The sequence below is a fragment of the Gossypium arboreum genome, chromosome 9 (genome assembly GCF_025698485.1).
Source record: "Gossypium arboreum isolate Shixiya-1 chromosome 9, ASM2569848v2, whole genome shotgun sequence".
Taxonomy (NCBI): Eukaryota; Viridiplantae; Streptophyta; class Magnoliopsida; order Malvales; family Malvaceae; genus Gossypium; species Gossypium arboreum.
The window spans coordinates 73,467,925-73,540,013 of NC_069078.1; the positions used below are offsets into that span (position 1 = coordinate 73,467,925).

Here is a 72,089-nt window from a genome sequence, read left to right on the forward strand (position 1 = left end):
TGTACAAGAACTTGGGATAATTTTTCAACAATTTGGCTTCGATGTTTCCCTTTTCTGATACCCAACAGGGATGTATTGATAGTTGAGAGCATGTATCAATACTTTTCAAGTCTATGTACCGATACAAGCCTTCATTGTTTCAAAATTTTGGCTATTGACCTCGAAAATACCAAAACTTGAGCTCTGGGTATCGATACCCACTATGAGATTCCAATACCTTGGTATGAGATATTGATATCGATACCTCATATTGTATTTCTAGGTTTTAGGCCAAAAATTGCAACACACGTTCCAAAACACATACCAAAACATACTAGCATAATTCCAAACAAGTACCAATAAATTTGACATACCAATAAGATATAAATAATACCTAAACTAATCTCCTATGTTTAGGTACATGCCCAAAACTAAGAAAAACTTCAAAGTGTCATCATAAAGGCAAAATATCAATTGAGAGCTCTGAAATGCTATTACTTAATTTCACGAAACACTCTCAATCTTCCTAAACTTGTACACAAATCCACATGCTAAGCTTTTCTAATAAAGCTCAATGATGCATATCTAATAAACCTCATGAATAAGCTAAAATTGAAGCATAATAAACATATATCATTTCACAATGTTACATCATCATTAAACATAATAAAAAGGCCATTTAAAACATTATATCATCTAGCATATACATTAAAACCATAACATTTCCACTTTTCACAACAAGCACAATAGCATATTTAGTTTCGTTGCACCATTTAAACCAACATGAGCATTCACTAATAAATTTCACATATCAAATTCCATTATAATTTCTTATTAGAGCATTATCCTTATTAATTGAGCTTTGAATCGTAAATGGATACATGTATATCAAATCAAATCCTTGAAAAGCAGTGAATAAGCACAATAGTAAGGTACATAATTTAACAAATCTCTAGTGCGTGTATAACATGACTTAACCAACTGTTCCTTAAGAATCGTGCAAAGCGCTACAAAATGAATCTCTCATGCATATTAGACTAACTCATAAATACAAAATTCTTAAAAGAGCTTTACATATCCTATGGCATGTCAACTATACCCAAGAACTATCCATTATTATTTAATAGGGCTAGTAACAATTAAAACATATCATTTTAAAATAGTCAACTTCCAAAACATATCAACAAGTCAATAGAAACATCATTTTTCATTTGGCATTTCAAGAAAACATATCAAACATCAAACATTCACTTATTTAATATTAAATCAACTTGAAATTCACATACATATCATATCCCTTGCTAATAAAAAATATGACACTAATACTGTAACATCCCATACTCGACCTGATCGCTGGATCTGGGTACCAGATTCTACAAGAACCCATTTGATTTCACTATACACCCATAATAAATTCAATTACATATAATAGCCACCTTAACACATTGGCCTAATTACCACTAACATCAAACACTAAAGAAATTCCATAATGTTTTCTTATGACCTTAGTTTCTGTGCTTAGTTTCATTGTTTACATTTAATCCCACAACTATTATGTTAGCCTTAACCCCCTAAAACGAGGCCTCTATAGGTGCCACTCTACATATACTTTTAACTTCTTCTATGCTACACTAATTAGACGATGGCTAGCTTGTTCCCTTCGTTTACCTCTCTTGTCACACTTTATCCTGCAATTCAGCAGTAAACCTATAAGTTCTGATGAACTTAGTGAGAATCTGCTAAATAATATTATATAGCCAATTTGCAAGAGAACGATAATAAATAAGTTTTGGGCAAAGATTTCAACTCCTTGTTTCCTTTTGGTATATTACAGAGCTTGCCTGAGATGTTTTTGCCTCTCTATTTCTCTTACAACCTCTAGCTGTCCCAACTCTAATATTTTTATAAGACACAAGTGCCTTCCTTCATGATATTGATCACATGATAGGGCGACCTAATTTTGTCATACCCCGGCTTTACCTTCTTACTCGTTCTTCGCTATTTGTGGCAAATTATTATCAGCTAGGTAGCCAACGGGCTTATTTCATCCATTGCAGACCCTTACTTACGAATCTTATTGTCCGGGTTCCATTGGATCATTTGTTGCCACTTGCTACTCTCATAATATGTGCTGCCTCTTTGGCGGACTTGGTTTACATACTTTTGGCCATAATTTGCGTCGTCCTTGGCGAATTCCTTTATTAATCCAGAGATCCATGCCTTTCAGATATACCTCGCTTATGCATACATGCAATTTATCGTGTCATTCACGCTGTTCTTTAGATCTTAATCCATGACGTACATCCAGTATAGCAAGCTTCCCCATTGAGGTCTCACATTTTACATTTTTAGTAGATCTTCCCGCATTTGCTGTTCTGACGGGCCTTCTCACTTTCTTGAATAAATGTATTGCCTTATAACTCTAGAAAATATTTTTCGGCATTTGGGTTTTGAAATTTCAAGGGATCCAAAACCAATAGTGCTTTTTGTTCAATAGTTCTTCTAGACTTTTTAGGAGGCATTTTCAATGATCTTTAAACTAGAAGACTTAATTAAAATCAAATAATATATTTCGATAAACAAAAGAACGATGCAATAAAATAGTAAAGATAGAAATCCTTAACCTCGGTTTAGAAGTTCGTGATTCCTCATAAAGGTGTGTTGTAACTACCTTGTTGGTGTGATACTTTTGACACTGCACAATACAAGAAAAAAAAAGAAGAAAAAGAAGAGTTTGGGAGGTTTTAGAATTAGAAGGAAGTTAGAAATAGATTAAAATTGTTTAAGTTTAAAAAAAATTAGTGTTTTTAGGTCAAAAACAGGGTAAAATAAAGGTTAAAACCGCTGGGTTGTGCGATGGTCCGAGTCGACCTTGTAGAAAATTGCATTGATGTCACAACATAAGGGTTCCATGTCACGACACCTCTGGCAAGATACTAATGTCGCGAATCGAGGTTCGATGTCACGACACGCCTTGGAATTTTGAATTCTAGGGTAAATTGACTTCTCTGTCTCGACATAGAGGGGTTGTCTCCCGACGTCGAGCTGAATTACTTAATTTTATGAACCTGTGTTTGGTTTTGCAACACGGAGATTTCGTGTTATGACACCGGCTTTGTTTCGGCCCATCCTCTTAAATTTCAAAGTTTTCGGGATAAATGTTTAAACAATTGTAGTACCAATATGCTTAGACCCAACAACATTAAGAAGAAGATAGTCACCGTTGTGTTCAACATTAGTCTCAATCTTTTAAGAAACAAAAACAATAAAAGGAAGAACATGGCTTTTAAGAATTCCTTTATTATCTTTCCCAATTCACCGCTTCCCAAACCGTCACCATTATCGTGAACCATTGCCCCACCCATTGAAGTCCTTGTACCTATTATCATACCCCAACAACAGCAACATTGAGCCAATAACCAAAAAGGCACAATCGAAAATAAATATATATATTCCCTTATTTTGAAGAGTCCCAAAAACTTAGAGAATGAGACTTGTGGCGGCGGTGAGTTGGGTAGAGACAGCCAAGGGTTTTAAAAACAAAAAATGAAAAATAAAAAGAGAAGGGGACAACAAAAGTGAGCGCGATCGGAGAAGGTAATTGGAGGCCGAGCAACGGTGCTAGAGCTTAGGCAGCGAAGACGTCGACGACACAAAGGGGAGACTAAAGTTTTCAGTTGAGAAAAGCTTGCTGATAAACCTAATCCATTAGTGATTAACAAAAATTTTAACGACAACAACTAATTCACACAATTATTTTAATTAAAGTGACTAAATTGAAAAATAATTTTAGAGAGACTAATTCCTATTTTTCCTATTTTAGAGTGACTTTGAATGTAGTTTATCGTACATTTTTTATAGTAATAGTAGGGATTATCTAAAAATTGAAATTAGGACTATTGTTAATCAGAAGCTTCAACACAAGTTTCTTTAGTTTCCACTACTAACTTAATAGATCTTATATTTATATAAATCATCTAAAAATTGAAAACAACTATTTAATTACATGGTTAATTATATAAGACAAGATCATTTAAAATCAATAAGAATTATTACCAATAGGTGGTTGGTGTAATGGTAAGACACATTACACTTCTAAGGGGAGAATGTAGGTTTGAACTTTGAAGACGATATTATTGGGAGGGTCAACCACACCTCTAAATATGAACCGTAAAATGGATATGAAGAATACAAAAAAAAATCAAAAAGAATTATTATCAAAACTTGATTAGAGCAATGGTTATAGTTTTTGTTTGGTATCTAGATTACATGTTTTTCTTTCCTAAATTTGTTGAAGGTTCTATTTATTACTTTTAAATATAATTTTAAAACACATGTTGTTATGAAATAAATAATAAAAAAGTAAAAGAATAAAAATAGAATAGTAAATGAGAATATTTATAACACTTCTTCAAAATTTATATTTATAGACATAAAATAATATATACATATTATATAAAATTTTACTTAGACATTAGAATACTATAATATATCAAATTTCTTATTCTAATAGACATGCACTTCTATAGCAATAAAATATTTATAACCCATACTTAAAAGTTTCACTGTGTACATCATAATAATCATATATTGTGATACATATGCAATTGCACGAACCTAGTGTATTAAGTAGGAACTGTGATTCAAAAATGAATTTCATTTGCCTAAGTAAGATTTTCACAAAACTACTGTTGACTGCACATAATTTATAAGATTAATCAAAATTAAGGTGGGTGAAAAGGATGAAAAAGAAATGGATCAACAGATATCTTTGACCTTCTAGATGCACTTTTTTTAGACAAAGGGACAAACCCTTTTATAGTTTTCGTTTTTCATTATAGTTTCTCAATGTATATTGGAGATAAAAGTCAGAACCAATGTGAAGGCAACAAGTTTTAGCTTCTAGAATGGAGGAGGTACTATGGAGGCAATCCATGGATAAAGGTTATGATTCCCCATCTACCAAACAGATATTTGGTGGCTAAAATGCTTAATTATGGCTTTTGGGAGCAATATTCTCACACGTCTCAACATTACATTGGTATAACTTGCAGACACATTAAGGGTTTTTTTTTTTTTTTTCTAAATTCAGCCAAATATATTGGTAACTAAAAAGAGAGAGTTAGAATATTACCAATTATATAAGGAGTGCATGTTTTAGGTTTTCGTCTCACGGGTTTGATCTTTATATTAAAGTTGTTTAGATATATACTAGTTTGTAATTGAATAGTTCAATTAACTATTCTGGAATTGTAATAAATAAAATATATATTTTTGGTGAATTACAATAATATGACAAAACTCGAATAACAAACGTGAATAGCATGACTTGAACTCAGGTCACACCTAGGACGATAAAGACCCTTAACTATCAGGCAATCACATAAGATTCATTATTATAATATATTTTAATCACATGTGAGCGGTATTTTTTATCAAGTGATAATATATATATATATATATATATATATATATATATATATATTGCAAGGTTATTAAGCTTCTAGTGTTTTCACCTACAAAAAAATTGAGTTATGACAAGAAACCAATCATTTTTTGAAGGAAAAATTGTAGTATCAATCCCTCCGCCTTTTTTATATAATTTTAATGGTGTTTTGTAAGTTATATTTTTATAATAGGTCCCTCCCAATTGGTTTGTATTCAATAATTCAACTTACAATTATAGATAATAAATCACCGTAAATTTTAAAACCGGTTTAAAAAGCCTTTTAAGTTTATCACTATTTTACAAATTAAATACACTAATAAAATTAAAATAGATATTTAAAAATATAAATAATGTTACAATAATTTATTTAACAATCACAATATTTAAATTTAATTAACAATCTACATTCACTAATTAATAATTAAAATTAAGTTAGAAACTGTATATAAAAATAGAAATTCACACAATCTACTACTATAGTATTTATATTTTCAAAATAATTTTAAAATGTCATTTAATTAAATTCAGTCTAATATCAATTATTATGTTTTAAAAATTAAACTTATATTATTCTGTTTTAATTTCGTAACCATATTATTAACCGAACGTTACAAAATCTATAAAAACCCTACTTCTTTTCTTTTATTTTCTTTTTTTCTGTTCCTCCTTCAGGTGTTTGATTATTTGCTTCTTAGAACTTGTGTTGTATTTTATTTTGGGCATTCATTGATCTTTAAACCCTTAAGAAGAGATGTTACTAGAATCAGACCCCATCTCAATACTTACTGGGATCTTCTCTTTTTCAGGTTTCCTTTGTTTTCTTGTTAATGTTGGATGACTGTTGATATGAAAATTCCAACATGAGATCTATTAACAATAATTGTAAAATCCAACTAGTTTAAAAGGAATATAAGAAAGGTGGCAAGACAATGGTAAAGGAAAAGTAGCAATCACTGTGATAAATTGGAAGTCCTTATATAGTAAATAGGGAAGAAATATGAGAAATCCAGATCAGGTGAGAAAAGGGAATAGACCCAAGGAGATTCCTTAAATATCTTGATGAATATCAAGGTTGGTGTCACTTTAGGATTCGTTTAGGATCTTTTAATATTTTTTAGGTCATTGCAAAATAAATACTAAGATAATATTTAACTATTAAATGCTTTTTTTAGTTGTTTCGTTAAAACACATTATGTTGCTTTTGACTTCAAATAATATGATGATTGCAATAAAAATTTAGTGAGAATTAGGCGGTGAACCTACTTTTCGACAGAAGCTGTGAGGAAATTAATCGTGTATTCAAAAGGTTAAAAAAGAAAGAAGATAAATTATATAGGTGTCTATGTTGGAACGAAAACGAAGTTATGCTTAGTGTACAAAATTCTGGGATTCAATTGGGATTGGTTACTAAAGGTAAATGTATAAAGTTTCTTTATGTGTCAATGTTCGGTGGTCCTGGTCACCTCCGGCCCCGAGGATAGTGGAAGAGTTACCGACAAGGTCCGACAACGAGATGGGGACCTAGTTGGCGGAAAGGATGTGGTTATAGATTCCATCGATGTAAGAGAACCTATGTCTTTTAAAAACAAACTCCTTAAGAGTCTAGGGAAACAAAAAGGACAACGATGAGGGAGTTTAAGATTAAGATATTAAATTTTTGAATGGTGAAGTACTAACCGGTTTTGTGGAAGGATCCACCAACTGATGGAGGAAAGTATGTCCCCTATGGTTGTGATTAAACTCTATGGGAGAAGAACTGGTTTCAACACACTATTAAATACAACATATGCTCTCTGGAAGTCATCTCAGCCGTTTCATTTGATGGGCTAAGAGAAATGATTATTATCTTGCAAAATTGAAGTCTCAAGAAGATTATACTAAATTCTTTTCAAAAGGGTCATAGGTAATCTTTGGGCAGTATTTTATGTTCCAACCATGACATATCTTTATAGGGTGGATAAGATTGTATGGATTATTTGGTGTGATGTACAATAAAAGCATTCTACGAATCATAAAAAAAATTATGAAAAAAGTAATTTGAATTGATTATAAAATTAATAGTGGCTCAAATATTGGCTATACATGTTTATCTGATCCAACAGTAACCGAGAATTCATATTGATAATCAATTCTAAAGGGTTGAACACAAATCTCATCCAATGATATACAATTAAACCCAAGTGCCTATGCAAATCAACCTAAAAATAATTTGTGCTTCTTTTCCATGGAAAGTTCAGTCTATCTCATTTTTTTCCTTTCATTAAAAAAAAGTAATAAATAAGGTATTAAGATTAAAACATGAAAAAAAGAACAAATAAAATCTCAAACACATTTTCTAAAATATATATCATATTCATAAAATCATCACATTTAAGTTAAATAAAAACATAATATAACCTACAATGCCAAGCTTTTTTCTTCTCCTCCTTTCTTTTCTCTTTCTTCACTGCTTCTGCTCCCTTGTGCCACTCTCCCCTCAACTCTCTCTCTCTCTCAAGGATGACCATGGCAACATGGTGAGAGCCACGCCCCACCAATCACCTTTTTCCTTTCTTTATTTTTATTTTTACAAAAGAAAACTAAAAGGTCATCCCTAACAAAAATAGAACATCAAAATGGTAACAACATTAAATTTTGTGTAATGCAAATCTGTTTAAGTATGAGACGATATTTGATTTGCAGAGTCCTTGTAAGAAGATGATATTTGAATAAATATTTATTTTGAAAGGTGAAGATTTTATATATTTTAACAAGCATCGGGAACTGGAGTTCTGCGAGCATCCGCCAGCAAACGAGTCGCATACAATAGACCAGGCTGAAACAAAAATAACAAGAGCTGATAAAAGAAACAGGAAAAATGGAGCCAGCAATAGCCAACAGACCAGGAGCCAGAATTGATAGCCATATCACAGAACCCAGCTCAAAGGGCAGCCATCACGAGTAGATCCTCAACGCGACCAATGTCAGATTTAGCCAACCGACAACAAGTTATTGTCTTCTCTAGGGATGAGCTAGAAGTCAATGTTAATACATGAGCATTGTCTTAGGCAGGCTTAAATCATGCTTTGGATGCCAGCAGATTGCACTGTTGTAGTCGGATTCAATGATTAAGCTAAAATTGTGCACCCAACTGACAAAACATCTTTAGCAAATAAATGTATATATAAATATATAAATATTTATAAAAAAAATAATTTATATTTAAAATATTAGATATGAAAATAAATAAGATAATGAAAATTAAAAATCGAATAAAAGAATCAATTTTTACTAGATGTTAAGGTCTGTTTTACACAGTTTACTTAAGACAGATTCGGCTGCTCCTATGCTACTTGAAGAAATGTTGGTCAACTATCTCCCAAGATATAACAACAAGATGATCGAAGCAGTAGTACCTCTGTAGTGATCAACGAACAAACATTATCTTCTTCTATCACCGAAACGTTGGAAAATATGAAGAAAAAAAACGAGAAGAATTTTCCTGAGCAAAATAAATTCGTGTGAGAGAGTTAAAAAATTTTGAGGACTTAAGGCTTTTATAGGCATTTAATATGGAAGAATTTTAGAAATTTCCATGAATAAAAATACAAAATCTACATTAAAAGAGCCATTAAATCAAATTGATTGGAATCAAATAAAATCAAAATAAATATGATCTTAAAACTAGATTCTATATTATTGCTGAGAAAAAATAACTTTCGTGTTAGGTTAAAATATTCACAGTCTACTATGATCCAGACCAGTTTAGACATTTCTCGTTACCCACGTTGTGCAAATGCACCCCAACCCCAATGGGTTTGGATCTACACCCCTTATATGCAAGGGAAAGTTTCAAATTTAATCATTCATTTGCCTTTTAAGTGGGTGTTTAGATATACACACAACTCACATTTGGAATTTAACCAATATGAGATTTAAGCTTTTCTTTCTCAACAAATATTCACAAGTAATTTACTTTGAATATCAATTTCTCATTCATTACTCAACCATTTTGAGTATATGATATACCGTTGTAAAGGTCTCATAGATTATAATGTAAAACCATAATTTTATGATTCAACTTTTCACCTTTACCAATCGAGAATATGCTTCGAAATTTTCAAAAAATTACAATCTTTCCAACTGATCAACAACTTATTGGCTTCCGAGCTAAAAGTCAATGTTAAACATGAGCATTGTCTTAGGCAGGCTTGAATCATGCTTTGGATGCCAGCTGATTGCATTGTTGTAGTCGGATTCAATGATTAAGCTAAAATTGCGCACCCAACTTGAAGCACAAAAAATAAAACATGCTTCCTTGATTGCCAAGGATTCAGCTGAGGCAAAATATCCAATATCCCAATGCTCTTTGAAAAAAGTAACAAGAGATACACCCTTTTCCTCCCTGATGATTCCTCTAATAACAGCGTCCCCAGACTAGCCACTAATAGCCCCATCAACGTTAAATTTAAGGCAGCCAGGAGGAGTAGGGCGCCATTGACAATTTGAAATATTCATGTTCGGTTTACATGGAGGACTGAAAGAAGGTGAACACAGCAGGAACTCATAGGTGGAAGCCACGGAGCCTGGCCATTCAGCATAACACCACCCGATTCTTACAACAGTGAGGTCATAGAACTGATCAAGATCACACAGTTTGGCGTTAAACACAACCTCATTAAGATGCAACCAGATTGTCCAAGCAATAGCAAAGAAAGACATATTCCACACAGGCTCAGACTGGAAATGATTACACGCATGGATCCACAGACTAAACAACCAACGAGGATCCTTAGGCAAGACAAGATGGATACCCCGCGCAGCACACCAGTTTTGCCAAACTCTTCAAGTGATCCTACACGAACAAAGAGGTGGTGGACCGATTCCTCCTCATCGAGACAGAGAGCACAAATAGTAGAAGACAAGGAGGTGATGCCTTTTTTCAAAAGTTTAAGCTTAGTAGGAATTCTACCATGTAGCAGCTTCCAAATAAAAAATTATACTTTTGGGGGGGACCAACCCTCACCAAAGGTGTCTCCAATATCATCAGGGGGAGCCCCTCTCATAGCCACCATATCACAAAAATATTTGGGATTGTAAAAGCCATTGGCAATAGGTGACCACCTCAAAATGCCAAAGGGGGGCAAGTCCAATATTACAGCTGTTTAAAGCTTGCTGAAAGTCATCCCAGACTTGGAGTTCCCAGTCAAATAGAGGCCTTCGGAGGGGAATAGACCACTGCCAATGGTTGCCAACTCGAGAACCAAATTCATGGATATTGCCTACCTTTTTGCGAGCCAAAGCAAAAATTCTAGTGAAAGCTTGTTCTAGCAGAGTGCTCCCAATCCGTATATCAAACCAGAATTTAATAAGCTTGCCATCGCCAATATAAAGGTTAATATCCTTAGTAAACGAGTTAGAGGGAGAGAAGAGGGGTTTGATGGTGCTCCTCAAAATCCACGACTTATTAGCCGCAGTAGTATTAACAGGAAGCAACGGAGCCGATTAATTTTCGTATTTGGTTGTCATGACCCTAGTCCAAAGGTGACTCTTCTCAATACTAAATCTCCAAAGCCACTTGTTGAGGAGAGCGCCATTCTTAACCTTCAAGTCAATAATTCCTAGCCCGTCATATAGCTTAGGTTAACATAAGTGATCCTATTTTACCCAATGAATCACCCTTTTGTGCGTAGCCCCTCCAATAAACTCTGCAATAAGATTGTTGAGTTGAGAGTTGACTGAAGTAGGCATTTGAAAGAGAGAAAGATAGAAGATTGGAAGACAGGAAAAAACTGACTTTACGAGTGTCAGTCTGCCCCCCGTGGAAAGGAATTTTGATTTCCAATAAGCCAATCTGTTCTGAAACTGTTCAATAATGGGACACCATAAGGAAGCCGAGTTATTCCTACAACCTAGTAGCAAGCCGAGATAATCAGTGGGAAAGGTACCAGGAGTGAAATTAAGATTCGAGGCCCACCTTTGTATGTGAGAATCATCAACGTTGACACCAAAAATTCTAGTCTTCTTTAAATCAAGCTTGAGGCCAGAAACCAACTCAAAGCATACAAGGATTCTTTTAATGCTAGTCACCTGCAGAACAGAGACAAGTCATCTGCAAATTGCAGATGAGAGATCTGTAGCCCATCAGTGCCAATCGAGACTCCCTTAAACATTCCAAGAGAGACAGCTTTGGAAATAACTACCCAAATATTGGAACATTTTTAAATATTTATTGTATTCTAGGTATAATTTGTCGAAACCAACTTTCAAAATTTTAGATTTAACGAAAAAAATGGGGAATCGACTTTTTGAAAATAAAACATGGAGTCGCCACCGATCTTTTTGTTTTAGTGTGATCGGATCACCTAAAGATTTGGTTATTTTAATAAAACATTTTTGGTTTACTAAAATAACGATTTTGGTCTACGAACTTTTAAGAAAACGGGTTCGGGAGTCGGTTACGCATAAGGAAGGATTAACACCCTCACTACGCCCAAAGTTGGTACCAAATCGATTAAATAATGTCCTTATGTCTAAGATTTAAAAATATTTTTTGAAAGGTGGTTCTTTTTAATAACATTTGAATAACCAGAGTTGATCATCAAAATTCTCTTGCTTAAGAGGAATATAGCACCACATCCAACACGATAGGACATGATCCTTTATGCCCTCGAAAACATGATAAATTTTGACTTCTAAAAATTTATATGTTGAAAACCGTAAAAGGATGCCCAATTATTTAGTCCAACGAAAAAATTGAAACCCAGCATAGTAAGGCACGACTCCTCGAATTTCTAGATATCAGACATTGTCTTATTTTAGAATTTAGAGAGTATGAGTGAAATTCTAAAAGAATCTTCGATCATTTTGAACAAACAAGAGATCGCAACCCAGCACAATAGGGCACGATTCCCCGAATTGCTAAACATCGAACATTGCCTTCGTTTTGGAGAATTTTTAAACGCATGAATGAAATTCTAAAGGGACATTCAATTATTTTGAGCAAACGAGAAATTGCAACCCAACACGTTAGGGCACGATTCCGTGAATTGCCAAATATCGAACATCGCCTTCGTTTTAAAGAATTTTAAAGGAATAATGAATGAAATTCTAAAGGGACATTCGATTATTTTGAGCAAACGAGAAATTACAACCCAGCACGTTAGGGCACGATTCCGAGAATTGTCAAATATCGAACACCGCCTTCGTTTTAAAGAATTTTTAAATGAATAATTGCAAAAATAGCTTAAAACGCGTTAGTGCGACTTGAACTAAAACGAAATCGATCTTAAAGATTTAGACCTTATAAAACCAAATTTCGTAAACCAAGTGGAAAACTATGACATGAGATAATATACACACATAAGATACAATACTTGATGAATGAGGATAATGGGTCTTATTTAATCAACTAACAAAATGAATAATTAAATTAAAATTAACCTAAAAATATGATCCAATCAATCATGCATCAATAATAATTGATACAACTATACCAAAGCAAAAATTATAACATAACAATACATCGCACAAAACAAAATAAAACAATACACACGATAGTGTGCCACAATAATGTACAAAACCTATTATGATATAATCAATACAAAATATGCGAAATAAAATGAAAATAAAGAAAATGTGGTATACGACTAGTTTGAAATAATAATAAACACGTAATGTACAATACACGAATGGATGGATTAAAAAGCTAGAGATACATGTAATCTTTTAAATAAGTGTTATAGAACGAATATTTTAAGTCGAATAATACACAAGATGTAAAAAAACATTTAAAGAAATATGCAATAAAGGAGAATTTAATAATGTATAAACATATAAAAACAAGATTAAAATGTGAGATTCTAAATCAAAACAATATGTACAGGACAATACGTTCAAAAAAAATGGCTCATATACATAAAAAAATATATACGGATAAATTCAAAAGGATTTATAAAATAAATTAGCATGGGACTTAATATGTATGTAGAATTAAATTAATTTTATTATAAATTATATATATAATGGACAAAAAAACACACTTATATGCACAAAGTATTTTTGATGAAGTATCTATTTAAAATGACCACATACATATAAAAGAGAAATAATTTCAATGACATATACGTCATGAAGTTTTTTTAAAACAAATAACAACAATGTATAATAAAACGTGTTATATATAAAGTTTAAGAATGTACAAGTAGAGTCAAAAGAGAACATGTATATAAAGTAATATGGAATTAATAATATATGTAGAATAAGAAAACTAAGTTAATCATGATATATGTAGAATAAGAAAACTAAGTTAATCATGAATTCTATAGGTATAATAGTATATAAGAATATTCAAAAAGTATTTGTACAAAAATATTTTAAAATAATACGATAAAAAATTAAAAATAAAGATTTTATGTAAAAGAAGAAAAAAATCATCATGAAAACTCAAAAGTGTGCATTCACATGTATATAAAAAAATTAAACGAATTAAAAAAGGGTAATGAACTATGCAAGTCAATGGGATCTAATTAAAATTCAATTAAGATGAATGGGCTATTTTATAAATAAAATAATCAAACAGAGGACCAAAATACGAAGCACACAAATGCGTGAGGACTCAGACTGAAAATAATTTAGTTCCCAAAACGCAGTGTTTAGGCGCGGATCATATTGCAACAAAGCACAAATTACAAGCCCAAATAAAAAAAAAGCAAGGCGCATAAGGCACAATCGAAGGCTCGCGTGAACATGGGGGACCTAGCACGCAAATTTCCCATTCATAATGAAAAGGCGCGGATCCGGGCTGCTATTTGGGTTGATGTGCGGACCCTCAATGTCCTAAACGGCGTCGTTTCTTTGTATGCTTAAAATTTAAGGAAAAATGAATGGTTTGAGCCACAAACCAAATACCCAAGCATTAGGGTTTCAGCATATCAGACTATAATGCTTTTCTATCCCCTTTCCCATTTGGCAGAATTAGGAGAGACCTTTGGACTGCCGTTCGACCTCCATATCTAGCCGACGGTCATCACTCGAAAGCCTGATCTGGCTCCGTCCAACCGCGGATCCAAGGTTTCGCTCTAAAGCTTCAAAGTCCTCGCCTAAACTTCGATTACAACGAAGTGGCTAGGATTCGAAGGAGCCAAATATGAAGGTAAGTATCTTTTCTTTACTCTTTTTTTTAAAAAAAAAAACGAATATCAATCATGAAGAAAAGCAAAAAGAAAAATAAGTGAGACGCTAGATTTAAAACAATCACCTTTTCAATTCGTGATTTCTGCTTTTTTCTATTTGATCTCTTTTGTAATGGCCTAAATTTAAGATTATCGGAATAGTGGTTTCATAACCACAAATCCGATTTAAAGATAAATTTATTTCAATATTTTTGCATGAAAATTGATATGATAGGAAAATCGTATGAAAATATTGATAGAAAAATTTTACCGATTTAGTGGTTAGTTAGAAAAAGAAATTATTGAAGAAATTGGGTAAAATAAGGTATCGGGACCTATATCTCGTAAAACCGACTTGAAAATAATTTTATAAATATTTATGAAATGTTAGTAATGTGGTATTAAAATTTCGTTAGGAAATTTTAATGTTTGGATAGTTAATTAAATGAAAAGGACTAAATTGTAAAAGGTGTAAAAGTGGATGAGATAATTAAATAGCTTAAGTGTCTAATGAGAGAGGATTTAAAAGGAAATTAGACCCAAAATTTATTTGGGCTGGACGGCAAGGGCATGAAATCAGCAGGAAAATTGATAAATTAAGGGCAAAATTAGAATATTGCAAAATTAACTAAATAAAACTAGGACTAAATAGGAAATATCTAGATTTCTCTTCATTTCTCTTCAATTCCAGCAGCTAAAAACGCCATATAAGGGTTATCTAAGCTGGTATTCCATAATTTTTGCACCAAGTGAGTTAATCCTTGCCTTTTTTTTGTAATTTTTGTGTTTCTAAGACTTTTACAACTAGGTCCTACTACTAAATTCATTAGTTTTTGATTTCATGGATGAAATTAAAAGTCACCATGGTTGAGTGCTGTAAGTTTATGATGAAATAGAATGAAATTAAAGCTTTAATTTGTTTATGAGATGATTTTATTAGGTAAGTTCAATAGAAATTGATTTTTAGGACCTAATTGTGAAAATATTTGGAATTAAAGTCTATTGCTGAATTTTTTATTCTTAAAGGTTGAAAACTAGTTTAAGGTGATAGAATAAAGTATTAATTGAGAAAAATCAGCTCAATTGAGAGGCTAATTAAGTAGGGATGAAATTGTTATTTATTAAAAGCTTAAGGAAAAAATGGTAATAAACAGCTTGCACTAAAACAATATTGGACAGCAGCAGTAGACTAACTTTGGAACATCACCATAAATTGTATAAATCAAATTAGAAGATGAAAAAAATATGAAATTAAATCTTATTGAGTCTAGTTTCTTATAGAAGAAATGGTGTAAGCAATTGAATTGTAAATTATGAGATATAATGAATTTTGTGAGACAAGGGCAGAATGAATTCGGGTTCCCCTGTTCTGACTTTGCAAAATCACCAAAAATTGGAGAAAAAATAATTAGAGGCTTAAAGTTATATGTTTAGAATCCCTAATGAGTCTATTTTCAGGATAAATTAACAGAATATTATCCAGTTTCAGATCGTGAGATAATTAATTTTTAGTGAAGAAGGGTTGGAACTGTCAGACAGTAGAATAAGGGTGACTTTAAAGAATAAACTGAACTTATTGGCTGCACCAAAAATTCTGAAAATTTTATGGTAATAATATGTATGAGTCTAGTTTCAGGGAAAATTAACGGATCTTAATTTAGAGTTACGTAGCTCGAGTTATAAATAATTTAGTGACTATGACTCAAATAGACAGCTTTGAATAAACTATAAATAATAATAATAAAATTATAAAAATTGTTGCATATGAACCATAAATGTATTAAATTGATAATTAAATTTATTTATTTAGATCCAGAAGATTCAAATACGAAGCTAGATCAAGGAAAGGAAAAAGTTCAGGATTAGTAGATTTTTGTACACGAACAAGCATCAAGGTAAGTTCGTGTAACTTGAATTATATTCTTAAATTGCTTGAGATTGTATTTTATTGATATGAATATGATTTGAATGTTCATTATATGGAAATTTATGAAACATTGATATATTTGATAAAATGGGAAGAAATCTCGGTTGAATGAAAGGAAAATTCAATAGATCTCTGAAAAGGAATTGACGGTAAAAAGGAACTAGCCCGGACGAGTGATCCTATCCTGATATAGCCCTCTCGAAGAATATGTGGAAAATGGATTTAGCCCAGATGGATAATTCGAATTAGGGTCTGAATTTTGCCTAGACTGGTAATTCAAATCCAAGCTCATTAGAGTAATTGTCATTGCAGGGGATTTAGCCTGGACTGGTAATCCCGACAATACTCTATGAGTTTATATTGTAGGATTTAGCTCGAATCGGTAATCCCATTGCAAGGTTGAGGTTCGGAAGTGTGCTCTCTGAAATGGAAATGTGCGCACATGAATATGAATTGACGGACCCAGAATTGTACACTAAAAGTGTACCTCTGAAAATCCATCGAAATTTCGATAAATTCAATGGGATAAATATGAAAAAATAACAAGGAAATGGAAATTATGATATTGATGAGCTCATCAATCATGGTATATATTATGGGTACATGGAAATTATTGTACTAACTTGAATGTTGAGGTTGTGCATATTAGGGTAATAATGCATTGAATGGATATATGAATGTTTATTGTATTGTATTGAAGATATTAGGTAAGTATAATTCTTGTTACATGAGCTTACTAAGCACAAAGTGCTTACCCTGTTTCTTTTTCCCCTGTTTTGTAGTGTTAAGAGCTCGGAGGTCGGATTTGGTCGGAGACACATCACACTATCAACCTCAGAATTTCGATATATAAATAAAAATTTATTTTGGAAATCAATGACATGTATAAGCTAATAAAGTAAATGATTCTGTGAAACGAATGTAAGGTCAACCAATGGTATGGCTAACAAATCTTGGGTTTGGTATGCGATGATGTTATCTTATAAATATGCGTGAATATATATGCGTTAACCTATCTTGAAAATATGTTGAATTGGATTGGTTGATGTGGATTATTTTTGGTCTCGATTTAATATTATAGGCAATGTTAGATATTTATACAGGGGCTATATTGATTATATAAAAAAATCGTAAACTCCGGTAATACCTCGTACCTTATTCTGGCAATGAATACGGGTAGGGGGTATTACATCTTTGTTGTATTTGTGTGTTCGTAAAAACCTCACAATTGAAAAAATACAAGGCTTTATAGCCTAGAGAAGAAAATAATAAAAATATACAATTTTTTTTTTATTTTCTTGCGTCTGTTGTCTCTTTGTGTTTAGTGTGCAGTACTTGAGTGTTTGGCGCTCGTGCACGGGTGTGGCGTGGTCTCAAAACGCTGGGAGTACGGAGGCATGGAGGCCGGGGCTTAGTTGCGGCACAAGGTGGACCTTAAGGTTTCTGCTTGATCTTTTTTTGGGGGGGGCTGTATTATTGGGCTTGATGTATTGGGTTTTGGGTTTAAGTAAGGATTTTGGGCTTCGGATTGTTTAAGGACTATTAATATTTGGCTTTTTTTGATTTTGTATTTATTATTTGTTTTTGTTTTGTTTGTAACGGGCTGGGCAAATTTGGTCCGCTACATAATTAATCAAAAAATTATGTCTTATGATTATTGATCAAGAATTATGACTACTCATGATAATTCAAGGGATGTTACTTGAATAATTGTAGCTCTTACTTTAATAGTTATAACTATTTAAAATATATTAGTTGAATAATTATGGCAATTGAAAGTTATCTTTCTCGGAAGAGATATGAAAGTTATGTCTTTATTTTTTAAGTTATTTAAAATGATCAAATTTCAATTTATGTCCCTATACTACGCTCAAATTAGGTATTTAATTTTTATATTTTAGTTTTTAACATAATTTGGTATTCCAATATTTATAATGTAATTAGTTAGCCTAAATACATTATTCTAATTAAAAACTAACATGAAGTTTAAGAATTTTAACACCATCCTCTTTTAAATTCAGATCCATTATAATGACATTTTGTCATATGATTAAATAGTGAGTTTTTTTTTAGAATGCCACACTAGTGAGTTTAGCAAAAGAAATCTAACAATATTAATATTTAGACCTGAATTTTAAAATTTTAAAGTAGAATATAAATTCTTAAAATAAAAGTATATGAACTAAATTCTAAATGTATAAAAAGTACAAAACTTAGAACATATTATGTGCTTGTATGAAGTCTCCTCGTTAGAGGGGACGTAATAGTTTTTGTAACTAGTTTAAAGTATATTTTCCTTTCAGAGAAAAAAAAAATACAACAGTTTTCCACTCACTTAGTTCTTTTGAGGTTGCCTTTTTTTTCATTATAAGATAATAATTAAATTTTAATTTAGTTCTTTTGAGGTTGCCTTTTTTTTCATTATAAGATAATAATTAAATTTTAATTTTAGCCCCACTATGATGCTACTATAATTTATTATTTAATTTGATTCTTCTATTTTTACAATGTCACTAGTTAACATAAATAGTTAATATGGTCAATTAGTTAAATCAAAATGTTAAACGTCAAATTTTCTTAATAACATTACAATAAAAAATATTTTATCATAATGAGTTTGAATAAGTTTTTAAGAAAATTCTTAATTAATATTTTTAACATTATTTTTATTGGACACGACCAATCTAAAATTTTTAATGAATTTATAGAAGAATTTTAATGATCATAACTACTAGACCTAAATTTTTAAATTCAAAGAGTAGAGAGATAGACTTCTTGAAAATAAAAGTAAGAAATTAAATTCTAAATATATAAAGTTTATAAATTTAGAATATATTTTAACCTTCAAATTTTTATTCTACAATTTGATACAAATTATGAACCCATCAAAAGCCATCAAAAGCCAACTATTGGAGGAAGAATATTTTAAATATAAATAAAGAAATAAAAATTAAATTATTTTGAATTTATTATTTTGAAGTTTTTAAATTTTGTTGAGATATTTTTTATGATTTTTTAATTTTTATTAAATTAAAATATTTTAAATGGAAATAAAAATATTAGATTTAATACATCATGGTGAATGAAAATATTTTATATTAAAATATATTTATAAAATTATATCAACGATTTTACACTTATATCCAAATAATAATTTTAATTGTTTTATTTAAATATAAAAATTATTTATAATAATATTAATCACTTGAATTAATTTAACTTATCACATCACTCAAACAATAAACAATAATTTTATATATAATATAAATTATTTTTATATAATAATATAAGTCTGAAAAACTTACAAGGACAGAATGTAAAATGGATGTTAATAATAAAATATACAGGGAGAATCTTCCTCGGATTAAGTTGACGTCAATACACATCTAAAAGGAGTACGTCTCGGTCCAGTTAACCGAAGAGGTTGTATGTTTTGACAGTCAATCATTTCAATTGAACACTTGAACCCGATTAATATTTTGAACTTTCGATCTTAGGCAGGGCTGATTTATTTCTGGTTTTACATCCTTATCAAAATGGGGTCTTTGAAGAAGGAAGAAGAAATGGGGCAGATTGGGGAGGAATTCAAGGAGGCTATCGTATACGTTAATGGAGTCCGCAAAGTGTTGCCTGATGGATTGGCTCACTTGACTCTGCTGGAGTACCTCAGAGGTAATAATATTTTTGTTCGATTTTTTTTTTTTTGGTTTTCCTTGGAAGTATCATCGGAGAAAAGAATCGGAAAGCTTTTTTTTTTTTTCTCTCTCTTTTTCTTCCTCTCAATCTTGCAAGCTCAGCTCACTTCAAGTTTGGGTTCAAACTTACTTCAGTTTTTTGTGTTTTTCGTTTGCTGAAGTTCTCTCATGGGTGGAGCTTATTTAAGCTTACTACTTCTATGTTAGCCTTATTGGAAGCATCATTAATTTGGATTGCGTTATTGCAGTACTGAACTTTATTTACCTTTTCTGGAGATACTGGAAATAGGAATTGAAGTTTAAAACGTTTGGGTCCAAACGGATAAGTTAAAGATATTGAACTTCGTTTCATTTCATGGCGTGTTGTTAGTTTTCAAGAAATCAGAGAAAACTGAAAGAAAAGAAAAGAAAAATTAGTTCAGAAAACTATAATTAATTCTATAGTTAGTCATAAGATAGGTAGGGCGTAGTGCTTAGTTCATCGGTCTGCTAGTTTCTTTTATAAGAACTAGATTTCTCTTTGAATCAAGTTCTGGTTTCCAAGTCCATGGATTGAACAAGAATCGTAGAAACCTCGATTACATTTTTACATTTTTCTAATTTGCGCATCTAGGGTAACTTGGATTCACCAGTTAATTAACTAATCAGTCTTTCTCGTTACTTTTCAGTCGAAATCTTGATTAGGTTCATGAAAATGTTTGATTGCCTATAAACTGGAGTGAGAGAGATGGATATTAAAATGAGAATATTCTTTGAATCTTTTGTTACCTGCAAGCTAAAAGAATCTGCTAGGACATTTTTCTTCTTTTTCATCAACTGTACCTGTTACTCAAGTTGTCTATAAAGTGTTTCACTATGTATACTTTCAATTCATCACCTATTTTATAGGGAAGATTATGTCTTGTTCACCATGTTGATATTGTTGGGGTGCTGGAGGGATATACCATTCTGGAATAACAAAATACATGGAAGACTTATTTATGGGATTAATTGCGAGATTCTTTTACTTATCTTATAAACTGACTTAATAGCTCAAGTTAATCCTACCTTTCCATTATGTTCTGCTTGCTGTGTCAGAAGCTTCTAATATTTTGCAAATTGCCTTCTAACAGATTTTTCTTTAGGCAGAGAGCTTAGTGTTCTGAATTTTAATGGTTATTTAATTTGAGATATATATATGTTTCTCCATTTTTACATTTCAACTTTTACACTTTTTCTAATGGTTAATTTGGTTCTTTTGATGGTTATGGGACTGTAAAAACAGTTTACTTTAGAACCTTAAATTACTTTGCATAATTCCTTTTCATTGAGGAAGTATATCATCTGAGTTATATCTTTGGTTAGTGGTTACTAAAAGTTTTCAAGAGAGGTTTTAATAAAACATAAAAGAAAATAGTTCTCTTATTCTAATAAACTACTAAAAGATAAAATAAAAATATTCCTAGAATATGAATAAAACTTATCTACCTAAATAAGATTTATCTAGCTAAATAAATTTAAAATATATACATATTTCAACACCCTCCCTCAAGTTGGTGCATATATATCAATCATGCCCAACTTGCTTACAAGAAAATCAAAGCTTGTCTTAGAGAGTCCTTTGGTAAGTATGTCAGCAATCTGTTGTTTTGAAGGAACAAACGGCATGCACACTTGGCCTTCTTCAATCTTTTCCTTGATAAAGTGTCTATTAATCTCAACATGTTTAGTTCTGTCATGTTGGACTGGGTTGTGAGCAATACTAATGGCAGCTTTGCTATCACAGTACAACTTCATTGGTGAAGTTATTGGTTTCCTCAGCTCTTCCATAATTCTTTTTAACCACATCGTTTCACAAATTCCTTGAGCCATTGATTTAAACTCAACCTCTGCACTACTTCTTGCTACAACACTTTGTTTTTTGCTTCACCAAGTCATAAGGTTTCCTCAAACAAATGTACAGTATCCTGATGTAGATCTTATATCTGTTATTGAGCCTGTCCAATCTGCATTTGTATAAGCTTCAATTCCTTTTTGTTCGGATTTCTTGAAGAATAAGCCCTTTCCAGGTGAACTATTCAGTATCTTAGAATTCGAAACACTGCTTCTTCATGTTCCTCCATTGGGGAGTGTAAAAATTGACTCACTAAGCTCACTGTAAAAGCTATGTCTGGCCTTGTATGTGATAAGTAAATTAATTTACCAACTAATCTTTGGTACTGCCTTTTATCAACTAATCGACCTTCTTTATTTCTGAATTTTACATTTGGATCAATTGGTGTGTGAGCTGGGTGGCAACCACTCATCCCAGCCTCTTTTAAACGATCAATCACATATTTTTTCTGAGAGTCCACAAGACCTTTTTTTGATTGAGCAACTTCCATTCCAAGAAAGTATTTCAAAGGACCCAAGTCTTTGATTTCAAACTCCAATGCTAGATGCTCCTTGAGACACCTTATTTCATCCACATCATCTCCTGTAAGAATGATATTATCGACATAAACTATAATAACTGCTATTCTACCTTTTTGTGAATGTCGATAGAACATTGTGTGATCAGCTCACCCTTTTGAGTAAGCTTTTTTTTTTTAACAATTTGAGTGAATCGTTCAAACCAAGCTCGAGGAGACTGGTTTAGACCATACAAAGATTTCTTGAGTTTACATACTCGAGTTCCAAATTTTTCTTCAAAACTTGGAGGAGGATCCATGTAAACTTCTTCTTCAAGTTTCCATTTAGGAAAGCATTCTTCACATCTAGCTGCTGTAAAGACCAATCAAGATTAACAGCAATTGATAAAAGAACTCTAACCGAATTTAATTTGGCCACTGGAGCAAACGTTTCAAGATAATCTATCCCGTATGTTTGAGTGTATCCTTTAGCCACCAACCGGGCTTTGTATCTATCTAAAGATCCATCTGGTTTGAATTTGGTTGTGGACACCCATTTACAGCCCACTGTTTTTTTCCCTACAGGTAATTTCATTGTTTCCCATGTACCTTTTTTTTCAAGAGCACGCATCTCCTCTAAAATAGCCTCCTTTCACTCAGGAACCTGTAAAGCATCGAGACATGAAACAAAGGTTGAGAATGTCGAAGACAAGGCTTTATAGGATGCAAAGTTAGACATGGGATATTTGATAATATTTCTAACACCTTTTCTTTTGGCAATTAGAGTATCTAAATAAGAAAAATCATTGGCTGGATTATGAGCTTTACCTGGACTTTTGATAGGATTTTGTGGGTCGGATTCTTGGTGATGAATATGGTGGATTCCACTTTCTTGATTTCGATTTCTTCTTGAGTAAACAATTAACTCCTTTGTTTGTTCTTTATTCTCATGATCAGACTCTACACCTTCATACTCTTTTTCATTAACATTAACATCATTAATTTCTGTATTAATCATAAATTCGTCTTCCCCATTATTAGAATCCCTATGTTGTATATTCCTAGTCTTTTCTTAATCAATTATAGAATCTTCCTTAGTATAATTCCTTCCCTGAAGATTAGAATCAAAATAAGATTGTGTTTCAACAAATGTGACATCCATGGTAACAATAATCTTCCTATCAATTGAATCATAACATTTATAACCCTTTGTATTAGAAGCGGAACCAACAAAGACACATTTTTTTGCTCTAGGATCTAGTTTACCTTGGTTGTGAAGATGAAGAAAAACACTACACCCAAAAACTCGGAGGGATAAATCTGTGATCAATTTAGAGTTAGGAAAATTATCTTTAAAGAGACGAAAAGGAGTTCTATAATTTAGAGTTTTATTGGGCATTCTATTAATAAGATATGTAGTTGTTAACAAGACTTCGCTCCAAAGATAATGTGGTACCTGACTAGTGAACATCAAGGCTCTAGTTACTTCCAAAAGATGTCGGTTTTTTCTTTCTGCAATCCCATTTTGTTGTGGTGTATTTGTACAAGAACTTTGGTGGACTATTCCATTTTGGTTAAGAAAACACCTAATTGGTCGCTAAAAAATTCCCCACCATTGTCAGTCCGTAATACTTCTATATTCACACCAAATTGTGTTTTCACCATAGTATAAAAAGACTGAAACACATTTTTAACTTCAGGCGTATCTTTTAATAAAAACACCCAACAAATTCAAGTATAATCATCAATAAATGTGACAAACCAACGTTTTCCTAAAATAGTCGAGACTCTTGAAGGTCCCTAAACATTACTATGAATTAACGAAAAAGGTTTGGAGGCTTTATATTTTTGAGGTGGAAAGAATGACCGATGATATTTAGCTAATTCAAAAAATTCACAATGATATGAAGGACTTTTATTTTTAAAATGACAAATATCTTAAATAGTAAAATTGAGGATGTCCAAGCCTATAATGCCAAATCATAACCTTATCAAAATCAGAACCAGAATTTAAATATAAAATAGTTGTTGGCTGACTTAGATGGTCGTCTTCAAGAAATTAAATTCCACCAAATTCTTTAGCATTGCCAATCATCCTCCCTGAGACCATGTCCTGAAACTTACACATAAGAGGAGTCAAATATAACATGACAATTTAAGGATTGGGATAATTTACCGACCGATATAAGATTAGAAGCTAGATTTGGCACATGTAAAGCATCATGTAAAACCAAGGAAGATGAAATTTTAACAGTGCCTTTCCCGGCTATTGCCGAGAAAGGCCCATCTGCTACTTTGATCTTTTTGTTTCCTAAGCAAGGTGTGTAAGTTGAAAAAAAAAAAATGACTACTAGTCATTTGATCACTAGCTCCAGAATCAACGATCCATGTGTTTGTTTTACAAGGCTTGACATTGAAAAAAACAGAAAAATCAGTACCTGATTGGGCAAAAGAGGAAGAAGGATTATTGGATGAGTTAGGAATAGAAGAATTCATCCGAAATTGTGGTGATTAAAAAAACTTGTGTAGATGCTCTAATTGTTCCTTAGTGAATGGAGACCCTTTAAGAGAACTTTGGCCCTCATAATTTCCATTAGTTGTTTGGAAAGCTCTGCTATCTCCTGATTGTGATCCACGACCATTGCCACTTTTTTTCCTTCCATTTTTCGATTTCCCATGGAGCTTCTAACACGTTTCTCGAGTGTGCCAATATTTTTTGCAGTGATCGCACCAAGGTTTTTTCTTTTTTTCACTATCATCATTATTTTTAATAGTTACAAGAGCAGAATTATCATCATTAGCTTCAAACCCTGGCTTTAACATTACTTTTCTCCTTGTCTCCTCTCTTCTAACCTCAGAAAAAATCTCACAAAGTTTTGGAAGCGGTTTTTTCCCTAGAATCCAAGATCTCACTTTATCAAATTCTTTATTTAAACCAGCTAGGAACAAATAAGCTCTTTCAGTCTCTTCTTTTTCATAGCTTTTACACCATCTCCGGGATACTCTCATTCATCATTATAACACTGATCCAGTTCTTGCCAAAGAGACATCATCTCGTTATAATAAAGAGTAACTTCTTTTTCCCCTTACCTAGCTTTCCAAAGTTTTATTTTTAACTCAAAAATCTGTGAAGCGTTTTCTAAATCTGAATAGGTGTCTTTCACAGCTTCCCAAACATCTTTAGCAGTTGGGAGAAAAAAAAAAAGGTTTACCTACGGATGCTTCTATGGTATTAATAAGCCACGCAATTATCATAGAATTTTTTGACCTCCACTTGCTCATCTTTGGATCGCCCACCTGTGGTTGCTCAACTTCTCCTTTTAAATGACCTAGCTTGTCGCGCCTATCAATTGCTAATTTTACGGACTGCGATCATTCCAAATAATTCTTGCCATTCAACTTGTGAGATGTCAGTTGAAAAGAAAGGTGAGACGCCTCTGTCCCTTGAGTCATTGTACTCTCGGTAGTTGTCTCAACGGTAGAACTTTCTTCCTCTGTTTGATTGCTGGACCTCTTATCTCCAGTGAAGGTTGTTTTAACCATGATGTTACTAGAGATTTAACCTAGCTCAGAGGCCATGAAAGTTTTCAAGAGAGGTTTTAATAAAACTGTTCTATTATTATTAACTAAAGAACTGAACTTAAATAGAGAAAATAGTTCTCTTATTCTAATAAACTACTAAAACATAAAAGAAAATAGTTCCCTTATTCTAATAAACTACTAAAAGATAAAATAAAAATATTATTAGAATATGAATAAAACTTATCTATCTAAATAAGATTTATCTACCTAAATAAATTTAAAATATATACATATTTCAACAGTTACTGCTAAGTTTATGTGTCTTGTAGATTAATAGTTTTCTGAGTTTGTTGGTTCCTGTTGAGGTCTTCACTTTTTTCCCAACTTTGCATTATCCTTTGATTTAGTATGAAGATGAAGCTGAATTATTTGGTGGAAAATGTACATATCATTTCCTCTGGAACCTCATATATATATATTCTGTTTAATTAAACATTTTAATACTTGTAAGGACTAGATTCTGGAGTAGGATGTTCCAGATATTCTTTCTCAACATAAGTTATTAGTTTCTGTTCTGGTTTCTCTTATTCATTTTATTCTCTTCATTCTCTCTTCCTCTTTTATGTGTTTTTACTTTTTAATGTTATAACCAGAAAGTAGAGTAGCAAATACCTAATCGGGTTCTTTTGGTAGGTAAAGACATTGGATTGACAGGAACGAAGCTTGGCTGCGGTGAAGGTGGTTGTGGGGCTTGTACTGTGATGATTTCTCATTACGATAGAAAGACAAAGAAATGCACGTGAGTCTTTCTATCTGCCTTCTTTCCAAATTTTTATGATGATGTAACTAAATGCTTTCCTCCATTTCTCAGAATCTATATAAGATAAATGCTTTGAAAACTTATTTCAGGCATTATGCTGTCAATGCTTGCTTGGCTCCTCTTTATTCTGTAGAAGGAATGCATGTTATTACAGTGGAGGGAGTTGGGAACCACAAACGTGGCTTGCACCCCATACAAGTAATATATGTTCTTTCTTCTGTTGGCCTGCTCTTAATGGTTCTTCCTTTTTAATTCTATTTATAGAAATTGGCTTAAATCTTTCGTGGAACTCTATTTTATTTGTATGGCATGTAGATCATGGTTGAAGAGTGAAGGGGTATTTTGATTGCTTGTGGTATATGTGAGAGAATATCTTGTATTCTTCTGTTGTTTTGGGTACACTATACAATTCTTCATCAAGTTTAACTTTTCTTTTGTAATCAAGATTGCTGATTGCATAACATGAGCGTATGTAAAACTTCCATGTTCCTAATTCATCTGGTGTCTAATTAGATGTAATATATGGCAATGATGCTTCTAAATTCCGTTTTTTCCTAAAACTTAGCTTGATGAAAATATTGTTAATGTCATGGGAAAGATAAGGGGAATTAAAGTATGTCTGGTTCAAATTATTGGAACTTAAGAGATGAGCTTTAAAAACCAACTAGAATCCTTAAAGGGAAGAATGTTCAGCTATTTCATTGTGACTTTCATGGATTTCTGCAGGAATCATTGGCACGTTCTCACGGCTCCCAATGTGGATTTTGCACCCCTGGATTTATCATGTCATTGTATGCATTATTGCGGTCTAGTGAAACACCTCCTAATGAAGAGCAAATTGAAGAATCTCTTGCTGGAAACTTATGTCGTTGTACTGGTTACAGACCGATTGTTGATGCATTTCAGGTTTTTTCCAAAACCAATAAGGCATTATATGCTGATATATCTTCACTTAGCCTTCAGGAAGGTGAGTTTATTTGCCCTTCAACAGGTAAGCCATGTTCATGTGGGTCAAAAGCTGTACATGATATAGGCACCAATGAACAACCTACTTGTAGTACTAGATATAAACCTATCTCTTACAGTGAGGTAGATGGAAGCGCATATACAGACAAGGAATTTATTTTTCCTCCTGAGCTGTTACGAAGGAAATTAACTCCTTTAAATTTGAATGGACTGGGAGGGCTTAAATGGTACCGTCCCTTAACGGTGAAAGATGTGCTTGAGTTGAAGGAGAAATACCCGAATGCTAAATTGTTAGTCGGTAATACTGAGGTTGGTATTGAGATGAGGCTGAAGAGAATGCCATATCAAGTTTTGATCTCTGTTGCACATGTTCCTGAACTCAATATTATAAATGTTAAGGATGATGGAATAGAGATAGGTTCTGCAGTAAGACTGACTGAACTCTTAAATTTATTTAGAGAGGTTGTAACTCAACGTCCTGCTAATGAAACATCAGCATGCAAAGCCTTCATTGAGCAGTTGAAGTGGTTTGCTGGGACTCAAATAAGAAATGTTGCATCTGTTGGAGGAAATGTGTGTACAGCTAGTCCAATTTCAGACTTAAACCCACTTTGGATTGCCGCTAGAGCAAAATTTCGAATCATTGACTACAATGGAAATATTAGAACCACTCTGGCAGAAAATTTCTTCCTTGGCTACCGTAAAGTGGATTTGACCAGTAACGAAATATTATTGTCAATATTCTTACCTTGGACTAGGCCCTTTGAATATGTCAAAGAATTTAAACAGGCACATAGAAGGGATGATGATATTGCCATTGTGAATGCTGGAATGCGTGTCTGTCTGCAGGAGAAAAGTGAAGAATGGGTTATTTCAGATGCATCAGTTGCTTATGGCGGGGTGGCACCACTCTCTTTATGTGCAATTAAAACAAAAGAATTTTTAATTGGAAAGAAATGGAACCAGGATGTGCTACAGGGTGCTTTGAATGTCTTACGAACTGATATTGTGCTCAAGGAAGATGCTCCTGGTGGGATGGTGGAGTTTCGAAAATCTTTGACCCTTAGCTTCTTCTTTAAATTTTTCCTTTGGGTTTCACATCAAATTGAGGGAAAGAAATCCATTAAGGAAAGTGTATCATTATCAGATTTGTCAGCTATAAAGTCATTTCACCGCCCACCACTAGTTGCAAGTCAGGACTATGAAATCAGGAAACATGGAACATCTGTAGGTTCACCTGAGGTTCATCTATCATCCAGGCTTCAGGTATGCAAATTCACAAGCTATACTTCTTGCTACTGGGTTTGTGGTTTCAAGGTTGTTTAAACCAATTTTAAGTGGAGAGTTCAAAATGAAGGGTTCTGGTTATTTTTTCTTTTAGAATTATGCTAGTTTCTGATGTTTTGTTACTGATCACATGTGTGTACCCTGCTGTTGATGTTTGCATTCTTAAACCTATGCGCATGAATTTTTTTTCTTGTAGTGGACGATGGCCGACAAAATCAAATTTTACTGTGCCAAGCTCTATTTGGTTCCTGTGCTCTCTTTATTTTTTTTGTATTAGACCACCTGGACACATCATTAGCAACATATTGCATAGTACTCTCTCCTGCTGTTATACATCTTCTGACTAGGTCTTAAATTGTTAACAGATATTGACTAAGTGCTTTTGATTCTTACTTTTCACCGAGTTTTATCTCCAGCATTATCTTCGTGACAGTGTTCATGGTATCATGTCATCAGGTTACTGGAGAGGCAGAATATGCTGATGACTCACCAATGCCTCCTAATGGTTTGCATGCAGCATTAGTTTTGAGCAAAAAGCCTCATGCTCGAATATTATCCATAGATGATTCGGGTGCCAAGGCTTCACCCGGATTTGCTGGCATCTTCTTTGTCAAGGATGTTCCTGGTAGTAATAAAATTGGACCAGTTGTCTTGGATGAGGAGCTATTTGCTTCAGAATTTGTCACTTGTGTGGGGCAGGTAAAAGAGCTTATTGAATACAACTTATTTTGTTTAATAATTCTTCATGGCAATCCTTCACAAACCTTGAGAGGATAGAGACAGGTTTCCTTATGTGCTTGAGAAAGCAGCTGAAACCAACCTTTAGCCTTTCACTACTAAAGGTACATCAGATGTGACATCCACGCAGTACCAGTGGAAGGTTGAGATAACTCTTAGGCTAGACTTCAATAATCAACTCATACTAATCTGAGGAGAGCCAACTGAATTGTTTGGTTTGTTTTTTAAACACATCGCATTCAAACTGCTTTTATAATTTATACAGGTTATAGGAATTGTTGTGGCTGAAACCCATGAGAATGCAAAACTAGCAGCAAGAAAAGTTCATGTGGAGTATGAAGAGCTCCCAGCAATCTTGTCAATAGAGGATGCAGTCAGAGCAGAAAGTTTTCATCCCAACTCACAGAAGTGTATGAAAAAAGGGGATGTAGATCTCTGTTTCCAGTCAGATCAATGTGAAATGATCATAGAGGGGAAGGTTCAAGTGGGTGGTCAAGAACACTTCTATTTGGAGCCACATAGCAGCTTAATTTGGACTCTGGACAGTGGTAATGAAGTTCATATGATTTCATCGACTCAAGTAAGAATACCAAAACTTATAATTTCGTTGGTTATATTTCTTTATTCATCTGTCTTGCTTTGATTGAATTAGATAAAAATTGATAAAGCATAGAGTCTCTTTCTTGACTCAAATTATTTATAAAATTCAGTATTCCACTTTTGACAGTTACCAATTAGATTATTAGAAATGTTCTGCTATTTCATTTTTCATGAAATAACTGGGAATTCTTATGTGCTGGAAATGTGGATAAATAATAGGTGAGAAGTTCAAAAATGACATATTATATAGCATGTACTATAGCATGTACCGTAGTTAGGGCATTTTAAAGTATGAACCAGTTCTCCCATCTCTATGCAGGGATATTGTTGATTGATCACTACCTTTTATTCAGCACTCAGCATTTCTAAACTCAGTAATGTTGATTGCAACTGTTGTGCATATGAAGTGACTCATAAAACCAGTAATTATGTACCAAAACAAAACCAGTAATTCTCCTCAACGTGTTTTTGAGCCAATTAATTCAAGATATAAAACTTGGTAGAATCTAGGAATGCTTATGATGACATCAGAGGCTTTCCAGAGTTTCAAAGCAGCAATGTTATTTCAGAACCATACTTTAACTAAAGGCCATACTGCTGTAGTAACTCTTTGGATAGAGGATCCAATACAGGGTTAATATTTTGCATGTCCTAATTTTAGCTCGTGTATATATTGTTGTGTCTTTTACAGCTCCTAATTTGGGTTTATTTTGTTAGCTACCAGGCTTGTAATTTTTCTCTTTGATATGCTTGTCTTATTTAGTTTCCTTTGTTTATTTGTATTTTCTTTCCCCATTGTGTTCATTATGTGCATGTGGGTTCTGCTCATATTGTTTCCTAACCTAAAAGGTAAGTAGGATTGATGTGGTTTGAGGGGGGAAAAAAACAGCCGAGAATCAATGGTATTAGGCTGAACAAACAAGTAGGAAACAAGTTGAAACTCCAGAAAACTTAGGGTTATAGAAAACCTCTAGGTTTCTTTATTAATTCAAAAATAATAATCAGAAAAGTTGTTGCTGGAAATCTGTTACAGCATATATATATTAGACTTTCTTGCAAATAAAGCTTTATTATTAATCCTAGACTTAACCCCCTAGAAATAATAATCCTAGCTGTCCAAAAATGATATCTAATACTTTAAACTAAATATTATGAAATATAGTGAAATAATAAAATAAAACATTATAAAATTAAGCTCCTGCGTCAAGGATGCTTTTTCATGTTCTTAGTCTACTAAATTCTTTAAATTATGGCTTCTCTTTACATCTTTTTTATTATATTTTGGGATATAGTGTGATTTTGTCATTATTTATGTGTAGGCCCCTCAGAAGCACCAGAAATATGTTTCTCATGTTCTCGGTCTTCCTATGTCTAAAGTAGTTTGTAAAACTAAAAGGATTGGTGGTGGATTTGGTGGAAAGGAGACTAGATCAGCTTTCCTTGCTGCTGCTGCGGCTGTGCCATCTTATCTGATGAATAGACCCGTGAAATTAACACTAGATAGAGATATAGACATGATTACAACGGGCCAGCGCCATAGCTTTCTCGGAAAGTACAAGGTACTGACCACTTAGTTTGGTATATTTATTTTTCTTCTTTTTTTTTTTTAATTTTATTTTATTTTATTTTTATGGTTTGTGTTTAAATCTTTTAATTGTGAAAATAAGAGGAAGTGAAAAAGCCTTTTGGCCTTGTGCAATCTTTGAATAGATTATAGTTGTTTACACAACCCAGGTGAATTCCACCAGTTGCACTCATTTTATTTGCACGTTTCTGTACTTGACTTTATGTTTATGATCTCATAGCTTAACGGTAGATTAAAATTACTTCATCTAGGTTGGATTTACAAATAAGGGAAAGGTCCTGGCTTTGGATCTTGAAATCTACAATAACGCTGGAAATTCACTGGATCTGTCCCTTGCGGTACTTGAGCGTGCTATGTTTCACTCAGACAATGTCTATGAGATACCAAATGTCAGAATTTTTGGAAGTGTTTGCTTCACTAATTTTCCAAGTAACACTGCATTCCGAGGATTTGGTGGTCCTCAAGGTATGCTTATAGCTGAGAATTGGATTCAAAGAATTGCTTTAGAACTTAAAAAGAGTCCAGAAGAGATTAGGGTAAGTTTTATATTTATGTTGCTTTATTACTCAATCATGGCGCAGTTAAAAAAAAAAAAAAGATATTAATGACTCATTATTGGAAATTGTATCAGGAGATTAACTTTCAAGGTGAAGGATCAATATTGCATTATGGTCAACAATTAGAACACTGTACTCTGGCTCAGATCTGGAATGAGCTGAAAGTATCTTGCGACTTTCTGAAGGTTCGAGAAGAAGTTGATGAATTTAATCTTCATAATCGGTGGAAGAAGCGTGGTATTGCTATGATTCCAACGAAATTTGGCATATCCTTTACAACTAAGTTTATGAATCAGGTAACATTTGAAACTTCCTATTTAGGGTTGTCTTTATGTACAGATTGCGTCTACAATTTTTTTTTGTGGGCTATATTTGTTTTATTGATATCTTCCTAGGAATAATATGCGTGTAGTTCCTCTACAGCTAATGCATAGCAGGGAGCAGGCATACATGAGGCCAAGTAAAGCACATTTTGAGCCTCTTTCTAATAGATTCATTTATCCTGGACCATACAATATATGTGTCCCTGTTGCATGAATCATGAGTATATCTGCTGCTACCTGATTCATCACAAGTCTAACCTTGCCCCGCAACCATTTGTCTCCTAATTTTCTGTTTCTAGGGGATCAAGAATCAATCATGATTTTTGGTTTTACAGTACTTTAACCTAGTGAATGACTTTGCTAACTTTCAAGCTCTGCTGCTATGGCTCGTTCCAATCAGTCACTCTTGGTTTCAACTATTTTTCTATATGTTTTAAATTTTTAGGATAGGCATCTAACATAGAACCTAATGGTAGCGGGCAGAGGCTCTTGTTATATTTATGTGATCCCAGATTTAAAAGATGTGAGATTCTCTTAATCACCACTTCAATACATGTAGCTAGGAATTTATGTGTACTGCAGCATCTCAAAATTTATTCTTATAATTTCTTTATTAGTTGCATAGTTTTTCTTGGAGTGGTATCAAATATGGTTGGGGTCCTGAATTCCGATTTCAACTTTAGATATTTCAGGCATATGATAACATGCATGTATTCCTGTTGCCCGTCAAGATCAATACAATTTTCTGCTTAAAAGTAAACAATATATAAAATAAAGAAAAGTTATACATGTACATAATATGAAAGAAACAATGTGTTTGCTATGTAAAGTATGGCCTATCACTATGTATTTCTTTCAGAATCATGTTGTTATCTCAATGATCATGAATTTTTATTGTGTAAATATGTTTCCAATCACTGTAGGCGGGAGCTCTTGTTAATGTGTACACTGATGGAACTGTTTTAGTTACACATGGAGGTGTTGAGATGGGGCAAGGTTTGCATACAAAAGTTGCTCAAGTTGCTGCATCTGCCTTCAATATCCCTCTCAGTTCAGTCTTTATATCAGAGACAAGTACTGACAAGGTAGAAAGCTAAGTCTGCAACATTGCAGTTCTTTCTTTTTTATATTTACCTGAATTACCATTTGCTAACCCCAGGGGAAACATTGCAGAATTATCTTGGCTGTCTTCACAAATTTTTAATTTACGTTTATGTGGCAGCCTTTCATGGGTCCTTGGCCTCAGCTAGATGATAACAGAACCATGAAATAAGAAGTTACTAAGACTGAATCTAATCCAATTTATAAAGCATACCATTTCAGTGTTCATGACACTCAAAATCACAGATGTATTTGAAAGGTCAATGATATCACCTAAAATTTGATGATAGAAGTTTTAACTGAACCCTAACATGAAGAGAGATTTCTAATAGTTTCCCTGTTTCAAATATTTCAGGATACATTTCTGTTGATCCATGACATCTTTGCCTCGTTATCATCAACTGCAGATATATTTAATCTTCAATTTTATTGTTGAAACATGAAATGGTATATTGATGTGTGGGTTACAAATAAATGTAACAAACTAGTCTGGCAGCCTAAAGCTTGCATTATCAGTAATTCCAGGAATACATAAAAGATTGGCTTAAGTCGAGAACTGTGTTCTCTTGTCATTAGATGATATTAACTTCTGTTTATGTTAGTCACCTGTCTTGTGAACATTGATAACCATTTCCATAGTATACTATTTTCTAATTTCTTGTTGCATCTGTCTTATGCTGGATAGGTTCCTAATGCTTCTCCAACAGCAGCTTCTGCTAGTTCTGATATGTATGCCGCTGCAGCTTTGGATGCATGTGAGCAGATAAAGGCACGTATGGAACCAATTGCTTCTCAGCGTAATTTTGGTTCTTTCGCTGAGGTATTGTCTTTTCTGCATTTTTCATATAAATTACTGCATACTATTGTCTACGCTACTGTTTTAAAGAATAATTTATTTTCTTTAGAACTTCTTCCCAGCCTTCTCCCATTGAATAGTGGTAAGCATTTATGAAGGTTGTGGCCAAAGTTGATAGGTTCCTTTCCTTTTGCTGTATTTTGTAAGTAAATTGTACTATCACAAAGTTAATAAAATGGGCTTTAGTATGATTGATACTCGTTATCTTTGATATAATTTAGTCGATTCCATAGTTTTTCAGACCAAATGTTAAGCTGGAACTACTTATCCAGAATGGTTTATTTTGTAGGGAAAGTTGAGATAACAAATTTTAGATTTTGGTCTTCTACTTTTCATTCCACAAATCACTTACTTTCTCATATTGATGCATATGTTTTCAATTTGAGGGCATTGGCATTTAAAAAAAAAAAATCAGTTAATTAAGGCTTATTTGACTGAGCTTAGGGGAGTTTGATGATGCAGTTATTTGGTTAAGTGATGGTAGTCGATATTTGATGTCTATTTAGTAAAGAAACACAAGTTAATGTTTGTGACATGCTTTGGTTTTCTTTTAATTTTGCCTAGCTGGTCACTGCATGTTACTTGGAGCGAATAGACCTTTCTGCCCATGGATTTTATATCACGCCTAATATTGGCTTTGATTGGAGCACCGGTAAAGGAAAGCCGTTCAGTTATTTTACCTATGGAGCTGCATTCGCTGAGGTTGAAATTGATACATTGACTGGAGATTTCCTCACTAGAACCGCAAATGTTTTCATGGATCTAGGATATTCTCTCAATCCAGCAATTGATGTTGGCCAGGTTTATTCCTTTGCTTCTTTATCATACTTTTCAAATTGAAATGTTTATTCACCATGAAAGAGCTTAATATGACTGTCTCTTTAGCTTTTCTTGGATATGTAATTGTTCTGAGATTCTGAATGTTTATGTCATATTACAAATATAGTTTTCAAGAAGTAACTTAAACATACTACCATATGATTGTATTTATACATGTATAAAGCGAAGAAATATTGGTTCAGAGATGGATGGAACGTAGAAGCAATGAGAATGGTGTTTTATGTGCTTCCTTTATTAGAAAAGTAGTCATACTGTGTCTCCCAAAGCAGGTTAATGTGAACATGGTGTTCTAGTAATAGCTAGTAGCATTGAGTCCCTCTTCAAAACAAGAAACAATAAAAGGAATTTGTTAACTAAAACTCATATATGTTATTTCCCCCTTTATTTGTTTAATTACTGGTCATTGACTTCCAGCCTTTTAAGTTTTTCTTATTGACCAGCTAATGTTTTAACATGTTGATTTCTTGGCGCAGGTTGAAGGAGCATTTATGCAAGGTCTGGGTTGGGTTGCCTTGGAAGAACTTAAGTGGGGTGATGCAGCTCATAAATGGATTCCACCTGGCTGCTTGTATACATGTGGGCCTGGAAGTTACAAAATCCCTTCTCTTAACGATGTTCCGTTCAAGTTTAATGTTTCTCTATTGAAGGTAAATTTGCTCCTAACAACTTCTAAAGTGGTGTGTGTCCATACGAAATTGTTTGTGTTCATTTTTGTTCTCTTTCCGAACACCATATCAGTGATTCATCTGAAAGCCAGATTGGGAACTAGGAATTAAAAGAAAATTTTTACTCTTTTAAGGATGTTAGTCATTTGCAAAAATGTTTAAAGGGATGGTAGAACTAGTGAGAGTTGTCTTTGTTTAACTTTACACAGCCCATGACATAGCTGCTATCATGGTCATTTTCCATTTTACAGGAAAAATGAAGATTGATGGAGCAATGTTATTGATGCAAGTAGAATGTTTAAAAATTCTTTTTATATTTTCTCAGATACTAAAATAGATTTAAAAAAAAAAAAAGACTGCTTATTTGATTTATCATAGATAAATTGTAGAGTTTGATTGGAAGAGGAGGAATTGAAGGCTTTTCAGTGTGGGACGTGTCCCATGTAGAATATGAGTAGCTGTGAGATATACGTGTATAATATATATATTCTTTTTTTTGGATAATTACTGAGAGACTAATCAGTGTGCGATGTATCTGATTCCATTTGCAGCTGAACTTTGTGCTTTACGACCATGTAGTTCACTCAATTATAGATAATCTGAAGTCTTTTGTTTATGTGTTTATGTGCTGATGGGCAGGGTAATCCAAATGTAAAAGCCATTCACTCATCGAAAGCTGTTGGAGAGCCTCCGTTTTTTATGGCTTCATCTGTTTTCTTCGCCATCAAAGATGCCATTTTAGCTGCCAGAGCAGAAACAGGTCATACAGGGTGGTTTCCGCTTGATAATCCTGCAACACCGGAACGAATCAGAATGGCATGTCTAGATGAATTTACAGCACCATTTGTAAGCTCTGATTTCCACCCAAAGCTTAGTGTTTGAGAAATTATGTAACTCTACTTTAAAGTGGGTAGAGATTTCGTGAACGCATAATTCATGAAATTAAGGGATTTAAGATCAGATGTTGGTGTCAAACGTGCGTGAACCATGGAAACTGAAGAGAGAAAGAATCAAATTCTCTTTAAAATTGAAAGGAAAACGTATAAGGATGTTAGATAAATTATAACATGTCCAAAAGAAAATATGGCCTCTGATTTCAGAATTTGAAGCCCAACATCATATTAAAATGACAAATCAAACTAAAAAGTTGGATTGCCGCCCAATTATCAAGATTTGAAGCTAATTATCATTACAATTATGGATGGCTAATCAAATCTTTTTGTTTTCTGAAAACTAGTCAAATAATTTAAATCTTTGAATTCACAAACACAGCTTTATATTTATTTCTTGTAAACTACGAATAAAGTATCTTTGTAAAGAGTAAATAAAAAGGAATGAGTGCAAAGTAAGTGCATTTGAGATTCTTGTTGTAACCTTTCCTTAAACATATGTGAATCTACATTGATTCTACTTGGGGAAAAGTAAAAAGAGAAGCATCTTATTTAAAAGTAAGGGTGAAATTATTTTAGTTAATCTCCAATTTAAATTACTTTACTATATATATATATATATATATATCTTTTGAACATGATGGATTGATGCCTAAATTTAGAATCTGTTATATATTTTGGTTTCTTTTTGTAATGTCGTCAAAATGCAATGATGCAACATTGATAATCAATAAAACCTCATGTAGCAAATATTAAAAGAAAGATAAAAATATATATTTAAAATATATAAACTTATACAAAAATAAAATTATAAAATACTTAAATATAAATTACTATTTCACATCAAGAATCTGGACAAAAATATGTCAAAATTTAGATGAATTTAGACGTTTAATTATCCAAGTTTGCTTTGAATGTATTTTTAAATAATTTTATTTTTTAATTTTTTAATAATTTAATTATATGAACTTCAAAATATAAAAATCAAATGCTAACAAATCAATACTTCACAAAATCTCAAAGAATTGAAAATAAAGGTGACATAATAATATATAAACAATAACCAACTAAAATGTTTTCTTTTCTAAATATTTTCCCCAAAATAAATAATGGAATTGAAAACCTAGAGAAATTCCCGCCAATTCTCCTCCTTTTGCCCTTCAAGTTCATGATAATTAATTAAAATAAAAAAATTGTTTTAAACCAAAAACATTTAAAAGTAAAAATATATATGAAAAACTGTTTAAACCACAAAATTTTCAAGCAAACTTTAATGTCCCGACTATAGCTAGTGCCCAAAGACGTAGTTTTGGAATTGAATTCCGTAAATTGAGTAATGAATTTTTGAATAGGAGAATTTTGTATTTAATTTGAAAATATATTAATGGATAGTCGAGTAATTAAATTGAAAAATTGTTAATTATAGTATAAAAGCTAAATTGTAAAAATACAATCATTATTAAATTTTAAATTATAAAATCTAAAGAGCCTAAGTAGCAATTATGCAAAGGATCTAATGGTTATTTAACCATTATTAAATTAAGTTAGTGGAATGGTATGAATACATTCATCCATTCCCTAATTTGTCTTATCGTTAATAATTTTCTAATATTAACTAGTTAATTATAATCAGTTAAATTTAATTATATTATTAACCATAAGAATAAATATATAATGGTAGTGAGAGAGAGAAAAGAGTTATCATCTTCTCCAACTTTACCGTCCGAGCTTGGAAGAAAAGAAACGAAAATTTGTTTTGTTTCAAAGCCATTTTCGGTTCATAATTAAATAAGGTAAACATGTGTTTTCTTTAAGATTTTTATGTATTTGTGATCCTTTGAGCTTAAGGTAGAAGACCTATGTAGCAGATTATCAAATTATCAAGCTTAACAAAAGTTACCATTATAGGGGTTTAGAGAGATTAAGTTTGAAAATGATAACTTTATGAATTATGAACTTAGATTATGTTAGGACCAAGTTAGAAAGTAGGGAAAAGTGTTGGACTTTATTAGAAATTCAACTAAGCTATATAGTTTATTTATGACATTAGAGACTAAATTGAATAAAGTAAAAATTGTTAGAAAATTTTGTTATAGATTGAAAGCTTGGGGTCTTTAATGAAAGAATATGAAACTAAATTTTGATTCAATACTAAATATCAAGAAATACAAAAATTTCAGATTTTAAGGCTTATAGAGACTAAAATGAATAAAATGCAAATTATGTTAAATTCTTATGTTTTCATATAATTGGGTGAAAACTAATACTATTTCTATAATTGAATTATTATATGTAGTTAAAGATGAAGTCAGGACATCATGGGATAAAGAAAAGGCAAAGGCCGTAAACAAGTAACCCTATCTCGATTTGTGCTTTCATGACTTTAAATTCAATATGTATATGTCTTAACAAATATAGCTTAATTAAGGTAACAGCAATGCTTGTCTCGTGACTAGGTAAGTCTTTGTGTTATGGTTAAATTTAAGATATGTGATGTATTGTGTAAATGCTATGTAAAATGAAATGTGAAAGCATGAAAATGTTATGTAGTGATATGCAAATGGTTGATTGATATGAACTTGCTATGCAAAGGTTTATAATATGTGAATTATGTATCCTTTGAAACATTGAATATCTTATTAAAGGTCTTGGATAGAGTAGCGTATAGTTGGCATGTTATAGGATTAGAGCATAGGGTTTATTTCAGTTTATACTAACGAAACGCGTAGTGCGTTTTACTTTGGACGTACCAAGGTGGTGCTAGACACGTTCATATATATATATTATTTTCGTTTATATCGATGAGGCGCGAAGCGCATATTACTTTGAACATATCGATGATGCACTTATGTGCCAGTTATATTGGTGTGATGGTTGGTTGATCTGTATATCCTTCTTGAGTTCGTGTCCGGTTAATAGGGATTATAAAACATGTAATTTGGTTAATGATATTGAATACTGAATGTTTATTTTGGAATTGTACATGAACATTATGACATTGATGATAGCATGTGAAAGACCATGCGATTTGGTTATTACGAGCCTAGAGAGTCGATATGGATATAAAACGAATCAATAGATTCAATTATGAGATGAGGAAATGAGTATATTATTATGAGATACTTTATGATACACGTGATTGAGTTGTTATGATAAATGAATGCAAATCTTAATAGGTAGCTTGTTACAACAAGTATGAATGCATAATCATAAGGCATGAGACAAGAATGGTTGGTGTAGCCTAGTTAGTTATGAATTACATGTTAAATGAGTATGATTAGCTAAATTATGCTTTGATCCATTTTGTTTTCTAATCATGTTATCACCACTAAGCCCTATCGCTCAGTGTACGGTTTATTTATTTTTGTGTGCGTAAATAACGTTAGATCTCGAGGACTCGAAAAGTACAATAACATCCAATACTCAATTCTCAGCTCAACAAAGTTTGTAAAGCTTTTTGTTATGTTTTATATAAAGTTGACATGTACCAAGAGTCATAGATTAGTTCTTAAGCTTATTTTGGATGTCTTAATCACTTTTTATGTTATAGAATTGTAAGTATTATATTGTGTGTGTGTGTGTGTCAATAGATATATGATGGTATAGTGCTCATTTTGGTGTGTTTATATTAAGTTTGAAGTGTTGCTTATATAGAAAGTAAGTTGTTTTCATATATGGAGTTGTTATGATGTATATATGTTGTGACCATGTGTTTAAAGATGTTTAGATATGCTTAGAATGGTGTTTGGAACTTGTTTATAATGTCCCATAATGTACTGAAATGATTTGGTAATGTTTTGGACTAAACTAGGTGAATTTTGGAGTCATTTTTGGGTTATGGAAAATTTCTACCGATATAAGTGGACAGATCTATTGATATAAGTAAGTTAGTAGCAAAAAAATGAACAATAGCAATGACTTCTATTGGTAGAAGTCAAACTTCTACTGATACAATAATGTCAGAACAATGTCCTTCCATTGTTCTAACTTGTTTTGACCCCTAAAGACCCGAACTTGGTCCTAGTCATCCCCAAATACTTAGAACTTGACTAAAAATGTTTTGAAAGCGTTAATTTAACTTGAATTTGATTATAATAAAAGTAAATTTGAGTGAACCAGTTCTAATTATTTAATTAATATCATTGAACTTGTTTTCAAGTAGTTTCTAAAATGATTAAATGATGAACTTGTTTATAGTTGAAATGACTAGATTGTATAATATGTCCAATGTTTGATGTTTGAATTGATTATAAAAGAAAAGCTACTCTATATGACTTCGGCAATAAAAGTGGTGCTTCGCATTCAAACATGAGTGTGAGGTGCTACACAAACCTCATAATTATTTGAGCAAAAACAAAAAAGAAAGCACATAAACCAAGTGAATTTAACTTGCAAATGAATAATCTATTTAGAGATATATATATATATAGAGTGAGAGATGAAAAGAAATTTGAGCAAAAATGTAGTGAAGTTTGATTGCTTTATTGAAAATGGAAAATTATCTCAATTTTTTTAAATACTTGAGAATTTTTCTAGACATTTTAAAATAAATAATTTTTACAATTTTTTTATAAATTTACATATTAAAAATATTAGATTTTATATATTTTATTTTCAAAATAATAACAATATAAAAATTGATATTTTATAAAATTGCTAACAAAAATCGAATGAGTTTAGACAAGTGGATGTTTAGGGTCGATGAATGTGGACAATTAAACTTAGACATTCATTTGTTCAAATTTACTTTGAAGTGAAATATTTTTTATTAATTTATATATATTTTTAAAAAATTAAAGATTATATAGTTTAGATTAAGATGAATGTGGACAATTAAACTTAAGCATTCATTTGTTCAAATTTATTTCGAAGTGAAATAATTTTTATTAATTTATATATTTTTTAAAAAATTAAAGATTATATAATTTCTTTTTAGTTTCAAAATTATGATGATATGAAAAGTTGATATTTTATAAAAAATTTAAATACATATAAAATTATTAAAATGTAGAACAAGATTGAAAATTGATTGTCTAGATTCAAATAAATTTAAATAACAATTTGTTCTTATTCATTCTTAATGTAAAATAATTTTATAATTTTTATATTTATATCTAAAAGTTTATATAAAATTTTCACATGACAAAATTTAAAATCACAAATCAGTTAAGTATAAACAAAAGATTTAAGTACCAAAACTGAGGACAAGTAAGGACAATATATATAGGATATTTTACATTTTTGTCAGAGAGACGGGTAAGATAGAACAGCGGGGAATCAACGTGCCGCCTCTGCCAAAGTTTCGATTAATATCCCTACTAAAGCACAGCTCTTGACTTAATAACACATCAACACATCCAAATCTGTATAACCCTCCATCTTTCTTTGCTGAGTTTTCGTCTGCCATGTCGTCGTCGTCGTCGTCTTCGTCGTCGTCGTCGTCGTCGTCGTCGTCGTCTTCCTTGCCTCCGCAAACTCTGAAAGTAGGCATCGTTGGTTTTGGTACATTTGGGCAGTTCCTGGCGAAGACAATGATCAAGCAAGGCCATACTACAAGGGCAACTTCTCGGACAGATTATTCCCAGCTTTGTCATCAATTGGATGTTCCCTTCTTCAGGTAGATCCTACTCTCAACTTCAATTAAACGCAAAGCCAACACTACACATTGATTCTTTTGTGAAACCCTTGTTTCTGCATTTTTAGGGACGTAATTCCATTTCTTGAAGCAGATAATGATGTGATATTGATATGCACGTCAATCCTATCTCTATCGGAGGTACTCAACTCAATGCCATTACGTCGCCTCAAACGCCACACGTTGTTTGTCGATGTGCTCTCGGTCAAAGAACACCCAAGAAACGTTTTATTGCAAGTATGATATTATGATTTTGCTTCAACCCCCTTGATCATATTTCTTTTGTCCAGGTTGAAAATGGTGTTTTTTTTTTTTTTCAGGTTTTGCCAGAGAATATGGACGTGCTCTGCACTCATCCAATGTTTGGACCTGAAAGTGGGAAAAATGGGTGGAAAGATCTTCCTTTAGTGTATGAGAAAGTTCGGGTGAGGGATGAAACTAGGTGCTCCAGCTTCCTACACATCTTTGAATCTGAGGTAATCTAAATCAAATGCTCGGAATTAATGCAATTTACAGAGTGGATGCATTGGTTAATTAGAGAATATATTGGAAAAGGGTTGCAGAATGGTGGAAATGTCTTGTGAAGAACATGACAAAGTTGCCGCTAGAAGTCAATTTCTTTCCCATTCAATCGGCAGGTATGTTTTACTCATCTTTATCTTATTTCAATGCTGGTTCATCGGGTAAACCAACTACAATGGGGAGACTGCTTGTGATAAAAATTTTTGCATCTTACTTTGATAGGATTTTGGCGGAAATGGGAATTGAATCCACATCCATGAACACCAAAAGCTTCGAAACACTTGTTAAATTGGTAAGCTCAATAAGATGTCTTAAATTAATGCAATTTTCATTTAGCTTCTTCAACATTCTCAAAAAGGAGATGCATTAATATGATAATGATTGCAGAAGGAGAGCACTACCAATGATAGTTTCGATCTGTTCAGTGGGTTATTCATCCATAACAGGTTTGCTCAACAAGAGGTACGTAGGTAGCTATCCATGTAGCCGAAAGCAAGCATCCAATCTTACTATCAATTAGTTTAGGAACACTAATGCTTTCTACAATGATGCAGCTGATGAACCTAGAGCAGTCTTTTGAAAAGGTCAAGCAGAGGCTGCTTAAGAAGATGAGCGAACAACAAAGTCTTAGCTCGGTCTGATGATGGATTGGCATGGACTTTACGCTAACAAAAACCTTCTAGTAATTATCAACTCAGTAGATTCATTATTTTTCTCCAATTCTATTCTTTAAATGCATTGCTAGACTGTCATTATGAATGCAAAATATAAAAGTGACCTCACAAGGCAATGTTCTTGATGCCAAAATCTACCTTGAGAAAAACCTACCTTGAGAAAATTAATATGCAAGAGTTCTTAAGCCAACACAACTTGTTTTCGAGAAAAGGTCTCAAAAGGATTATGTTGTTCCTTCTCCATTTAGATAAATTCTATCAAGTTATGATGATCTTGCAATAACATGACATGATCTAAAGGATCTAAATATAATATTGAACATTAAGATTAATAATCCTAAGGAAATGCAAACAAGAGGGGCAATGTTCAACTTGGACAATCTTTGGACAATTTCTCCGAAGAATTTTTTCTTTTTCAAATTGCATATGGCTTATTATCCGCACAAGAGGTGCAATTTTATGAAACTATGATAGACATTAATCTACAATAATAAACATAATTGCAATAAATTTCATTTCTAGAAAGTAAATATACCTGGAACCGATGGGTGAGCTATGAAATAAGAGGATATTGCTCCACATCAAAAAAGTTGTACGGTACCTCTGAAGGTCAAGCCCCATATGAAGGTCCTGTGACACATTATTCACAAATAATCCTTATGAGAAGAAGATATTTGTCCTTGGGAATTAGATAACTGATAATTATAATAATCAAGAAAATATAGAGATTCTGCGTCGAACAATTTCATGTAAATCAAAACCATAATAAAAGGTCAAGGAACTTCTAATTAAAAAACATCATCAAACAACTTATCCTGTTTCATCCTGAACATACAATAATTTCATGGAAATATTCTTCCAGCAACAAGAAATGAGAAAATTACTTGAGGAACTCTGTCTGTTTCTTAGATTGTAATGTCATTTCAAACCAGACATCCCAGGAGCTGCTGTTAAATGTAAAAAACATCTGGGGAACTGTTATACTCGGGGGGAAAAACGGTGTTTTCTACTTGTTAGCTGAGGCACTTTAGACTTGTAATAATTAAATAAAATCAACTTCTTACTTCTCAAAAACATGATAAATTCAACTCAATGTATAGTTGACTCATTAAATTTAGCAAAAATGCTGACTTTTCAAGTAACTTGCAGAAAAACATAGGAAAGATTGTCATTTCAAAAACTCTTATCTCCTGATATTTTTCAATAGTCTAGAAGGTATAGAAACCTTACTTTGAAGCTTAAAAATAGGCCAAGCATTGTCATTTTCCTATAAAATGTATAAAAAAAATTTCATCAAAAAAGTGTATAAACTAAACTTTCGTACATGTTTAAATAATCACAAACTGATTTATTAAATTAATTCTGTGTGTCTTTGTGCATGTGGTTCTGTGTGTGTCTTCAGTATAAAAGTGTGACAACATCAAGATTTTCTTTTGAACCACAACTGTGAAAAAGAACTTGAGTTACAAGAGAAGTTCACAAACTGTATTTAGTGGTTGATATTGATGAAGCATAGCACAAATCGCTTCTTAATTTTACAGTAAGAAAAGGGAAACAACCTTAAATCAATCCAACAATGCATCCAAAAAGAGCTTAAATACCAATTAAGTTGATGAGATAAAAATATGCACTTCATGAAGACTGGAGCACAACTAACCTCCGGTAGAGCATCTCGCTGCCTGCCTGCCAGCTGCATTCATAACTCGAGCAATTTCAGTATGATTAAAACAACTTTCTACTGCATGGTCTGGCAGCGGAATACCACACTTAATTAGCAACAGCGACCTCTCCTCTTCCTATGTACTGCCTTTCAGGATTAAGGAGTATAACCACTTGACTTATCAAAAAAAAAAAAAGGAGAATAACCACTTGGTTCTTCTTCTGAATCTTCATTGAAATCCTGGCAGGCGCCCCTGTCCCTCTAGAACCAAATTGCACCTGTCACAACTATTAACAAACCAGAGCCTACCCTATCTGCAACTTCTTTTACAATAATTTTAGGACATGTTATATTCCTCAACCACTCTTGCTTGTGCAGATAAATATGAACTTGGACCAAATGGAATCAGTTGAGTCAGAAAATGATTACCCATTGATGATCTGCATGAAATAGAACTAAAGCCTGAACCATCTGGAGGAGCATGTATACCTTACACACAGCCTTAGAGAGACCATGAATACTTCAACTTGCATAGTCCTCAGGATCATTATTAAAATAATTAGGATATACCATATTCACTATATGGCCTTGTGCACAAGCTAAGATGATAGAATGGTAACATCATATGAACTAAAACAGAAAAAAAAATTTAAATTTTAGTCTTATTCCTTTCATTTTACCTATGAGATCACAAATATCTTGGATTACACTATTGAAGACTGCAGAGAAAACCCTTCCCATCCCCAAAATTCAAACTTAAAACATGCAAGTAGTATACCCAAATTTGAAAACCGAGTCTTATGAACATAATAGAAACCAATAGGATCTATCACAATAAACTGACAAGACGTTCTAACCGTTTAGAACCAAAAATAGGTGAAATTACATTAATCATCAGTTTTCAACAAACTCTACAGGGTGATAGACCAACATGATAACACGAAAAGGATGATGACATGGTTAGTGGAACGAGGATGGACGTAGAATAACTGACAATGTAGAGTACCTTTAATGGAGTTCCACAAGTAACAAGGCGAACTTGATTATCGCGACAATAATTGAAAATGGGCTATTACTCCTGCCACCTTTGAGCTGGCCAATGTGAAACATAAGATTTCCAAGTCCTCCCCATCTATCCTGTAAACAACAAACGCTGAGAATTATAACTATTGTTGACACTTCAATGCACAGATGTATTGCAATTTCTTCGTTGAAACACAATGTTTCTATTTAAACAATATTGTTACGCCAGTGTTCAATAACATTTCGGAATTGCAAATTATTAAATTAAAAAAAGAACAGAATAAATAGAAAAGAACCTTTTATGCACCAACTGATTGAATTGGTTTTGTATGTCGGAAGGAAAAGCTTCAATAGCCAAAGCAAACGGCCCTCGCTTCCTCGTCGACACCGCTACTTCCTATTCCACAACCTTAGACGGAGGCGGATGCCAGCGAATACGGAGACTGTTGGAGGCAAGAGCCAGCGGCGGCGAGGAAAGGAGTGAGTAAAACGGCGTGTAAAACCATGGAATATTCCACGGAGCGTAGGCGAGCATCCTGGTGGTGGTTATGAGAGTAAAGGGATACGGTGAGGTGGCGGTCAAAGGGAGGGAGACGACGTCGTATTAGAAGGTGAGATGGAGCTTTAGGCTTAAAATTAGAATTGACGATGTGAACGGATAGTTCGTTAAGGAACGCATAGGGTCATGCATCTGAGTTTTTGGTGTTTATAGAATTTTGGTAAAAAAAACTTCTCCAATTCCTTCCAATTTCGATATTGAGCAAAATCAGAGGAGGTGCACAACTATCGGTGGGCCAGACAGAGGGTACCCTTGCTTAATGCCTCTAGCGCCCCTAAAAAACTCTACCAAACAACCATTTAGAGAGATTGAAAAACTTGAAGTAGTGATGCATGCTTGTATCCACCCTACAAAAATATCAAGAAATCTCGTGGTAGTCAGAATATCAAGCACAACCCTTATTAAGTGTGTCGAAAGCTTTTTACAGATGCACCTGGGGGGCAAGTTCTTCCTGCTATAACCTCTAACAATCTCCTGAGCTAATAAGGTATGGTCAATAATGTGTTTTCCTTGTATGAAAGCGCTCGAACTAAGGGAGATGAAATCAGGGAGAAAAGGAGTGATCCTTTTAATTAGAATTCTAGTGACACATTTGTATACTACTAAACAATAAGAGTAGGATTAAGACACTTAAGGGACTAAAATTCTTAACTTGATTAGGATTAAATGTTCCTTATGTTGGTGATGAATCAATGACTTTTTTTTATATAATTGAATGATAAAAATTTTAATAAGAGTTAAAATGTGTAATTTGCGCTTTTATTGGCATGCATTATCAATTGATTCTAAGTAGATTATTTTTTGAAGTGACAATGAACTGAAAGCCTAACACCATCACCATCATACTGAATTGAAGTATGACAGACTTATTAAGGGCTATTCTAATTGGTTAATGATGAAATATTTTGTCAACAAAACCCCTGCTCTGTTTAAAATAATGGGTTTAGGAAAAAATAGATATAAATAAGCAATTAAATTACAAGTTTAATGAATTAAAGTTAGTGCAAAGTTTATATTATTTAGCAATGATTTATCATATATATACCTCTTACAGACCAAAACAATAAATTAAGAGTGTCCTCAATTACATTTTGAGGCGACTCCTCCCACCATTTCTTGGAATTGGAAACTCTTAAAAGGAACTTTTCTATGGATTCTGGTTTCTTTATTTTATGTACTTGAATGCCCCATCTTCCTCATTTATATGTTCTTCATTTCCTTTTTCTAAATTTTAACACACATGGGTTAAGGATTTATATTCAATGTTGCCCACTAATTCAAGCATAGCTTTCAGTTTCACCAAAGTTAGCCTCTCCTATATTCTTTATATACTTGAAATCAGTACTGTTCCTTTGATGCTGGTATACAATTTATTCAACCTTGAATTTGGTACCACTATCCTTAAACTTTTTTTGTCCTCATAAGTTTTGAAATTTGTCAATTTCATTAAAATCAATACTGCTTATGTTCCTTTGATGTTGGTATACAATTTATTCGCCCTTCAATTTGGTAATATTTTTCATTTAGTCTCTAAATACTTTTTTTTTGTTCTCATTAGTTTTGGAACTTACCAATTTTTCCAGTTATGATTTTTTATAAAAAAATTTAGATAATGACATGACAAAATCTTAGAGTGTCACATCATCGCATAGACCAAAATTAGTAAAAGTTTTCAGGTTCGAGAACTAACATGGACAAAAAAATATTCAGGAACTAGTTGGGAAAATATATCAATTTGACTTATCTCTTTATTTGAACCAAAATAATAGGTATGGGTTAAGATAATATATTTTTTTAAAATACAAATTCTAAAATCTGAAAATTAATGAATTGGCCAATAAGGCTTTGGCATTGTTGGCAAAGGCTAAGGTCCTAAATTCTTAAGTATTTAGGTTCGAGTCCTACCATGCACAGTTGTTATGTGTGTAGTCTCCTGTCTTCTTAATATATGTCTTCCTATAAGCTTCCGTATAAAACAAAACTTGTAATCGATTATTCTCATAAGCTTCCAAAATTTATGATGGGATACCGATATTTCTAAGGTGATACCAAAATTTGTAAGCAATATCAAAATCTAGAATCCATCAACCATTGAGGCGGTCGACTGACACCAAAAATTCACCTTAACATTATTTGAACCTTCTTTTTACAAATCTAACATCAATTTTACCAAAATAAGCTCTGATTTTCCTAGATCTATAAGCAAACATCCAAACTCTCCCTCTCCGATCTTCATTTTCGATTATCAGATCGGCCTAATATTTAAGTATATTACTCACCTCCTCTTAAATTATCATTCATTATTTGGATTTGTGAAAAGTGGCCCAAATTTTGCATGAGAAGTAACTCCCCCTCTCTCATCCTTCGTGAAATAAGAAAATCTTCTCTTTTTTTTTTTTTATTGAACATTTACTTTTCAACTTGAAAAAAAAAAAAACTTTTTCTTTGATTTCTTTCTTCATTAATCAAAACTCATTTCCGTTCTTGCCTCAAGAATCAAAAAGATTAAGAGAAATTTGTTTGCATGGAAGGATTTTCATCTCCGTTTTTGTTTGCATGAAGAGATTTTGGTTTTAAAAAATTCTAAAGACTTAAAAGAAATTCTTTTGAATGTTAGTTTTGATTTGAAAAAAAAAATTATTGGAGTAGTTTTGAAAACTATGATCAGTGTCGAAACCACCAAATATAATTCTTACAAAATAACTCTAATTAGTAGTAAGAGTGGTAGTAAGGTCGATATTGTATGCTATAATCAACTTCCGTGTATAGCTTATGATCAAATTGTTTGTTGTGTCGAAGGTCGTGGCAATAGTCGTGTCCACGACTCCAATCGTACCTGCAAAAATTAGAAATAAAAGTAAATCGGGAGTTTTTGAAATGTTTAGAAACTAGATAATTGAAACAGCATAAATAATTAATTAACTAAATTAGAAAATAAATTTAGAATTTTGCAACAGATAAAATAAGTTAGACTCGGTAAATTTCGTATCAAGAATCGATCCTTCAAAATTTATCTTCTCCTCCAAATGATAAGCTGGTTGTAGTAGTTAAGAACGTCCTAACCACCAATTCTTCCTCTCGTAACTGGTTCCGATACGACCGTCAAACTAACCCTTACCGATTATCTAACCGAGATACACGTGTTCCCGATTCAAGATTCTGACAGCCTTGCATTCTGAAGAACCCAACTCGAATTAACGGCCTCAACCTCGTGGGTCGTTTAAATCTGATCACCTCTTCCTCGATTTGTTCTCGGAGATCCGAATACAGCACGGCCGACTTGTTTCTCTAACTGTCAACTAACACGATTCCAACCCAACGTGCACTTTTTGACTTGTAATCAAGTTAACCTTAAGGGATGAGTTGTCAATCCCGATACTTAGGAAAAGAATGAATACCGATTGGACGGATTTTAGCATGAATTCGTATCTCATGATTCTCGACCGGAAAGAACACCGACCTAAAGCTAAGATGAAATTTAGTAAAGTATGAATTTATTCATGCTTATAAGTTGTGGAAGGTGATTGAATTTGTATGATAATGGAAGAAATTGGAGGATAAAAGGCTTGGGAAGCAATTGGACGAATTTAGAAAAAACAAAGAAATTGAAATGAGATGGACAAAATTCTCATGTCAAAGTGAAAGAGAAAAGAAAATAATTCAATTCCAAATGGAAATAGGAAAAGAGAGAATAATCCAATTCCAAGTAGGAATACAAAAGTAATGGATGATTTTCTAAGAACATAAAGCCCCTATTTATATACATGGGGTTTACTAAATTTAGCCTAAACTAATTTAATATAAAATCAAAAATAAAATAAAATAAAATAAGATTTTCCTATTTTTGGCTTTTACAAAGTCAAAATATTTGATGTGTCATTGGCTTCCTCCACCTTTTTTATTTGGCCCCATTTCAATGATTGTCTTTCAAATTGGCCCTTTTTAGCTTATTTTTAACTAATTGCATCCCTGACAAGATTAAATTATAAAAGCACTTAATTAGCAGGGTTCAGTTAAAAAATAAACCAAATTAAACACAAAAAATATGCAAATTAACATGTTTATCAAACTATTTTTTGGGATTTAGGCTTTAGATTTCACAAGAGAAAATAAAGGGATCATGTCAAAAAAAAAAAAACCTAGTCGCCAAGAGTGCTTTGCTAAGAGTCCTAGAGAGAGCAATAGTTGTTGCAGCTTGGGATGGAGGAAAGTGGTGGTGATGATAGAGAGGGGAGAGATGAGATTTCCCTTTTAACAGAAGAACTTATTCAATTATCAGTTAAAGGTTTGATGGTGGTGCCAAGTGCAAAACCAACTTTGATTTGTACAATCTAGACAGAGAAGTTTTATAATCCAGAAAGTTTTAAAGCACAGATGAGAAGTATATGGAAGACAAGGAAAAAAATTGAAACTCTGATGGTAGGGCAGAATTTATTTTTGATAGAGTTTAAATTAGAAGAGGATCTGGAGACAATTATGGATGGTAGACAGAGTAATTCAATCGATGGAAAGGGCACAGATTTGACTTACTTCATCACCGTTTTGGATAAAAATAGGATCGTGCTTACCAGAGTTTGATAAGAAGGATCTTTTACATGCCATTGGTGTCACGTTTGGTGGGGTAATCAAATCTGAAACCAATGGAGACACATGTCATCTGAGGGTTAATTTGGATGTGCAGAAACCCCTTCGACGAGGTATTTTTGTCTCAATTGATAATATTAATCAATTGTGGATTTCCTTCAAGTATGAGAAACTACCGATGTTTTGCTTTGGCTGTGGAAGAATGGGGCACGGTCTTAAAGACTGCCTTAAGTTAAATCCTGTAAAAAAGAAAAATTTAGAGAAGATCCACCTTACACGTTGGCTTTAAAAGCAGAATTTAATTTAATTGGGAAGGAGAGCATGAAATTTAATGCTTTTTCAAAAAAGGTGGGAGTTTAATGCTCTTATACAGGTGGTACAGAGTTACTGCCAACTAGTATTAAAACACCTATTGAGGGAAATAACAGGTCTTGGAGGTCACAAAGGATTCTGAAATAGACTGAAGTAGAAGAGGCGATCGAGAAGCAGGAAGAAGCATCTCTAATAAAAAAAGATGAATAGCTAGATGAAAGTAAGGATAAGCAGGTTAATATTTCAAATTTTACCAAGAAGACAAGTTGGAAAAGAATTGCACCAGTAGTCATGATAAATCAAGGAAAAAGTAATAGCTGTACAAAGAAGAGGAAAACCCTTGAAGAAGGAGTTGAAAGTTGTTGTATAGAGTTTGTATATGACAATGGAAAAAAAACAATTGAAAAAAGAAGGAAAAGAGGGTAGTGAAAAAATAAAGAAGGTCGTGAAAAAGTTTTACCATAAGCAATGATTGAAATTATAGAGCAGAATGATGTTTCAAAATTTATGGGATCGGCGGCTGCCAGTAGGCAAGCCGATTGGATGCAATGAAAAGTATAAGCTGGAATGACCGTAGATTGAGAGTCCACGAGCAGTAAGAAGGCTGCGGTACTTTTTACAGCAGCACAATCCTCACTTGATCTTCTTAATGGAAACAAGAATTGATAAGCAGCGTATGGAAAAGGTTAGAATGAGATGTGATTTTTTGAATGTGATTGATGTTGGAGCAGAGGGCTCGCAAGGTGGACTATATTTAACATGGAAAGATGATGTCATAGTTAATTTAAGAAGTTTCTCTAAGAACCACATTGACGTTATGGTTAAAGAGGAAAATGACAAAAAAGACTGGAGATTCACGGGTTTCTATGGTTCACCTTATGTTAATAACAAAAATGTTTCTTGGAATCTGCTAAGGAAATTGGGGCAAGATCAAACACAGCCATAGTTGGTGAGTGGTAATTTTAACGAAATTATGTATTCTTTTGAAAAAAGTAGAGGAATACCAAGGGAGAAGAGGAGAATGGAGGCCTTCTGAGAGACTCTAGAAGAGTGTCAGTTAGAAGATATGGGATATTCGGGGGTTTGGTTTACATGGAAAAGAAGAAATTTTCCAGAAACAAATATCAGAGAAAAACTTGGTAGGGGAGTTGCAAATGACAAATAGCGGCATCTTTTTCCAACAGGTAACATTCAACATTTATTTCATTCTATGTCTGATCACTGTCTACTTCTTCTAAATACAAATAGTAGAAACATTTATTTGGGAAACCTACGTTTTAAAATTAAGGCGTGGTGGATCATGGAGGAAACGCTGGAGGAAAAAATTAAAGAATCATGGGGATCAACGGCAGAAACAATAATGGAGAAACTTGAGAGATTACAATCTAATTTAACGGCATGGGCAAGATCAATTAAAAAAAGGCAAGAGGGATTAAAGAAAAAGCTTACTAAGGAACTGGATAAGCTGATGGCAGAAGAAATGGATGATGATACGATAGTAAAAATTGTTGACACCAAGATTTACCTTAATATGGAAATTGATAAAGATGAACTCTATTGGGAGCAAAGAGCAAGGGCAAACTGGCTTAAAGTAAGGGACAAGAATTTAGCCTTTTTTCATAATTATGCTTCTTTTCGGAGACGAATAAACACAATCTCTAGGTTGAAGTTTGATGGAGGAGGGGAGACTACTAGAATAAGTGAGATCAACGAAGCTGCTACCTTATTTTTTCAGAAGCTATTCACATCAAATGGAATTAGGGATCTATCTTATCTCTTAATGGTCATAGAAAACAATATTTTGTCAGATATTAATATTGTTTTATTGTCAACTTATACCGAAGAAGAAGTGCATTCGGCTTTGAAAGGAATGGGACCTACTAAAGCACCAGGATCTGATGGTTTTCCAGCACTATTTTTTCAAAAATATTGGCATATAGTAGGGAAGGATGTTACAAAGTTTTGTTTGAGAATTTTAAATAGTGATCAAAGTTTTAACCCTCTCAACCTAATAGATATCGTGTTGATTCCAAAAACCCCAAATCCTACAAGTCTAGCCAACTACAGACCTAATAGTTTGTGTTCGGTCCTATATAAAATTGTGGCAAAGACCATTGCAAATCGACTTCAAGCTGTAATTGGGAAATGTATTGATGCGGCCCAAAGTGCCTTTGTCCTAGGCAAGCTGATTTCAAATAATGTGCTTTTAACTTATAAGGTTTTGCATACTTTTCGAAAAAGTGCATAGGAAAAAAAGGATATATAGTATTCAAGCTTGATATGAGCAAAGCCTATGATAGAGTTGAGTGGGGTTTTCTTAAGGAAGTAATGCTAAGGATGGGTTTTGCAAAGGAATGGGTGGATCTAATCATGAAATGCATTACCACAGCATTCTATGCAATGAATATAAATGGGGGAAGGGGGAGAATTTTTTAGTCCATTAGAGGCTTGCGTCAGGGAGATCCTCTAAGTCTTTTCATTTTTCTATTATGCAGTGAGGGTCTTTCATCGCTGATGCGACTAGCAACGAAGGAAGGCTTGCTAAAAGGTGCTAAGGTTAGTAAGAGGGGTCCAGAGACATCACATCTACTTTTTGTAGATGATTGTATATTGTTCGGGGAAGCATCAGACAGAGAAGAGATGATACTAAAATGAATTCTGAAGAAGTATGAAATGTGCTCAGGCCAATGTGTAAATTTTGATAAATCTACTATCTTCTACAGTTCGAACACATCAGAAGAGAAGAACGATGAAGTATCGACAATCTTAGGTATAAGAAGATCAACAAACATGGAAAAGTACCTAAGTCTCCCTAATATGGTTGGCAGACGAAAGAATGAGTCTTTTCAAAATCTTAAAGAGAAGATTCACTCTAGAATTAAAGGATGGAGCACCAAACTATTATCACAATGAGTTAAGGAAGTATTCATAAAATCAATGCTTCAAACTATACTAACGTATGCTATGTCTTGTTTTCTTCTACCAAAATCTCTTTGTGGAGAATTAGAAAGCATTTTTACTAAATTCTGGTGGCAAAAAGCACATGGTAAAAAAGGAATTCATTGGTGTCAGTGGAAGTATCTATGTCGACCTAAGGAAGAGGGGAGAATGGAATTTAGGAGCATGGCCCAATTTAATGTCTCATTATTAGCGAAGCAAGGATGGAGAATCCTAAATAATCTAAATTCTTTAGTTGCACAAGTTTTAAAAGAAAAATATTTTTCGAGTGAAAGTTTTTTAGATATGCATTTGAGGAATAATTGTTCGTATACGTGGAAAAGCATATGGGCAACGAAGGGCATTTTAAAGGAGGGACTATGCTAGAAGATAGGAAGGGGTATGAACATTTCAGTTCTTAATGATGTTTGGATTTTCGATACAAGAAATTTCAGATTATCATCTTTAGTTAATAATTTAAGCAATTTTAAAGTTGTTGAGTTAATTGATACCAATTGCAGAATATGGAAAAATGAGTTGATAGTTTCTACCTTTGCAGAGGAAGTAGTTAATAGGATTCTGCGTATCCCACTAACAGTTGAACCCCACGAGGATTTTCTAGCTTGGAGCAGTAAGCCTTCAGGAGAGTACAGAGTGCGTAGCACTTATAAACTATTACAAAGCATTGAAAAAGATCTTAGAGCTTATGCTTTACAAACCAACTACAAGAGATTTTATAAAAAATTTATGGCTACTTAATCTACCTTTAAAAATTAAAATTACAGTCTAGAAAATATCATGGAATTATCTTCCTATACGGGTCAACATGCAACATCGAAAGTTAATAAACACTACGATATGCCCCAGGTGTGAAAAAGGAACAGAGACTATGGACCATCTCTTCCGTGAATATCCTGCCTCAGTATCAATACAGAGAGAGTTAGCATGCCAGACTTTTCTACTTGAACCTCATTTGGAGTTTTTACAGTGGCTTACCTGGGTTTTTGAGCAGAGCGCCTCATTTCAGTATAGATTTTTTGTTGCGTTTTATGGGCAATATGGGGAGACATGAACGCTAGAGTGCATAGGAAGGTCAGCAGATCTGGAAAGAAAATAGTGAGTTCTATGAACAGCTACATTTTAGAATTAAATGAGATTGAAAAGAGAAGCCCCAAAATTTTTCAGTCATCAGTAAATGGCAGCACCCATCTGATTAGTTTGTAAAGATCAACTTTGACACAGCATATGATTGGAGATCTTGCCATTCAGCACTGGGGATTGTGGTTAGAAATAGTGAAGGCAAGGATCTATTAGCATGTTCGGAGATCCATCAACAAGTTGCATCAGCTTTTGTTGCAGAGGCACTTGCGTGTCGAAGAGCAACACAAATCGGTATCGACATGCAATGGAAAAACATTATTATTGAAGGTGATTCAGTATCAATAATAAAAAAAATGCAAGACGCACAGTCAGGATAAATCACTGATAGGCGCTTATATACATGATATTCAACAGGTCTTGTTTTAAATCTAGAAAGTGCAGATTGGAATACACTCCACGAACAGAAAAGAGCCTAGTAAACTCTATTGCAGCTGAAACACTGAAGAGTAAGAAAGAGATTTTCCTAATAGGAAGAGTCCCTGAATATGTAGAAAAACAGAAAGAAAGGGATAGTGTAAGAGAACCAGACTGAAAATGAAAGACAAAAGATGAAGAATGGAGAGTTTGAATTGGAAATCAAAAGGATCGGTGGAAAAAGCTCTTCTTGGAAACTGAAAGCGTCTTCAATAAGCAGTGGCAGATGATAAGACAAAATGAATACAGAATGTTTTTTAAGATTGGGCAGAGTAATAGCATTTAATGCGGATTCTAGAGTATTCTGATTTTTTCTTTTGTTTGATTTTTCTGGGTAAACATTTTTACCTTGGGCTTTGGTTTATTTAATTTTGCTATTAGGATTTGGTTTTAGTTTATGTCTTGGTCTCTTGTTTTGAAATTCCGGGCCCTACTATATTCTCGAGCTTCTTTTTCATTTTTCTTTCCATTAGAATTATTGTCTTGTATTATTGATTATATAATAAAGCCTAATCTGCATATTAGCTTCAAAAAAAAAAGGATCATATCTTGAAGGAAAACCGAAAGGATTTAAAAAAAATTCTAATTTTTTTTTCCAAATTTTAGTTACCAAAATCTGAAAATTTTGAGTTATTCGATGAAAATTTTAAATTTGCAAAACCAAATTTCTAAAAAGGGAAGAAAATGAAATTTTGGTATCACATTGCATATATTTGTATTGTATTAGAATAAATGCACTTCTCAAAAGCCAAACCAATTTTCTTTGATTCCAAGACATAAAATTTTGATTGATCAACGTTGGTAGATTGGAATTTCGAAATGTCCACGCTCGAGTTGCCCTCAACCTCCACTGATCTGAAGCCCATATCCTTCACAAACCGAATCGTCTGCAAGCCAGCCCAAGCTTCTGTAATCAACAACGATGAAACATACTCATTCCAGAAATAAGTAAACCCCATGAGCAAACCAGAGGCATTGCGAATGACAACTCTTGGCCTTACAGCACCCAATTGGCTGGAAAAACTATTATTGAAGTTAACCCTAATAAAAGGGTCTATAGTTGGCCACCAAAACCCCAATATCAGAGTGGGTCAGACAATTGAAGCTGTGAACAGCCATTCCAACTGATGGTCCCAAAGGTAACAACATCCTGTCTTGATTGTCATATCCTCTCATGTGTATCATAATGCCCAAATTGTGACTAAGAGGGTCAATCGTGTTCTAGAGGTACTTCTGGAGAAGAGAAGTTGCACCCACCGTGCGAAACCCTCCTCAAAAAGGTTCAGTTGCTAGGAGAAACTCAGGTCCAACCACACGGGCAAACCTTCCTCAAAAAGGTAAGTCATTTTACAGGAATATTGGTTTATTTTACCTTGATCTATAAGTCATTTTCCGTTGACCAAACTATTTTCAATGAAATAAACACAAGAAAATGCAGAAAACATTTTTTTTAAAACCTTTTACATGTAAACAAACGGACCTAAGTTGCAAATAGCATCCTAAGAACACCAATGAATTCCACGTTACGAGTTGTATTTCTACCACCAATATCGATAAAGAATAAACTCCAACTCCCTATAGAAAGAACTTGACAAAAGAAAGCAATACATAACATATGTTGGAATGGCTTGTAGAATATACTTGATAAAGATCTCTTTACCCCCTACGACAAGCACCTTGTACACCAACCATCAATTTGTCCCAGAACCTATTCCTTAATGTGGCGAAAGGCTAACTTTTTATTGCCCCCCACTGTAATTGGCATACCAAGATACCTTTTCGAGTCATTCGAACTTCGTACCCCTAATTCCAGCACAATCATTCCCTTGTATTAATACCATCATTCAGGCTAAAACAGATGAGATATTTGTCATAGTTAACCATTTGTCCCAAACATCCCTCATACTCATTGAGAAAAGCCTTAATATTCGCAGCGCCACCCAAAGTAGCCTCCCCAAAGATTAAACTGTCATTAACAAAGAACAAGTGGGAAATCACTAGACCAATTCTGGACACCCTAACACCTTATACCAAACTATCTTGAATAGCCAATTGTAACAAAAACGAGAGACCTTCACTATAAAAAAAAACAAAAAATGGCTCAAAGGATCATCCTGTCGAAGACCTTTCATCGAAACTATATGCCCTTGCACTGTTCCATTAATCAAAACTGAATAACTAATTGATCGTACACAACGAATAATAAGATCCATCGACTTGGAGGCAAAGCCCAACTTTAAAATAAATGCTTTTATGAAATGTCACTCAACCCTATCTTATGCCTTACCGATATCCAACTTCAAAGCATACAAGCCCAATTGACCTCGTCGACATTTCTAAAAGGAGTGTAACACCTCAAAGGCCACCACAACATTATCGATTATCACTCGACCATACATAAAAGCACTCTGAGCCTCATCGATGTAATGGGGCATGACAACCTACAATCTGTTTACAATGGTCTTTGAAATAATCTTAAATAATATGTTTCAAAGGCTTATAGGCTGAAAGTGGGACATAGTTGTAGGTTTGGCATGTTTTGGAGTCAACACTATATTGGCATGGTTATTGCCCGCCATAAACATCTCATCGTTCAAAATACCTGAGTAGAATTGACTAACCTCTTTACCAACAATATGTTAATAAGTTTGGTAAAACAAAGCAGGCATTCTATCTTCACTCGGTTCCTTGGTAGAACCCAAATCATTAAGGGGCAACTACAATTTCCTTTTCACAAAACCTCGAACTAAGAAAAGCATTCATATCCTAAAAAATGTGAGGGTGAATACCCGAGAGAATATGGATCAAATCCCTTCAACCTTGTGAAGTAAAAAGATCCGAGAAGTAACCACACGCCACCTATCTAACACCCTCATCCACATTAGTAATTCGACCAATCATATTTTCAAGCCGTTCAACATGTTTAGGTCTATGCCGAACTGAAGCAAATCAGTGAAAAAATTTCGTTTTGCGGTCCATGTTACAAAGCCAATTGATTCGTACCCTTTGTTCCCAATAGCTCACACCCTTATCAATTTCCATATTCATCAACAACCTAATAATGACCAAATCCCCTAGCACCCCATCTTTCAAATCTACCTCGCTCAACTCTTCAAGACACCATAAAGACATGAGAGATAGTGGAAGTCAAAAACAAGTCACGCCATACTGAGGTTGTAACACCCCGTACCCGAGTCCGTTACCGGAGTCGAACACAAGGTGCACACAGACTTAACTTAATTATTTTCACAGTCCATTTAAAAATTACCAGGCAAGCTGGTTACTGCATCACTGTCGCCTTAAAAATCATATCTTGAGTTTCAAAGCTCGAAAATCAGTTTTGTCATTTTTCCCTGAAATTAGACTCATATGTCCATCTACATATTTTTTTCTAGAATTTTTGGCCAGGCCAATTAGTACAGTTTATTAGTTAAAGTCTCCCCTGTTACAGGGATCGACTACACTGACCTTCGTGCATTACGACTTGGATATCTCCCTGTACAGGAGTTCAATACTGATGCCGTTTGTTTCTATAGAAACTAGACTCAAATAGGAATCTATACATATATAGCATGACTCCTAATTATCTCTGTTTAATTTATAATGAATTTCAAAAGTCGGAACAGGGGATCCAGAAACTGTTCTGGCCCTGTTTCACGAGAACTTTAATATCTCTTAACATATAACTCATATGATCGTTTCGTTTCTTCCATATGAAATTAGATTCATCAGGGTTCATTTACATAATTTATTCACTATTTAATTCCATTCCTACAATTTTTAGTGATTTTTCAAGTCCACACCACTGCTGCTGTCAGCATCTGTTTTGAAGGTAAACTTTACCAATTTCGTGGTTTCCATGGACCAACTAGAGTTTTGTCATACATAGGTCCACATATAATCATATTTAGCCATTCCAATGGCTGATCATTTGCCCAACACTTCCATTCCAGTCCATAGTCACATCATGAAACCATACATATATACATAAACACAAATGGTCTAATGCCATACTCCACTTTTACGAGCCATTTTCGCATGGTGCATACACATACATCACAAAACGTACTTGAAAAAAAACAGCAAAGGGTAGTCCTATACATGCCATATCCAGAGTTCAACTAAAAGAGTACCAAAAGGGCTTTGATAGTGTGGATGACTTCGACTTCAATGATCCCGAATCCGATAGCTAACGAGCAAAATCTATAAAACAGAGAGCCAAAGCAACGGGGGTAAGCATTTTAATGCTTAGTAAGTCTCAAGTAATGAAATCAGCTTTGACTAAAGTATTACATTCACATAGCTAAATGGATCACTTTAGTAATACACATTCTCATAGTCATACTTACTTCACACTTCATCAACATATACACACACAAGGTATCAACCTATCTAAGAGCCGAAAGTTCGTTAGTCGATTGAACGAATACTATTTCAAACGAATCAACTTTTCCGATGCACATGCAAACATACTTTATCGTTTGGGTTTTTCGAGCGTATTAATTGAATTTATTTCAGCACAAAACGCTCACCTTCAAACCAAGTTTCTTCGGAATTTAGCCGGATATAGCCACAAGCACAATTGTCTTCGGGTCTTAACCCGGGTATAGCAACTCGCACAAATGCCTTCGGGTCTTAGCCCGGATATAACCACTCGCACAATTGCCTTCGGGTCTTAACCCGGGTATAACAACTCGCACAAATGCCTTCGGGTCTTAGCTCGGATATAATCACTAGCATAAATGCCTTCGGGGCTTAGCCCGGGTATCATTCAAATGCTTATGCACACATATATCAATAATCACGACACATCCATATTTCACTTTCGTTACTAAGGCTCAAACACAAAACATTTATCAAACCTTTCCAATTTTGGCTCAATAGCCACACACAAAGAACATGATTTCAATTGACTTTACAACGTAGTCCCTATGCACATTCGGTTATCCGCCATAATATGACAAATCATTTCAATATAATTCAAGTAGGGTCATTACTCGAAGACTTACCTCGGATGTTGTTGAACAATTCCGATGGCTATTCGACAACTTTTTCCTTCCCTTTATCAGATTTAGTCCCCCTTTGCTCTTGAGCTTAATTAAACAAATAAATTGATTTAATCATTTGAGCATCGACAAGAGGAATTCAAGGTACTTAGCCCACATATATTCATTAGACATTAAAGTCACATATGTACGGAATTCATGAATTAAACTCAACACATTAGTTAGTACTCTCCTTAGCCGAATTTTCTAAGTCAAGATAAAGCCTTCAACATGCTTATCCATGGCCGAACAACACATCAACCTAGGTACTCATTCATGTGGCCGATTATGCATGTTGGTGTTGAGGCCAATTACATGTTTAATACCACACATGAATGGCATACATTTTACTAACTAATGCATTACATATTGTAGCTCAATACACATCTATCATTCACTTCATAACCGAAACATCATCACAAGTAAATATACACCTTGAGATAGTATATATGTCATACCAATACATCATGTGCTAACATATATACATATAGGTGCAAGGGCCGAATTTCAAGTTGATTATAACTGTAATGAACCGAAAGTTACGGTATCGGAAATTGAGTCTTAAAATCTTTTCAGTGAAATTTATTCATGAATATTTATTAGAAATATTTATGAATTATAGTTGAATGGTTATTTAATGTTTGATTAAGTTAAGTAGCTTGAATTTAGAATAATGACTAAATTGCATACGGTATAAAAGTTTAATTATAGATTAAAGATTAGTAAAAGGGACTAATCTAGCAATTAGACCCTAAGTGCCATGTGTGTGAATGTATGATATAACATGTGTAATAGTTGGTATATATGTGTAATAGCTATAAGATATTTTATGTTATAGCTATTACACATATTAATTTTATATTTATTATAGGTTAATAATAATATAATATAGTATAATGAATAAAGAATAATGAGTAAAGAAACATAGAAAGAGTTACAGAGAGCAAACGTGAGAAAGAAAGAAAGAAAGAAAGAAAGAAATAGAAAAGGAAATTTGAGGATTAAGGCCCTAAAGCTTGATTGGTAAGTTGTTTTAGCTCATTTTCTTATGATTTTTATGTTTATGGATGCCTAATTCAAAGTTCTACATGTATGAGGTTAAAATGAAGAAAAATAGAAAATTTTAGATATTGATTTAGTTGAATAAATTGAGGTTTTATGGGTTAAATTGATAGGAATTGAAGTTAAAAGTGAAAATTGAGTGATTTATTAAAAGAATTCTAAGTTAGGTTTAAATAGGGATTAAGTTGAATAGAGCTCAAAATTTATGTTTTATAATGAATTTTATGAGTTAGAAATTGTTAATGAGTTGATTAAAAGAGAATATGAAGCTTAAGTTAAAGAAAAAAGATTAGTAATGGAAAAAGGACGAAATTGGAATTTTTGTAAAAGTTTGATAGAAAGTGAAAATGTGTTTTATGAATTAGTATATTGATGATTTTAATTGTATGATTGTTAGTAGCAAACGTAGCATCGGATCGTCATCAAAGAAGGAAAAGAGAAAGTGAACGAAGATATCGATTAAATTCGATAAATAGTGGTTTGTATTTCTATAAACCGAGCTTAATCGTTATTGTTATATTTGATATTTATATTGTATGAAAATGTGAATGAGGTAAGTATTTTTACCATATTGAAATGAATGTGACTTTGAATACCCTATTAATGATGTCGGGCTAGTCGGATATAGTTGACATGTCATAGGAATTGGAAGTATTGGGATATTCCGACATTGAGTCGATGAGACACTATGTGTCGACTATCGTTAAAGTTCGGATTTGTTCCGATGAAGTACTTTGTGTACTATAATGTTAAAGTTCGGATTTGTTCGATGAAGCACTATGTGCTTATCCCGGAGTGTGGGTTGGATCCGTGTATCCGTTAGTGTCCGAGTTATGTTAATAAGGGTAAATAAAGTAAAGGTTATTAAAGTCTTGATTGATATTGAATAATAGCAATAATGTGTTTGAATTACCATGTCTTAAAGTTGATTAAGCTATTGTTTATAGAAATACCATGAGAGTATTCTCAGCAGACGGTTTGTTTCGTGCATGCAGCTAGGTCTGAAAGTATAAGGACTCAAGATACAAGCCAATCCCCAAACTCAAATTGGTGAAGTTTCTATCTTTTAGAAAATGGCATTGTACCTAGGATGTCTTTTGGTTATTTTGAAAGTATCTAAGTTGTTAAGTGATATTTTGGTATGTTTTGTAAATGTTACCAAAACCTTAAGTATGGTATGTTTTGATATGTTAGTGAAGAGTAATAAGAGGAATTGTTGGTAAATGTTGTAGAGAGAAGAATTGAAGATGTTATAAACTTAGTTATCAACATTTTATACTAAAACAGATTTGGACAGTAACAGTAGTCCAACTTTGAAAATATACCAAAATATTATAAAGTGAATTAGATGATGAATAAAATATGTAATTTAAGCTTAATGAATCTATTTTTATATGGAAGAAACAAAATAGGTAAAAGAGTTGTATTTTATGAGATATTTACGTTTTGGTGAAACAGGGTTAGAACAATTTCTGGATTCCCTGTTTTGACTTTAGAAATTCACCATAAATTGTGTATTAAGAATTAGGACTCAAACTTTATTTTTATGGATTCCTTATTGAGTCTATTTTTAATTGAAACAAATGGAATAGTCATTGGATTTCTGTACAGGAAGAAATTTGATTCGTAGTGCACAAGGGTCAGAGTAGCCGAACCCTGAAACAGGGGAGACTTCTTCTAATAAACTGTACTAATTGGCCTGACCAAAAATTCTAGAAAAAAATTAGTAAGTAGATATATGAGTCTAGTTTCAGAGAAAATTTACGGAATTGGATTTCGAGTTTCGTAACTCGAGATATGATTTTTTTAGCGACCATGACGCAGATGGATAGTTTACTACGAAAACTGTTTAAGTGCTAACATAAGTTTTGTAATGTCTCCTGCTTGACTCCGGCAACGGTCTCGGGTAGGGGGACGTTACAATAACCAAATATAAACATATATCCAAAACACAAATCTTACCTACCATGCAATAAGCATAAATCATTCTTATGGATATACCATGGCCGAATACATCACAACACCATATCATTTCGATTTTGGTCATGGTTAAACAAAGAACTTAATGTCTCACTCCAAAAATGCTAAAAGAAGGTCCAAGAGCCATCAATCCACCATCACATGTATCATTAGCAAGCTTCATATTTAACATGCAATGGCATAAACACAAAATCCACCTTGGCCGAATATCATCCCCATGACATAGCAAAGTTTTGAACCATGGACTAATTAGAACTCAAGCTAGTAACTAAAAACATGCATGAATCTCATGGAACACCATCAAACATACCTTAACTTAGATGCAAATATGGTGAATATCTTCAACCTTTCTCCTTTCAAACCGCCAAGAAGAACCAAAGGATGAAGCTTTTCTTTTCTCTTTTTTTCTTCCTAGTTTTGGCTCAAAGAAAGGATGAACAAATTTTTTTTTTCTTTTTCTTCAACTCACGGCAATGGGGGGATCACACACCTTCTTTCTTTTTTTTTTTCATTTCTTTATTCCTCACCTTAGTTTAATGTTTCCTCCCATATTGCACCAACAAAACATGTCTTTGCCCATCCTCCCTTGTCATGGCCGGCCACCACTTATAAAAAGAGGGGTATTTGACATGCAAAACCATTGTTTTGCATGCATGCTTCAATTAGTCATCACACATTTCCTATCCTACTTTCAAAGTTTACTACTAGGTCCTTTTTAGTGAAATTCACATTTATAACCCTAAATCAAATCATCAAAAATGTTACACACGAATTAACACATATCATAGGCATCAAAATGAATATTAAATTATTTTTATGCCTCGGATTTGTGGTCTCGAAACCACATTCCGACTAGGGTCGTTTTAAGGCTGTCACAGAGCTAGCCATTCCTCAATCCAACCTTTCTCATATATGTTTGGCCCTGCTCCCATGTATACCAACGACCCTCAAAACCCAAATTTGAGAGATCACAATCAGCAAGGATCAATCAAAAAGCCTTTATCCCTCATTCACCACGAAGGTGACCACCCTGTTTTCCATGAGAAAATGCAATTTCATTGAAATCCTCCATAACAAGCCACAGAGTAGGATCCTTAGAAGAAAGTCTGTGCAATAAATCCCAAGATTGACAGTGATAAGCCTCTTCAAGAAGACCGTAAAAGCTTGTGAATCTCTATCTATTACTGTTCGAATCATCCTCAAATGAAACATCAATATAATTTTTGGAAAAAGACTAAAGTGAAACTAGACTCCCTTATTTCCAACACAAGGATAAACCACCTCTTGAACCATCACTACCCACATCCAAACTATCAATATTCCCCCAACTCATTCGAAGTTTCTCCATACGCGAACTCTGTAAGTTTGTTTCCATGAAAAAAGCTACAGTGCTATTTTCCTCCCTCAGCACCAATCGAAGGCAACGCACAGCCCAGGGACTCCCCAACCCCCGAACGTTCCAAATAAGGATCATTATTACGGTTAGCTTCCCTACCCTACAGGGGTAGCCCAAAATTCTGTAAATTGAACATGAGTTTGCTCAGCAAAAACCCTCTCCAAATTTGTCACAGAAGAAACGAAAAAGAGCAGAGACATACATGGTTGTTTTTTCCCTTCTCCTAACACCTAGGAAAATCTTCTACCACAACGGGGCCATGTGAATGTGCAACCTTCATCAGTGTCCCCTACTTCCTCGGTACAACCATCCAAGTTAATCTTAAGAATTATGTCAACTCTATCATGCGTCCGCACTCCAGTGAAGAAACCCTAGATGACACATTGTCTAATGGGTTCATCTTGAAGAAGTACCATTTTACTATCGGGAACCTACAAAGTATCCCCCTCTTCCCGAAGCCAACAACTTGTAGCCACCCATGCCCGTCGGGGTATCGCCTTAATGGAAAGATCCCACTCAAACAGTATCTCTTTCTTGCCATATACGATCTGAACAGAGCAGAAGCCCTCACCGTGCCCCAAATAACCATATAATAAACAGAAGAGAGACAGTCGTTCATACTAGAATTTGACATAAACAGAGTGATTATGTGACAAGGCAATCTTTTTATTCCTTTTCAAAGGCTCTCGAATGTCAATCTATACCCGAATCCGCCTATACCCTTCAAAACATTTACTAACTGACTTCGTATCATAATCCACAAAAGATCTCAACAAAGCTCCAAACTACCTCGTCATACTTTCAAACATCAACCCCGTCAGAAGATCATTAATCTAATACCAATAATCGACGTAGTACAATGGCACCCTCAATAGATCCTCCCTCGATTTAAGCATATGGAAAACTAGGGGATGATTATTGAACGTCCATGGACTGCCATCTATCACCCTGTCGATATTAATGTCATAGTAGAATTTGAATAGATATTGTTTCTCACCCATATCCGATATTGGTATTCCCCCCACGAGGATGCCAAAGATTGGCCAAAGTCGTGCGCATAGCTTGAATTGAATAGCATTAGTAGTCAAGAAAGTTGTCAAAGTTTTAGGTTGTCAAATATTATTACTAAATAAATTATTTTAGTACATATATTTTAGTATTTTATTATGCTTTTAGATTTTTAAATCATTTTATCTTTTTCAACCAAAAATATATTTTTTAATATTTTTAATATTTTTTATTTAAAATTAAATTATTAAATTTTATAAATGTTAAGGAATAAATTTATTGAATTTTTATAATTAGAATTAATTAATAAAATTTATACACATTAATAATTAAATTTATTATTAAAGTAATAAAAATAATAAAAATAACGAGCCTAAAATTTTAAAATCTAAAATGATAAATTAAAAAAAATTATATTAGGTCATCAAAATAAAATCTAAGATTGGTGACAGTTTGGGCGGTAGAGCATGTTTATTTGTGCAAGCATGGAAAAACGAATAATTGGTTCATCTGAGACCTGCCTGCTGCCTCAGTCTGAACCTTTTGAAAACAAAAGGCTGCGAAAGTCTAAACAAATTACTCCTAAAAGTTAAAAATTGTCGTACTGTTCACAATTTTAATATAATCTTTGTAGCTTTATTTTTGAAATTTAGTATTTTATTTCTAAATTTTAAAATTTAATCTAATTATTATTGTTATTATTTTATTAAATTTATTGGTGTAATATTTTAAAATAAAAATATTTATTTCATAATTATGCTACTAAAATTTATAAAATTAAAAATTTTAATTTTAAAAATAAAAATACAGTAATCGAAAAAGTGGTACATAATTAATTAAAGCATAATAATTTATTTAGCCCTCTAATTTAAAAAAAGATTTTTTAATCTTTTTTATTTTTTATTTTAATTCTTAAATTTGTGTGATTTATCAAATCACCCTAAAATGAATAAAAAATTAAATTTTTTAACTTTCTTGACATGGTATATGCGTGAATTGCTATGTGGATAATACGTCAACCTTTAATTAATTTTTAAAAATTCAAAAACATATAAGAACTATTTTTGAATTTAAGAATCATTAAAATTATTAAAAATTAAAAAAATATTTTTAAATTTTAAAAATTAATTAATTATTAACATATCATCCACGTGACAATCCACATATATGACACATTATTAATATTAACATTTGTTAACTTTCTTTTACTAATACTTATTTTCATCTATTTTTAAATAATTTATTAAAATATAAATTAAAATATTAAAAGAGGTAAAAATTAAATCCACAACTAAAATAATTTTTGGGTAAATAAGTAATTATACTTTAATTAGTGAGTGAATCAATAAAAACAGAAACGTGTTGGTGAAATTCGACGCTAATATCTGAAACGACGTGACACTGTCTCCATTTAATTCATTTACCACATGTGGGCGGTGGCTGATCCCAATTCCAACAAATTAAATATCTTTTCGTTTTTTAATTACAGACTAAATTTAATATTTTATCATATTTAAAATATAAGAAAATTTTGATGTATTAATAAATTTTAAAAATATTTTTGAGGATTTGTATTTTTTTATATGTAAATCTTGATGTATAAATAATTTCATTTATATAAGTTTTTTTGCTATAATCACTTAAATAATCATGAATCATCATCTTAATTTTCGTATTACATCATAATATTTACTATTTTTTTATTATATTCAAATAATATCTAATGTTATCAGAGACTAGATGAATTGCTGGTCGGCTGTTGTGCGTTGGGTTGACCGTCTTAAAATAGTTACAACATTTTGGCCACTGGAATGGAATGACAGGTAATTCTTCTTATTTTATCAAGGGTGGAAATTAAATGTTTTATTGTATTTCATATTAATTATATTAATTTTAGGGTTCACCATATCATACCTTTTAAGTCTACAATAAATAATTATATATTTAGAATATAATGGATTAATGGTATGTTTAACGATAAATAATTAAGTATATAATTTAAAACTAATTAATAACAATATATATAATATGTATAATATTAGAGTAAAAAATTAAATTGTGAGTAAAACAAAATTTAAACATATAAATATGTCATATTAAGAATATTAAATGTACTACAATTGTTTCTCGTAGTGTTGTCATCAATATTGAATTGATGTCGAGTTAACTTGTGACACAAACTCAATTAATAACATTATAAATATATACAATTGATAGAGGTAATAAAGTATGCATAATAAAATTAAAATGTACAAAATATTTTAAGATAAAGTATTGGTTGAGTGATAAAATTAAAGTTATATTGATGCAAATGTCATGGATAAAGCTACCATAAAGGTAAAACATAAGCATGACGTACATCTGGCCTACCACATGTAACAATCTAGTAATTTTGTTAACCACACGAGTTTTTAATAGTAAAAGTAGATAGAAATTTTTAATATAAAGGACTAGTTTACTCTTTGATCTAACATATAGGCACTAACTATTCATTTTAGTAGAGGGGGAAAATACAATTTGACACCTAGTACAAGGGTTTCCATGACAATTTTACCATTAATGTCAATGGTTCAAGTTTCATCATATGCAACTTATTTATTGTTTCTTTAAATAAAAAGACTAACATACCTTAGAATAATACAACTTATTTTATATACAAAACGATATTTTTTAATAATTTCTCTGATCAAGTTGGTATCTAGTTGACTCGTTACATTAACTCAATCAATGGTTTAAATAATAGTATAGATGATTATTGTTGTTGTTGTTAGGATTAATGTCACAATTCATCCTTAAATTTTCAATCAATTTGCAATATGGTACTTGTACAAAGAAAATATATAATTTAGCACTTGTACTATTCTTCCATGTATAATATACCCTAAAGCTTTAACCCCGTTTAATTACATGTTAGCTTAACAACAACGAATAAATGAATGCCACATGTTGTTATATGATTGATTTTGAATTTTGAATATGATTTTATAGGTTGATCAAATTGTTTGATATTTATCTTTTATTTCTATTTTAAACAATAAATAAAAAAAACTAAAACTTTTTCTCTGAAAATTAAAAAAAATTATATTTAAAATTTAAAGTTAATCGTCTAATGGCAACCGGCATTCATTTATTCATTGTTGTCTAAGTTAGCATGTAAATTAAATGATATTAAAGCTGAAGGAATATTGATATACGATAGAATTGTACTAATACTAAATTAGACATTTTTTCTGTATAAATATCATATTGCATATTAAATAAAAGTTGAAGAATCAACTATGACATTAAGTATTATTATTATTTCAGCAATGCATAATTAATTAATTTAAGAAGTTTCTCTCCTCTTGGACACACTCAATAACTTTGATAATTTTGAGTTTCCAAATGGTAGGGCATAGATTTACTGACAAATAATTGCTGAACCAACTGACTAAGTATAATCACTTAAATAATGGATCAACCTTTTATAAAGTAATTCAACATGCAGATAATCCATGTGACAATATTATAAATTTCTTTAATATCATCTTTTACAACCTAAGAGTCACCAACCTAATCTCCATATATGTATATAATGTAAGAAATATATTTTAACAAATATATCCATATGAAAATTATTTAATACATTTTCAAAAAATTTAAAATTTAAAAATATATTTTACACATCTAATTTGGTTATTAGTATAATAACATGAGAAAAAGATATATATTATAATAATTAGATATAAAATGAAAAATAGTTAATACAAATTTAAATTTAGAATTAGGAATATAAGTAAAAACTATGGTAAAATAATTAAAAATCCTTCTCTTTTCAAACAAATCATGTGAGTGGCTAAAATTATTAATTAATTTATTAGTAACTCATATATTAAAATATAGTGAAAGAATAATATTCATACCAAACATAAAAAAGCAAAGAACCTTTAAGGTGCAGTGAAAATAAAATAAAAATATTACTTTAAAAAGAAAATAAAACATGTAATTGAAGTCCATTTTAACTTCATCAATAATGAATTTATATACCACTTATTGGGGCAAAAGAAGATAAAATATATATAAATAAAATATTGAAGTCCATTGATATTTAAAAGGAATTTGACCAAAGGCAATTTGTCTTTACATAGTGTGTAAAGCCATCTTAGTTCATTTAAACTAAAATAATGAAATAGTTGATGGAATTGGATTACAGAAGGCAACTATACTCTAATCCACGTTATCGTTTTGCTTTTTCACGGGATGCGATAACCAATTACAACATACTTTGATTTGGGAATCTAAACCAAATCTTTTAATTAAATCCTTCTTTATTTATCTTTAATTAATTTAAACCCATAATTTCCAATTTTATATATAAAAAATCATTTTAACATTTCATTTATTTTTAATCCTTTTAATCTTTGAATTTGTGTTTTTCTCTAATCATATTAAAATAGATGGAAAAGTTAATATTGTTAACTTTTTGACACGGAATACACGTGAATGACATGTCAACATTTAATTAATTTTTTAAATTTTAAAAATTATACTTTTTATATTTTTAAATGATTTTAAATTTTTAAAATACTTTTTGAATTTTTTTCTTTTAAAAATTAAAAAATGAATTAAATACGGACATGACATCCATGTGTATGCCATGTTAGTAAAGTTAAAAATATTAAATTTTTTTATCTATTTTGGGATGATCTAATAAAAATATAAATTTAAAACCAAAAAACAAAGAAAATGGAAGACTAAAATAAATATTTTACAAAATTGAAGGGCAAAAAAATTCATTTACATTAATAAAAGTAAAT

General features: G+C 32.6%; 1 protein-coding gene and 1 long non-coding RNA gene across 10 annotated transcripts; one reads left to right on the top strand and one right to left on the bottom strand.

The window, feature by feature from the left end:
• The first annotated feature begins 19,801 nt into the window (after positions 1–19,801).
• Positions 19,802–37,491, top strand: LOC108456712 (xanthine dehydrogenase 1-like). Of its 8 annotated transcripts, none has more exons than XM_017755324.2 (15): positions 19,802–19,930; positions 20,005–20,179; positions 26,787–26,892; positions 27,003–27,111; positions 27,640–29,145; positions 29,623–29,865; positions 30,170–30,484; positions 31,824–32,063; positions 32,341–32,625; positions 32,721–32,942; positions 33,893–34,054; positions 34,756–34,890; positions 35,491–35,727; positions 36,240–36,413; positions 37,071–37,491. In XM_017755324.2, the coding sequence occupies exons 2-15, from the start codon at positions 20,044–20,046 to the stop codon at positions 37,311–37,313; spliced, it is 4,113 nt and encodes a 1,370-aa protein (XP_017610813.1). In that variant the 5' UTR covers positions 19,802–19,930; positions 20,005–20,043; the 3' UTR covers positions 37,314–37,491. The 8 variants fall into 8 exon arrangements, 7 of the variants coding, with proteins under 7 accessions (XP_017610813.1, XP_052874842.1, XP_017610814.1 ...); XM_053018882.1 differs by having other exon boundaries at positions 26,793–26,892; XM_017755325.2 differs by having other exon boundaries at positions 20,009–20,179.
• Positions 37,492–42,442: 4,951 nt separating this feature from the next.
• LOC108454510 (uncharacterized) lies at positions 42,443–48,006 on the bottom strand. Of its 2 annotated transcripts, XR_008270757.1 has the most exons (4): positions 47,132–48,001; positions 46,819–46,949; positions 45,810–46,252; positions 44,544–44,782 (listed from the first exon to the last, which is right to left on the bottom strand). It is a non-coding gene; the product is annotated as an uncharacterized LOC108454510 (long non-coding RNA). The 2 variants fall into 2 exon arrangements; XR_008270756.1 differs by having other exon boundaries at positions 42,443–44,782; positions 45,810–46,949; positions 47,132–48,006.
• Positions 48,007–72,089: the final 24,083 nt, after the last annotated feature.

What these genes read in the sequence shown, in the direction of transcription:
- LOC108456712 (XM_017755324.2), top strand. Translation starts at nt 20,044, where the DNA reads ATGGGGTCTTTGAAGAAGGAAGAAGAAATGGGGCAGATTGGGGAGGAA. An exon ending in TCTGCTGGAGTACCTCAGAG is followed by an intron (nt 20,180 to 26,786) that starts GTAATAATATTT and finishes TTCTTTTGGTAG; the next exon opens with GTAAAGACATTGGATTGACA. An exon ending in ATCTATCATCCAGGCTTCAG is followed by an intron (nt 29,146 to 29,622) that starts GTATGCAAATTC and finishes TCATGTCATCAG; the next exon opens with GTTACTGGAGAGGCAGAATA.